The sequence below is a fragment of the Carettochelys insculpta genome, chromosome 1, assembly GCF_033958435.1.
Source record: "Carettochelys insculpta isolate YL-2023 chromosome 1, ASM3395843v1, whole genome shotgun sequence".
NCBI lineage: Eukaryota > Metazoa > Chordata > Testudines > Carettochelyidae > Carettochelys > Carettochelys insculpta.
Window position 1 is genome coordinate 139,947,709 of NC_134137.1, and position 72,089 is coordinate 140,019,797.

Sequence of the window (72,089 nt, forward strand, 5' to 3'; positions counted from 1 at the left end):
AAAAGACAATACATGAAAACATGGCTTTCTGAAATCACACACTTGTAGACTGAATGTTTTAGGTGTGTGAATTGAGGGGATGAAGCACTGTATAGAGGCAAATGTTCAGTATTCTTTTCTCTTTTACTCCTCAAAATTGTACACACTGATATTTAAGGCTGTGTATGTCAGAGGACTGAATATGCAAAAGCCTTCAGTCTGTCTGGACTTTGACTAACACCATTTTAAAGTTAGAGGTCTGAAGACAGTGTTGTGTTCTGATTTTCAAAGACAAAGGACTTTGTGTGTATATAGAAGTGTATGGATTTAAAAATATCTCTGCAGAGACAGCACGAGGTCTAGGCACCACATAAATCAAATGTAATTCCTCAGAATAAGGCTTACACTATATACAATAGCCCTTATGCCTGAGAGGTGTTTCACTCATGGTATATGTGAATGTGTACAATATTAGGGGAAGACTGTGCATGCATGAATTACTAAGGAAAAATAAAATACTGTATATGTACCAAATCATACTATTACTTTCTATAATATCTGTATTATTTTAACTAGTTTACTTGCCAAAACATGTATTCCTTATCTGGCAGGCTTTGCAGTTCAAGCCACGCCTAAAATTCAAATCCTGTGATTAGAATTTCATAGCTGTATGCCAGTTCACATTAGGCATGATTGAAGCAAGGCACAGACTGTTTTGCTTACTGTCCTCTTTTAAGTGGGCTTGACATTAGCAATTATTGCTTCATTTCAAAAATTGTAATTTGAAAGGCATGGTCCAGACCTCTGCAGTTGTGAAGAGCCCTGGTGGCTTCAAAAGGGGTTTGGCAGAAAGGCCTGTGCACACATGATGGCCGTGGCCACACTAGCTCCTCCTTTCGGAAGGGCTAAGGTAAAGGTAATGTGGCACTTCGGAATATGCTAATAAGGTTGTGCAAAAGGAGGGGCTAGTGAGGCTGTGGCCTATGGCTACGTCTACACGTGCAGCCAACATCGAAATAGCTTATTTCGATGTTGCGATATCGAAATAGTCTATTTCGATGAATAACGTCTACACGTCCTCCAGGGCCGGCAACGTCGATGTTCAACTTCGACGTTGCTCAGCCCAACATCGAAATAGGCGCAGCGAGGGAACGTCTACACGTCAAAGTAGCACACATCGAAATAGGGATGCCAGGCACAGCTGCAGACAGGGTCACAGGGCGGACTCAACAGCCAGCCGCTCCCTTAAAGGGCCCCTCCCAGACACAGTTGCACTAAACAACACAAGATACACAGAGCTGACAACTGGTTGCAGACCCTGTGCCTGCAGCACAGATCCCCAGCTGCCGCAGAAGCAGCCAGAAGCCCTGGGCTAAGGGCTGCTGCCCACGGTGACCATAGAGCCCCGCAGGGGCTGGAGAGAGAGCATCTCTCAACCCCCCAGCTGATGGCCGCCATGGAGGACCCAGCAATTTCGACGTTGAGGGACGCGGATCGTCTACATGGTCCCTACTTCGACGTTGAACGTCGAAGTAGGGCGCTATTCCTATCTCCTCATGAGGTTAGCGACTTTGACGTCTCGCCACCTAACGTCGAAGTTAACTTCGAAATAGTGCCCAATGCGTGTAGACGCGACGGGCGCTATTTCGAAGTTGGTGCCGCTACTTCGAAGTAGCGTGCACGTGTAGACGCAGCTTATATGTTGTAGGATCAGAGTCTAAATGCCAACTCTCTTTGGCTACGTCTACACTTGCCCCCTTCTTTGAAAGGGCATGGTAATCCGGGTGATGGGAGATTACTAACGACATGCTGCAATGCATATGCAGCACTTCATTAGGCAAAATTCTCCCCTGTGGCAACTCTGAAGTGCCAGCATGCCATGTAGCCGTGGCCACTTTGAGATAATGGGTGTACTATCCCAAAATCCCTGTACTTTGAGGAGAAGTGCAGTATTGCCTAGAAATAGTGCTTTATTTTTGCATGTGGCACCATTTAGATAACATCTTGGGGGAGTAAACCCACTTCAATGTAGCGCAGGCACTTTGAAGTGCCCATGGCTACATGACACGCTAGCGCTTTGAAGTTTGACATTTCAAAGTTCCTGTGGGGAAAATTAACCTAATGAAGTCCTGCATATTAATTGCAGCACTTCATTATTAATCTCTGTTCAGGCTGCTCACCATGCCCCCTTTGAAGAAGGGAGCTAGAGTAGAAACAGCCTTTGTGTTTTGTTTCTGATTATTTTATGCTTGTGGGAAAAACGGGTCTGTAGCTATTGCTTCCAAATACCTACCAACTTCTGTGCAATAATTCTCTCCAACTTTAACCTTATGAAAGCTGGATAGAACCCTTCGTCCCCTCCAGAAGACGTAAAACATCATTACTGGGTGATATCAACACATGCCTATTCCTCACAGGAATCTCACACTGTAGCATGTTTGACATATCTCAGGACAGAACATTATGGAAGTGGGTAATGTGTTTTAACAGCCTTCATGCTGTCCAAGTGACAGGATGAAAACTTGGTGTAACAGTAATCATGTGACTACTCTTAGGCCGTTTCTACACAGGCCACTTCCTTCGGAAGTAGCATGGTAATGCACGGAGCAAAAGATGCTAATGAGGCATGGATGCAAATTCCCCATGCCTCATTAGCATAATGTCATGCACTTTGGAGTCCGGAAGACCGTTCTTCCAGACTCCAAATCACCTAATGTTTTGCTAATGAGGTTCAGGGAATTTGCATCCGTGCCTCATTGGCATCTTTCATTCTGTGTATTAGCATGCCACTTCCAAAGGAAGTGGCTTGTGTAGAAACGGCCTTAGTGATGCAATTGCAAGTCTACTTTTGCTCTGATATTCTGTCTTGTAATATTATTTTCTTTGACAATACTATTTCAAATTATGCATAGATAATTTCACTTAATAAATTCAGTATTCGCCCACCAATTTTAAGATAAAATAGTAAATGGTACTTAAATAATTTGAGCTCATGGATTTAAAGCATATATATATATTAGCAATTGTGAGTTTCTGGTGGAAGTAGTTGTTTCTGGGCTTTCTCTTATTTAATATTAATAATCGTACACAGAAAATTTGATCTGCTTAAATAATTACTCACTTGTGTCCCACTTTTGCAAACTAAAGTTACAGATTATATCAAGTGCATGCTATATTTATAACTACAGCCCTGTACAAAAGCCTTAAGCCTCTGATGTACTAACCTGTTAATACTTGTAACATATGATTTGCAAGGAGCCTTTTACACAGTGCATCATATATTACTGGTATAGGTAACAACTATTGCCTGTCTGTTAAATTTTTCAGAATATGTGGGGAAAACCACACCATGAATTTTATGTTGCTGTGCCTCTCAAATAATTTTGTCATACCAGTTTTATATTTATGTTGGTAATATATACACACACACACACACACACACACACACACACACACACACACTTTATAATATATGGAAGGGCAAGTATAAAACAAAACACTCTGGGAAAGAAAATACATTAATCAACTTGATCCTCCAGAAATCTTTGGACAGAACAGCAACTATATTTTTATGTTAGGAAATTGTAATCCCCTCTCTGCCCATGACTGTGACATCCCAGCACGTCACAGCCTTTAACAAACTTATCTTCACAATACCTCTGTAAGAAAGGAAAGTACTGTTAGCCCATTTTACAGATGGGAAAGTGAGGTACAAAGAGCCAGGTGTGATAGCGCTGGCGTCTGCAAGGCCACACATTGTTCAGGTACATGTCAGCACCGTGGATGGTCAGGTTCTGCAGCACTCCAGCAGAGCAGACTCAGCATTACTGTGTTCTCTCTCCATTACAAAATTGAGGAGAGCCAGATTCACCCATTCATGTGAACCAGCTTAATTCAGATTCCACTGATCAGCCTGAGGAGCCACCAGCAGAGAAACTTACAACACTTTAAGAGACTACTGCTGTGAGCATTGATTCATATGGCACCCAGAAAGAGCCTAGGGGAAGGCAATGATACAATCTTGACAAATAAGAGCACTTAAGGGGCACTCCATTGAGACACCAGCACTGAAACAGAAACTTATGGTTGTGGGTGGCCACTGCCAGAGCGAGCACCTGTGGCAACCACTACATTTCTGGAGTAGCAGTAAACAGGGTTGTTATCCTGCATAGATGTAGACTGGATATGAGACCTAGCCACCCACAGAACATTTGGCCTATGGTGGATCCTTGAAGGACACATATATAGTACAGCTAGCCAGCCTCTCCCACATCACTCATGAAACATAACAGGGAAATGAATATTTCTCTCAACAGTGGCTTAGAACCATAGAATTATAGCATCATAGGGCTAAAAGGGACTTCAGGAGGCCATCAAGTCCAGCCCCCTGCTTCAAGCAGGATCAACCCCAACTAAGACATCCCAGCCAGTACCTTGTCAAGATGGGACTTAAAAACTTCTAGGGATGGAGAATCCACTACCTCTCTAGGCAAATCATTCCAGTCCTTCACCACCCTCCTGGTGAAGTAGTTTTTCCTAATACCCAAACTACAGCTCTGCCTCTGTAACTTCAGACCATTGCTCCTTGTTCTCTTATCTGACACCACTGAGAACAGTTTCTCACCATCCTCTTTAGAGGTCCCTTTCCGGAAGTTGAAGGCTGCTATTAAATCACCCCTCAGTCTTTTCAGTAAACTAAATATGATGAAATCCCACTGACTCTCATCATAGGTCATGTGCTCCAGCCCCTTTATCATTTTTTTCTTTTTGCCCTCCACCGAACCTGCTCCAGCACATCCACATCCTTTTTATAATGGGGAGCCCAAAACTGGACACAATTATCCAGATGTGGCCTCACCAGTGCCAAATAGAGGGGAACAACCACTTCTCTACATCTGCTCAAAATGCTCCTCCTAATGCACCCTAATATGCAGTTAGCCTTCTTGGCTACAGGGACACACTGTTTACTCATATCCAGCCTTTCATCCACCATAACCCCTAGGTCCATTTCCGCTGTACTACTGTTTAGACAGTCGGTCCTCAGCCTACACAAATGCTTGGGATTCTTCTGTCCCAAGTGCAGGACTTTACACTTCTCCTTCTTGAACCGCATCAGATTTCTTTTGGCCAAATTCTCCAATTGATCCAGGTCACTCTGGATCCTTTCTCTACCCTCCAATGTATCTACCTATCCCCCTAGTTTTGTGTCATCTACAAACTTGCTGAGGGTGCAATCCAGTCCCTCATTCAGGTCATTAATAAAGATGTGGAACAACACTGGCCCCAGAACTGAGCCTTGCAGCACTCTGCTTGAAACTGACCACCATCCAGGTATTGAGCCATTGATCACTACTCATTAGGCCCAACCATCAAGACAGCTTTCTGTCCATCTTATAGTCCACATATCCAATCCATACTTCCTTAACTTATGGGCAAGAATGTTGTATAAGACTGTATCAAAAGCTTTGCTGAAGTCAAGGTAGATCACATCCACTGACTTCCCCACATCCACAGAGCCTGTTACCTTGTGGTAGAAGCTAATCCAATTGGTCAGGCATGCCTTGCCCTTGGTAAATCCATGTTGGCTACTTTTGATAACTTTCCCTTTTTCCAAGTGATCCAGAATGGATTCCTTGAGGATCCCCTCCACTATTTTCCCAGGGATTGAGGTAAGGCTGACCGGTCTATTGTTCCCTGGATTGTCCTTGTCTTTTTTAAAGATGGGCACTACTTTTGCCCTTTTTCAGTCATCTGGGATCTCTCCCAATCTCCAAGAGTCTTCAAAAATAATGTCCAAAGGCCTGGCAATTACGTCTGCCAATTCCGTCAGTACCCTTGGGTGCATTAAATCCAGACCCATGAATTTGTGTACATCTGGTTTCTCTAGATAGCTCAGAACTTATTCCTTCCTCACAGATGCCTGCCCTCCACCTTTCCATACTGCATTATCTAGCACCAGAGTGTGAGAACTGTCTTTGTCCATGAAGACAGAAACAAGAAAACCATTCAGTACGTCAGCTCTTCTTATGTCATCTGTCATCAGGTTACCTCCCTCATCTAGTAATGGCCCCACACCTTCTTTGATAACCTGCTTATTGTTAACATGCCTCTGGAAACCCTTCTTGCTACCCTTCACATCCCTTGCCAGCTGCAATTCCAATTGTGCTTTTGCTTTCCTGGTTACTCCCTGGCATTCTCCAGCTGTATGTTTATACTCCTCCTTAGTCAACGGTCCACATTTCCATTTCTTGTATGCATCCTTTTTGTGTTTAAGCTGACTAAGGATTTCCTGTTCAGCTAAGCTGGTTGCCCACCATGTTTGCATTTCGTACTATGCAGTGGGATGGTTTGCTCCTGTGCCTTCAATAAGACTTCTTTAAAATACTGTCAGTTCTCTTGAACTCTTTTCCCCTTCATCTTCATTTCCCAAGGGATTCTGCTCATGAGTTCTCTCAAGAAGTCAAAGTCTGACATTTTGAAATCAAGGGTCTGTATATTACTGATCACCTTTCTTCTTTCTGTAAGGATCCTGAAATCTATCATTTCATGGTCACTTTAGCCCAGGTTTCCACCCACTTCCATTTCTCCTTCTAGTTCTTCCCTGTTTGTGAGCAGCAGGTCAAGTTTTGCATGGCCCCTGCTCAGTTCCTTCAGCACTTGTACCAAGAAGTTATCCTCAACATTCTCCAAAAACTTTCTGGATTGTCTGTGTGCTGCTGTATTGGTCTCCCAACAAATGTCCAGATGATTTAAGTCTCCCATGAGAACCAGGGCCTGTGATTTGGAAGCTTCACTTAGCTCTCTGAAGAAATCCTCATCCACCTCATCTCCCTGATCTGGTGGTCTATAGTAGACACCAACTACAACATCACCTCTGTTATGTCCACCTCTAAGTTTAACCCAAAGACACGCAACTGGATTTTCTCCCTCCTTGTACTGGAGCTCTGAGCAATCATAATGCTCCCTCACATAGAGCGCAACTCCTCCTCCTTTTCTCCCCCATCTGTGCTTCTGTAGGGTGCAAGAAGACTTTGTAACGGTCGACAGTGCAGTCCGACCCCTCTGTGAATCCTCAGGAGAATCTAAACAGACCAGTCTGTGCAAGGTGAAAAGCTGCAAAACAACTAACCCTGCCATGGCAACAACTGCATACAAGGCGCACTTGCCAAGACTTCAAGGCTACGCTGGCAGTAGGCCACAAGAGATAGTGATAGGAATGCATAGGCAATTTAGGCAATCTTATGGTAATGAGTTGAGCTTTATCAGCTAGTGTTAGGAGGCCTGTTACAAAGCCTCTCCCCGAGCAAAGCTCTGATGCATTGGGTTTTCCCTCACTGGTGACTGCGGCGTCTCCGGGGCTCCCGTCGCGGATGTCACATGCTTTCAATAAACCAAATATAGCACTCGCCTTCTGGGTGCAGCCTCATTTCTGGGGAACCCGAGCCTGGTTGGCTACAGCTTCCTAAACAGTTTATAAACTTCCATGACTGTGCTCCAGTTAAGTGAATCATCCCACCAAGTCTCCATTATTCCAACCACCTAATACTTGCACTGTGCCAGGGCCTCTAGTTCTTCCTGTTTTTCCCTTAGGCTTCTGGCATTTGTGTACAAGCTTCTTAGTGAGATTGCTGATTGGCCCACTTTCTCCTCTTCACCCAGGAAACCTACTTGATTGTTCCCTCCTCCTTCCCCACTTATCTCAGGGCTTGTGTCACCATTCCTGTTGAACCTAGTCTAAAGCCCTCCTCACTAGGTTTGCAAAAGATGGACTTTTCTCTCTTCGTTAGGTGGATCCCACCTCTTCAGAGCAATACATGTTCACAAAACTATCCCATGGTCAAGGAAACCAAATCCTTTGCTGCAACACCACCTATGCAACCACGCATTTACCTCTGTGATTTGATGATCCCCACCTGGGCCCCTTCCTTCCACAGGAGGATGGATGAGAACACCACTTGTGCTCCATGGTCCTTGATTTTCCTTCCTAGGGCTACGTAATCTGCCATGATCTTGTCAAGGTCGCTCTTGGCTGTATCATTGGCTCCTACATGGAGAAGGAGGAGGGGGTAATAGTCTACAGGTTTAATGATTTATCCTTATAAGGATAACTTGGAGATGGGGGTGGAGTCATGGCAAATCAAAATGAGGGGATGCTGCTGTAACTGACAGTCGAAAGAACTGATGTTTGGACTCATACCCAAATGTCTCAGCCTGCTTTTATATGTCATTCCATCTGCACACACACCCTCCCCAACTGATATGGTGCACAGTATTCCAACAGTAGCCATCAGAATATGTACACTAAGAACTCTGCAACCCTCCTGTTTCACCCCTTCCATTTGTACCCTTGTGTTTATGTACCTGATCTCCCTTTTCCTTGCCGCTTTCACTATTCTCATGTGCACTGCCATCTAACTGACTTCCCTGTCTCTACGTCAGAGTCCATCTCTGTCTGCTTCAGCAGCCCTAGTGAGGAGCACCTATCACCAGCTGAGCTGCTGCTGCTACCTGAACAATGTCACCAAACCAAACGCATCCACATATGGAGATATGAGGCACACCCATGTGATAGCAACCTTGATGGTCTATCATCCATGCCCCGTGTTTTGGTTTCTTCTCCATCATAACAATTACATAAAAGGCAAAGTGGAGGTGAATGGCCCGAAATCCAATCCCAGGGCTCATGAGGGTACAGAGTCCAGTGAAGGCTGGGGCAGCCCACCACAAGGTGTGGTATGCCCAATGAAAAAGAACCAGAAAGACAAAAATTAGCAACTCTCACTTCCCCCCTTTTAAATTTAATTACATCCATTTAATTTTCATTATTATCCAAAAGAATCTGCTTAATGTCATTATTTTTAGAATCTGCTGATGAAGCGATGTTTCACAACACTGTCTACTCCATATGTGCTTATTAGTTCCATTCATTTTCCAGGAAGCACTAGCCTTTCCCATGCTTTCTGGCCCTGCAGAACTTCAAAGGGGTTCCTGGAAAATGACTTCCTCCTGCAGGATACCCAGAAAGAGAGTGACCTAGGCTACCATGATCCTTCATCCTCCATCATATCTAGCCCTTGAGGAATCACTATTTCACAGCGCACAACAATATTACACAATATGAAAGAGCTGTCTCATTGACCCAGTTTGGGCTGTATAACAAACTGTGCTGCAACACAAAACGCTCTCTCCTGCAGCGTTAGGATGCTGAAAGCTCTCTTAATGCCAACCAAAAGGATTTGCACGTATGATTATAGCAGACTTTCCTGGCATTGCTCAGATCCTTATCTCCATTAATTTGGGGGTTGCTGTTGTTGTTGTATTGAAAATAAAATGAAAATGTACATGCTTCAATTTGAATCATTGCTCTGGGGTGCAGCTGGGCATGAGTGACTCCGTATGCAGGCTGTCCTGGGAAGAAAGGACTACCACAGTCCTCTTCCACTACAGCAGCTTAAGGCCAGGTGAGAAGTGCCTCTCCATGGCCTCTGCAGCTCCAACAGGCCCAGACAGGGTAGGTCATGGATGTCCCCCAGCTGGGGGCAAGTTAAGGTTCTTCGTCTCCAAGAGCTTCTCTGAAATATTTTCTGCCAGTTCTTGGTCCACCCATCTCTCAGCCTTGAGAGCCTGTTCCCAGTCTCTGTGCCTACCACCCTGCCTGCCTGATTCCTGTAGCTACCCCTCCTCATTCTTCATCTGACATCATCTCCACTTTTACCCCAGAGTCATGCCACATCACCTGCTGAACTTCCAGACCTGTGTGGAGTGGCTGATTTTGAATCTTGCCAATATCTATACCCAAACGTGGGACCCAGTGTGTGTGTGATTCTTTCAGCAGTTCTCTTTGCGCTAGCAAAAGGGGGTCTCACAACTTTAGGAACTGACACACCATCTCACTCCTCAGCACAGATGACAAGGTCATAGTGAAGGACATCTCACTACCACAGGGGTCTGTGCTGTTGGAAATGGTCATCCTTACAGAGAACAAAAAAATTCCAGGATGTACTATCTTCATCAAACATTTTTTCATCTTGATCTCTCATGTAGACATGGTCTGTCTTTCGCCCTCTCGTTCCTTGACCAGGACATGGCATTTGACAGGATGGACCATGTTTTTTTTTCCTGTGAACTCTGCAAGCATTCAGCTTCAGGCAATGGTTTAAGGGTTTTCTCCAGGTGCTGTAGGCTTCTGTGGAGTTTTTGGTCAAGCTCAACTAGACCTTGACTGAACTTGTCAGCTTTGGGCTGTAAGGCCAGCTGTACACTGTGGCCATCAAATCCTTCTTCACTTTTCCCCTTAGGATGTTGACAGGGTTAATGCCCCATGTGCCGGATTCCAGTTCATCCTGTCAGTGTACACAGAAGACATATTCCTCATGTTCCATGACCCAGGTAACCTGGTGTGGACTCCTTCATCCAGGTCAGCTGGGTCAAGAGCTCTGTCCTCATGGTTAGGGATAGGTGGCAGAGGAATTTCCTGCAACAAATACTTCAGGGTATCTGGTGCAGCTTGCATGCACTGTTCTACCTGGATGTTTATTTTTCTGCCACTCTTCCTCCCCAGTGGAAAACTAGTAGGATTTGGGGGACCACGTGGCTGAACAGCTGTGGAGATGAACAGCACTGTTCTGATACCTTTTACAGCCAGAGAGGTCACTGGTGTTCAACAGGCTGCTGCTGTTCATCCTCTGGCACTGGCTCAGCTATCTAAGCCAGGTATCCTGCCCTGCTTGCAGATTTTGGTTCCGGAATTCCTTTGTCCTGAACTGCACTGGGTTTCTGGTGGATGCTGAACCTTCCCATAGAGGAGGAAGGAGAGACCCTGGTCTGCCTTAATATGAAAGTCCCTGTCCCGTGCCTTTGAGCTCTGCAGAGACTCCTTAATGATACAGGGAGTGGAGCATGGGGTGTGTTGGAGCATGACTTCCTCTGTTGTCTCTGAGGACTCCAGTATGACTGGCAGTTCTTTTATCTCCATCCAAGAGTCCTTCTGTGAAACCTCTCTGGGTAACTGGTCTTCTCTGGGGACCTCTTCCCAACCTGCTGGCTGGTTTTGGCTACTGGATTGATGGTGGACACTAAGGCTACGTCTACACGTGCACCCAACTTCGAAATAGCTTATTTCGATGTTGCGACATCGAAATAGGCTATTTCGATGAATAACGTCTACACGTCCTCCAGGGCTGGCAACGTCGATGTTCAACTTCGACGTTGCTCAGCCCAACATCGAAATAGGCACAGCGAGGGAACGTCTACACGGCAAAGTAGCACACATCGAAATAAGGGAGCCAGGCACAGCTGCAGACAGGGTCACGGGGCGGACTCAACAGCAAGTCGCTCCCTTAAAGGGCCCCTCCCAGACACGCTTTCATTAAACAGTGCAAGATACACAGAGCCAACAACTAGTTGCAGACCCTGTATATGCAGCACGGACCGCAGCAGCCAGAAGCCCTGGGCTAAGGGCTGCTGCCCACGGTGACCACAGAGCCCCGCAAGGGCTGGAGAGAGAGTATCTCTCAACCCCCCAGCTGATGGCCGCCATGGAGGACCCAGCAATTTCGACGTTGCGGGACGCGGATCGTCTACACGTCCCTACTTCGATGTTGAACGTCGAAGTAGGGCGCTATTCCCACCCCCTCATGGGGTTAGCGACTTCGACGTCTCGCCGCCTAACGTCGATTTCAACTTCGAAATAGCGCCCAACACGTGTAGACATGACGGGCGCTATTTCGAAGTTACTGCCGCTACTTCAAAGTAGCGTGCATGTGTAGACGCAGCTTAAGGGAATAGCTCTCTTTGCAGAGCCCATGTTTCACAATTCCCAAGTAGGTGTGCAGGTGGAGCAGTTTCTCCTCAGTTTGCTAGAGGCTGATCCTGGCATGAATTATGAGGCTCACAAACCTCCTAGAATAAAACCAGGCACATGGGGCTTTCTGCCTCATACAGTCCTCTGGCACATACTCCACAAAGTGAGTGTAGTCTTATCACTTGGCACTCTGGCTTTCCTTGAGCAGATAATGTAGGAGGGTAATTCCTACCCATTCCTTATCTCTGCTCTCCAGATCTTGGTTCATGGCTCTTGCCCTCTAAGCCATCCTGGTGTTCTTCCAGCCACACCCTAAAACAAGGAAACATCTGTACACACTCATGCTGCACACATTTCATTTGCTCACCTTCGGCTGCGTCTACACGTGCACGCTACTTCGAAGTAGCGGCAGTAACTTCGAAATAGCGCCCGTCACGTCTACACGTGTTGGGCGCTATTTCGAAGTTGAAATCGACGTTAGGCGGCAAGACGTCGAAGTCGCTAACCCCATGAGCGGATGGGAATAGCGCCCTACTTCGACGTTCAACATCGAAGTAGGGACGTGTAGACGATCCGCGTCCCGCAACATCGAAATAGCGGGGTCCTCCATGGCGGCCATCAGCTGGGGGGTTGAGAGATACTCTCTCTCCAGCCCTTGCGGGGCTCTGTGGTCACCGTGGGCAGCAGCCCTTAGCCCAGGGCTTCTGGCTGCTGCTGCTGCAGCTGGGGGTCCGTGCTGCATATACAGGGTCTGCAACTCGTTGTTGGCTCTGTGTATCTTGCACTGTTTAATGAAAGTGTGTCTGGGAGGGGCCCTTTAAGGGAGCGACTTGCTGTTGAGTCCGCCCCGTGACCCTGTCTGCAGCTGTGCCTGGCTCCCTTATTTCGATGTGTGCTACTTTGCCGTGTAGACGTTCCCTCGCTGCGCCTATTTCGATGTTGGGCTGCGCAACGTCGAAGTTGAACATCGACGTTGCCAGCCCTGGAGGACGTGTAGACGTTATTCATCGAAATAGCCTATTTCGATGTCGCTACTTCGAAATTAGCTATTTCGATGTAGCGTGCACGTGTAGACGTAGCCTTCATGTCCTGCTGTGATACCAAGTGGCAGGGCCCTTTGTTATCTGTGGAGGTCGAGGAATCTTGGTGGGCCAGTCTGTATTCCACATTGGTTCCATAGCCTGCCACTCCTTCATGGAGCCACGATCATGGGGATTTACTCGGCGTGGTTCACCATAACCCTGACACTTGCCTTTTTTGCAGTGCGAGGGAAACTAGCAAACATTTATCTTGATTGTAGTAGATTGCAGCCCCTTTTCTGGATCCTTCAGAACTGTTTCTAAGTTTCTAGCTGTATGTTCCCCCAGATCTGCTGATTTATGATTTACAATTTGTCCCTGGCCCCATGAAATCTCAGGACCTCCTCGTTACTCTCCTTCCAGTGTTAGCTAAGATAGCCATTTATAAAACCAGGAGAAGAATGCTGTGTGGAGAGGAGTTCTGTGTGTCTGAGGCCTATTTCTGTTTTTCCTGTACAGTCCCATATCTGAGCTAAGGTTCTTTGGTGTTCTGATTGGTGTCCCCTGCCCCTTCTTGTTTTTGGTCAGATATAAACTGATTCCCATCCCTGTTATCTTTTTAGTTGTCCTTGGAGTTATTTGAGCCCCAGATGCAGTTGCTCCCTTCCTTAGGTTGAGGGAGGTATCACTCACTCCCAGATCTCGAAAAATGAGCCTATTCAATCTTGTTGTTCAATATTCATGCCATAAATAAAGTTTCCTCTGTGCTGATTAACATAATTGCCTAAGGTAACACTGTCTCTATATTGGTGAGGCATTTGTATAACACTCTTTTGAAAGCCTCACCCATTTTTCTAGTAAGGCTATGTCTAGACTAGAGGGACTTATTGGCAGAAGTTTTTGTCAGAGCTCTCTTCCAATAAAACTTCTGTCAACAGATCAAGGCCAAACAGCAGGTCTGATCAAAAGAGTGATCCAGTGTGTTGACAGAGAGTGCCAGAGGGCCTGGCCACTCTATTGGCAAAACAGCCCCTGGAAGCACAGCAGACAGGGCTGCCCAATGTCCCAGAAGCCCCGTCTGTTGGCGGAAGACCCCCTGGAACATCCAGACTGGCTTTTTGTAGCCAGATCTATATTGACAGAGGAGTTCTTCCTCATGGCAAGCAGGGTACAAATTCACCCTTGGGAATCTGGATGCTCTGCATGGTTTGTCAGCAAAACCTTCTAGTCTACAGATACCTTAAAAGTGTGGCCTTTATAAAAGACAATGCTAACTGCTTCTGCACACAACTCACTTAGGCCACAGTACAATACATAAAGTTTACAGCAAAGGCTGTGCATTCTACCCAAAATGAAGCTTATTTATTTATTATTTTTATTTTCAAAATTTCTAGGGAACGAGAAAAATCCATTATTCATTCCAATTTAATTCTAGATTGATCTGTCAGGGTTTAATCCTGCAGATCCTGAGTCTCATGAATTATCCTTGAATATGTGAGTAATTTTATTGATTACACATTGGAGATAAATAAAGTAAGCAATATTTGGTTTAGTATATGTTTGAAGCATCACATTTGGAGTGACAACAATAAGTCTAGGCCCATTATCTGCTCATTTATGTTTTTGTATTTATGAATTTATTTATTTCAAAATCATTAAACTGAATAAAAGTTTTGTTAACTAATTTGGAACAGTTTGTTGTTTCCTTCCAACACTGAATAAGATTTAAACTACCACAGTATTTTCATTCCTTCTGAGTGCTATAATTTCGCCATGCATAAATTTTTTTTAAAAAGATTAGTGCATCACTGCTCCCACTGAACTATGTTGTTAATTATAATTATAAGCCTGTAGCTTTGCAGTGTAACAAGGTGCAACAAGAGTGACTAAGGCAAATGAGAGATTTTTTATACTACCAGGCTTATGGTAATGAATGGAGACACATACCTCATGGAAGGGACCTTGGGAGGTCCTTGAGTCCAGTCCCCTGCCGTCTTGGCAGTACCAAGACCCATCCTTTTTTTTTTTTCTATTTCCCCAGACCCCTAAATGGCCCCCTCAGGGAGTGAGTGCACAGCTGTGGGTTTAGCAGGCCAAATCTCAAACCACAAAACTATCTCTTCCCCCTTGCAGTTGGAGGACAGCACACAATTGAAATTAGGTGAATACGCTGCTTTTCTATGATCACTTAAACGTCATGTAGAATAATGAAAATTAGTTTTATTTTTGAAGGAAAGAATTAAAAAAGTGAACAGTTCAACAAAGAAAATAAAGCATGTTTGCTATCTGTCAAAAAGTAGGAAATATAATGTCATCGAAATGACAGCTCTATCCATAGTGGCTGCACACCAGGAAGAAAAGAGATGGGTATGTTAGGTGGCAGGAAGTCGACCAATACTGTACAAATATAGAGACAGAAATATGGGTTGCTGCAAACAGAGCTAGAATTGAAGAAATGCTCAATAGAGTCTAGAGAATTAAAGAGTCTCCTGGATCAGCTATGTATGAAAAAGGAGCAAAACGAAAATTGAACATGGGAGAAAGTGCTATGAAACAAAAAATTACAAAAAAAGAGACACAAAATGATATGAAGGAGAAAATAACATGCCGTATACTCACAAGATATTTGAGAATTTCAGTGAGGAAGGGTATTTTTATGTTTAACTAATGACTTAAGGCAGGATACAATAAGGAGGAAATGAATTGTAAGAAATGGAGAGGAATAAAATGATATGGGCAGGTTTATACAAGCTAATAACTACATAATTAGAACAAAATGATGATGCAAACTACTGGAGCCTAAACTCGGATTTCCTCCCAACAGGGGGAATAAGACTGTATGATAGTATGGGTGCCATTTTTTTAATTGCAATAATTATACTCACTTCCAGTGGAAAACTGGGTCAGATTAAAATGTGAATGCAGGACTCAACAACTCCCTTGGAATCTGCTGAGCACTTAGAACACAGCTACTTCCACTTGGATTTTCAATTGCCCACATTATGCACATGCAACTAAGGTTGCTAGTGTTCTAGGGTCATATTACCTCTCTTAATCTGGGTGAAGCATGAAGATTACGTGGGAGGGCAGACATTGAAGATGCTGTGTCTATGGGTGTGTCATGTGTAAATTCATCCTTGCTACCTCCTATTTAGAACTCTAAATAAATGAAACATTTAAAAAGACAGCCCGTGAAAAACCCTACCATTTCTTAATACAAACTTGACCTCTAAATTTTGTAAGGACACTTTTGTGGCTTCTATCCTACCCAACCCTTTCTCCTCCCAGATGCAAGAACCAGAATAAACATGTTGAAGGGTGGCTCCATATCTTCTCTCTCTTATCTTCAATGTCCATTGAAGAAATAGTCAGTGAAAGACTAGCATTTCTTCCCAGCAACTGGCCGGCCATAAGATCTGCTAGGGTCTCTGAAGATTCCCACATTGTTTAATTCTCATGCTTGTATTTAATTTACTGCTGTTGTACTTTGTTCTAATGCTCCTCAGGGGGAGTGAAGAGTATGCATTTGACATTACAGAATGTGTAATGGTTCAGGCACTGCTGATATGTACTAAAACCTGAAATTAAGTCCTAATGAAATATGGTATAAGATTTGATCCTAAAGTCTAATCACATGAGAATATTTATACAATGTGTAATCTAAGGATAACTAAGCCTTTTAGAGCAATGGCAGGCAACCTGCAGCTCAAGACCCACAGGAAGCCCACAGGATTCTCTAGTCTGGCAACATTCATGGTCTGGCAGGACCACAGAGCTTCCAGGACCATAGAGTTCTGGGTCTGGGAGGGTGAATGGATGGCTAGACTAGCTGTCAGAGCCCATGATATGGCAGCCAAAGCTGGGCTGGTGGCAAAGGGGGAGGGGCATCACCAGCCAAGGAGCCTGGTCTCACAGCAGCAGTGAGCATGCTTTGCCCCAGGAGTGGTGGCCAGGGCTGGGAAGCCAGCAGACCAGGCCAGGGGGCAATGGCTTGCTGCAGCTTGTGGCTAGGGCCTGCTGGGAAGCTGCAGCCAGGGGAAGCTGTGTCCAGGACTTGATGGGAAGCTGGAGCTGGGCAGAAAGCAATGGTGCAGGCAAGCCATGGCAAGGGCCTGGCTAGAAACTACAACCTAGGGAAGCTGTGGATGGGGTTAGGTGTGGCAGGCTGGCTCTAGGAACCAGCAACAAGGGCCAGCAAATGGCAGCTGTAGCTGAGCCGGGGCTAGGGAGCATATAGGGGTTGGGTGACAGTTGGGAAAGGAACCCAGAAGCAGGGTCTGGAATGCCAGCAGGGGTGAATTGACCTCCTCTGGTCCACCAAAATCCCTGGTCTGGGACAGCTCAGGTCCTGAAGGTGATAGACCAGAGAGAGTCAACTCAAATTGAGGTTCTATGTGCATCCCAAGAGACATTTTGCTTACTGTTGTCCATGCACAATGTGAACTGATTTTTCTGATTTTCTGTATACTATTTTCCCAAGCAGTCTTACAAAAGTGACACACACTTAACGCAAACACATAGGAAGTGAGGTGTGTGCTCACTGCACAACATATTATGAGAGCCGTGCGCTCCCTCTGGATCCAATCAAAGTGCTGCCACGGCTCAGATGGAACATCCTGCAAATTCTAGGTACACAAGTGCAGTGAGCAAAACTACCCTATCCCAGGGGACCATCTCAGGTATGACACTCTTGTGGCCCACTGAGGTAAAGGAAGGCCACTCATGCAGCCTACTCACTTGCCTACGTTGCTCCTAGAGGAAGATGGCAGAAATGAGATTCATTACTGTACTTGACAAAAGTCCTATACTATTAAGTACAAAAGCCTTCCAGTTTTACCATATACATCGTAATAACTATATCAGATACAATTTCTTAGATTCCTGCCTGATCCTAGTGGGTAAAGCATACAGGGACATTCAAAATGTAATGCACCTAAAATCCTTCTATGATTGTTTTCACACAGGGAAAAATTCTGGATAAAACTAATCCAGTAACCACTAGACAACCAAAGATTATTAAAATCAAATATAATAACACAACAAAATGCAGTTACTCTAATTTACATGAAGGGTTTTTTTTTTGCTTAATTATGTCCCATAATTCATTCTTAAAAGATACTAAAGGTTCAGGAAAAACAGGAAATTATATGAGGAAATATCTAAGTGCTATTGTAAATGACAAAAGCTTCTCTATCTCACTAATAATCAACAGTCCCTAAATTAATTAACTGAGTTTAATTAATATAGTTGAGTAATCACTGCAGTTACCTTTTGTAAAAATAGTAAAAAGTAATCAAAATATTATTGTTCCAAACTCCTTTATTACTGGTTTTAGCTATTGACATTAATGGAAACTATTATTACATCCAACCGCTATTCCTCACAAAAGATGTGTTACTGTGGCAACAATATTTTTCCCATTCGGGAGCTTTGTGTCTTCCTGTCTTGTTTAAATCACTGTAAGTATATTACTCCAAATATCTTCACTCACACTGCTGTGTTGTCAGAACTGAGAAAGAATTCTCCAGATTATCCCAGCTGCTAACATGCCAAGCCAATTTTTAGCCTGCAGTTTCCATTTCTTGGAAAATACAAACGAAAACTTTACATGTAAGTAACAGCTGAAAAAAAAAGTTTCAAAAGAGCCTATCCAGCGATAAATAACTCAGCATGATACACTAAGCAATTCAGCAGTTTGCTTTAGCCTGAAAATATTGAAATGAAATAGCATGCTCAGCAGGATGGGATTGCAATGATCACTAATTGTGTGGTCTTGATGTGCCAAAGGAAGGAAATGTATTTAGAACTTCAGATATAGAGCTGCTCTGTCAATTCACCGTTTTTAGTATCTAGCTGAAGAAACTGACATACTTTTGTATGGCATTAAGACTTGTATAAGGTGTAACCTTGCTCTGCAGAGAATGTCTCCTCCTCTCAGCCCTCTAGTGCAAGAATGAGTATTATAAAAATGATGGCCAGCTAGGATTAGTCCCTGGAGGGCCATCACCACTAAATTTTTCTGTCCCTCCACAGGACTTGTGTGATTGCAGCTCTAGTTGCCCGCAGATCACTGCTGCTGGTCAAGAAGCAGGGAGGGAAGCGGCTCAGGATGGGACACTGCTTTCTGCCACTCCTGTTGGCCTCAAATGGCTATCCATGGCCAAAAAGAGCTGTGGCTGCCTGATACCTGTGGAAGCTCAGATGAATATCAAGGTGAGGGCCTACCAGGAACTAAGCCTGGCAGATCAGATCCAGCAGATAGGCCGGTATTTCCCCTTCTGTATCCCACTCCAGAGGATATCTGTGTGCATCAGCAGGGTAGGAATGACCAGCAATTTCAGTAGCAAGAAAGTCTTATAGATTTGAGACAACTGCTTATTGTAGTAAAGATAACAGTTTTCCAATTAATCATTTCTCCTTTCAGTGGTTTAGCCAGGCCCCAAAAACACTGGAGTGAGAACAAGTTAGGGCCCCCATCCCGATTTCAAATTCTGCCTCACTCTAGCTCCCCCAGAGCCACAGTCCAGTCCTCCAGTTCCCCAGCTGCTGCCTATATTTCAGTTATTTAAATATAGTTACAGGAAATGGAGTAGGGCAAGAGGAACTTCAGATTGCACCGCTAAGCTAGTTATTCTATCACAGCCAATATCTCAAAAAATAGAAGATAGATGAGGTGGGTGAGGTAATATCACTTATTAGGTGTGAGAGAGAAGATTTTGTGTTTATACAGAACTCTTCCTCAACTCTGAGAAACATAGATTGTCTCAGCTAAGCACAAGGTAAAACGTATTGTTTGTCATAAGTAGTTAACACATATATCAAGGAACCTTCAAGATGAAGGGGTCCCCTATCATCTCCCCAGTCACAGGGAGGAAAGGAAGGAAGGGTAATGGAAACCAGCTAGTGTTGTGGGTGGATTATAGAGTGGTTTAATAAGACACTAATCCAGTACATCTATTTAATACATTATTTTTAACATCTAGCTAGCTAGGAAGTTAATCTCCCAGGCTTGCTTTTAAAGCATTGTGCAGATTTCTTGTGAGGGCAAGGTCTGATAGCTCAGACAGAGAGTAATAGCTCTGTGAAAATTGTTCACCTCAGGTAATATGGTGTTCTTGTCTTTTATCAATTTTCCATGTGAGTTCATGCAAGAGCACTGATTGTGTGGTTTCACCCCCTTGGTCATTGTTGGGACATTTAGTGCACTGTATGAAGTACACTACATTTTGATAAGCATATGTAGGAGGCATGGATCTTGAGAGGTGTGTTGTGGGGGCGGGGGGCAGGCGTTGATCATGTTTAGCAGTGAATATATGTCTGAAGGTTTTTACTGTAGGAGGGTCTGGTATCTTTTTAAGTTGATGTGTCTTGGGAGCTTGTTTCTGATGATGAGCTTGGAGAGATGTTTTTTGTTTGTTTTTCTTTTAGGGTGGGAATTGAAAGCCAGCCAACACCTCTCCACTTCTGCAGTGATTTCCAGTGACGACCACCAGCAGCAGCAATTGCAGCTAGTGATGTTTGAGTTCTATAATGGGCTGGGGGCCCTTTAACTTGGTGGGTAAGGGCACAACTGCACCAATTGCATTATTAAAGTGATGCCACTTTCTATAGAGAACTTGAATTTTATTTCAAACTTGTGTTACAGACTAGTAAAATTAACTTTCAATTAGTTTCTGTCATCAAATCTCCTTTGTACATGTGCCAAAATTATGGTATTGTCTTTTCTTCATATTTGCATTTTCTGATTATTTTTTTACATTAATTGTCTCAAAATTATGAATTTCTGGGCATGAAATAATATGTGATCCTGTGATTAAAGACTATCATGATGCACATGCGACATGAAGCATATGGGGCAGACAAGCGAAGGGGAACGTTCCTTACAGGGAAAAATGTTGGGGAGGATGTAACAGCCCACTGTCTGTGCCTCTGGTTCCATCGTACTGTTGCGGCACGATGCAGAAAGAGGCTGGGGAACAGCCACGGTTGGAAGGTTCACTGTTACTAGAGGGCATGCCCAGTGCAGAAAGAATGTTCATAGTATTTAGCAGAAAGCTGCCAGCAAATGCTGCTGATAATGATAGAGATTAAAATGGTGATTTTTGACATTTTATAGTTCAGCCAAAACCAAATGTATTTTCTCTAGCACATGCATAAAAAGGCACTTTTCTAGCCATAGGACTTGTCTCTGCCAAAGTTTAAGTCTTTATGGCAAACCATAGAGGCATAAAAGTACCTCAGAAATCAATAAGGAAGAGCCTATACAATTTCTTCATTAACTATGAAAAGAGTCCATACAGGTACAGGGATCTGTGCTGGTTCCTCTCATGTCCTGCTTATGCAGGTGTGAATTTAGGGTATGGAAAGAATATGGGAACAGGATCTAAAATTATTATACTTTAAATAATCTTTTATTAGGAGACACATTAACTATGTATGAAATTCATATCCATAATGTCCATGATAAGATCTCTTATCTCTTTTTTTAATTGAAACAAGACAAGGTTTTTTTTCTGATAATATATATGCATATATTTGCATTTCAGCTTTCACAATATAGTATGAGCTACTTTGTTACAACTATAATAAAAGTCCCATGTAAAACTCCCTGGAAAAGGAAAAAATATAGAGAAAATATGCTTTTGAGAGCACAACATTTAAATGTATTTGATTAAAGAGAGAATAATTTTAACTCAGAAAAAAAAAGATCCTTAACGCCTGCAATTGTCGCATTGTGTGCTCTTCTTTAAAATGAACAATGAATTCAAAAAACTCTTATACTCTTATCATGAGAATAAATTATATGTGATAAGAGTTTAGATTTGACCTAGAAAACTTTAAAACATTTAACATCAGAAAGCTACATGATATAAATAACAAGTCACATTGTTTCTTGTAACTGAACCATTAATTTAGATTGAAAACTGAAAAAGTAGTCTTCTCACTCTAAGTATTTATAAATTGTTCCTCTTTTTGTATACTTCTTTTCAGTAAACACATACAATAATATTTCTAGCAGCAAAGTCTGTACAGAAATATTAAATATACATATTTAATTTTGGATTTCCAGTGAGAAAAATCAGATACGTACTATCATTTAAGTCTGGTTTTAATGGAAACTTTACATTTTGTAACCTACTGAAAACTATCTAAAAGATAGTAACAGAGAGGGAGCCGTGCTAGTCTATATACTATCAAAACAAAAAAGCAATCAAGTAGCACTTTAAAGACTAACAAAATAAATTATTCGGTGAGCTTTCGTGGGACAGACCCACAAAAGCTCACCTAATAAATTATTTTGTTCGTCTTTAAAGTGCTGCTTATCTAAAAGATATTCATTCTGACTGAACTTTTTGGTTTATCTCAAACTGATCTTTAGCTTCAGTTACAAGTTCAAGGAAAACATGAACGTGAGTCGGACACAAACCTTTGGAAATTGACTCTGCCATTTTTGGCACAAGTGTGGCTTTCAGGGCCTAATATGTATGTTTGGTGTTTCAGGACATGGAACATAAGAAATGCACTGGAAATAGTGGTCCATTCTGCATACCATGAATATTGTAGAACACTGGTTGCCAGCAGCTCTCTCAACTAGAACAGATTGAATTTTTTCAGGCAGAAAAACAAATTCATGAAGATTTTTTTTGTTCAGTCAAAATGCTGATAATATTTCTTGCAGCAATCAAAGACAAACCAAATCAGTGTGTTAGGCAAAACCGTCTGAATATGTTTGTTCATCTGCCTGTCCCCCCAAAATGATTTTCAGTTGCCAAACCCCACACATTTAAAAAATTACAGTTGCAACAATCCAACCGTTATTTTTTTTCATCTCCTCACTCCCTCCTTTCACCTCCCACTAAAAAATCAAAAATACTTTCTGTGGAAAAATCCATTTTTACAAATATTTAAAAAAATGGTTCACAAAACTTTGAACAAAATAAAATGGACCTATTCACACTGCTGGGGATACCTAGACTTGTGAACCAGAGTGGTACATCATTGACTCCGGAGGAGTGAGTTTTGATGGGTATCAGGCATTATGTTAGTTCCCTGTAACAACTCACCAGCAAACTCCTCAAGACTCTCTGAGTCCAAATCCCACCTAGAAGGTAACAATCAATGAACTTTAGTCCTCAAGCTCCTCAGAGATGTTTCTCTGCAGCCCTTAGTCCATACCACTGTCCATTTACAGAAGATATAAGCTATATTGTTCTAATTAAAAAAAAACCCTATGTCACATTTCTTAGTTGAACTGGGTAAATACATCTTTCCCCTGAAACATAATGCTCAAGCTACAGAAAAAAAGTAAAACAAGTTTATTAAGGGAAGAAAGAGTAGTGATGCAAAGTAAAATAATTAAGATAGAGAGGTTCTGAGCAAATAAAAGTCTAAGTCTATGTCTACAATAGCCCCTGCTTTTCAAAAGGGGCATGGTAATGTGAGAGGTCAGAAGATGTTAATGAGGTGCTTCTATGAATATGCAGCACTTTATTAGCATAATGGTGGCTGCAGCAATTTGAAAGTGCTGCTTTCAAATCACACACTGCCCATGTAGACAGAGGCCTTTCAAAAGGACCCCCTGTTCTTCAAAAGCCCCTTATCCCTAAAATCAAATAGGAATAAAGGGCTTTCAAAGATTGATGGTTCCTTTCAATAGGCCCCCTTCTGAATGGGTGGTGTGCAATTCGAAAGTGGCACTTTTGAATTGCTGCAGCTGCCATTATGCTAATGAGGCACTGCATGTTCATGACAGCATTTCATTAGCATCTTCTGGCCTCTCTCATTACCATGACCCTTTTGAAAAGAAGAGGCTAGTGTAGAAGTAGCCAAAAAATCTAAAACTGAATCTGGCAAGATACTTTCTTTGTTCAAAATGGTTTCTCTCACTCCCATTCCAACCTACCACAGAGATCAATTGCCTGTTTGTTTGTTTGTTTGTTGGTGGACTCCTTAAGGTGAAGGATAAGGATGGAATCTTTCTCTGTTTCTTAGTCAGTGGTTCCCTACCTTTTCAGTAACATAGCTCACTTCAATGATACAATTCCCCACACACCCACTTTTTTCAGCTGAATCGCTTGTCCACATTTAGGTCACGTTTACTTACATTTACTATGGATACAGTCTTACTATAGAGGTTTCCCACACAGTAGTGCATACAACAAGTTAAACAAGAACCAAATGCATTAATGTTCAAATCTGTCACAGAATACACCATCTTATACAGCAAGCATGGACACACTTAAAACATCTATTTAACTCCATGTTAGGAATGTTGAGTAAAGGAGTAACCACTGAAAGCAGCTCCCCTCCCTGCCAGCCCATGGAAGGCTGAATGCAGCATTTAAACTGTGTCCCATCTCCAACAGGTTCCCTCTCTCCCTCCCTTCCCTTTGCCACAGCAGGGATGGTGTCAGGCTCCCTGCCAGCTTGTTCAGGCTGGGAAGCAACATTTCTGCTGCCTCCCAGTGCGAATGGGATCCTGCAGCACTGGCTTTTCCCCTCGTGGTGGTTCTACAATGAGCCACAACAGGGGATGGGGGGAACTGATGATCCCCATCCCAGCTGGGATTCAGGCAGCCTTAGGGGTTATAGTTCCTGTCTTCTACATCCTGCCGAATCACAATAGGGAACAGGAAAAGCAAGTACTTGGATACCTATATGTAGTGTGGATACCTATATGTAATGGATACCTATGGCTACGTCTACACGTGCACCCAACTTCGAAATAGCTTATTTCGATGTTGCGACATCGAAATAGGCTATTTCGATGAATAACGTCTACACGTCCTCCAGGGCTGGCAACGTCGATGTTCAACTTCGACGTTGCTCAGCCCAACATCGAAATAGGCACAGCGAGGGAACGTCTACACGGCAAAGTAGCACACATCGAAATAAGGGAGCCAGGCACAGCTGCAGACAGGGTCACGGGGCGGACTCAACAGCAAGCCGCTCCCTTAAAGGGCCCCTCCCAGACACACTTTCATTAAACAGTGCAAGATACACAGAGCCAACAACTAGTTGCAGACCCTGTATATGCAGCACGGACCCCCAGCTGCAGCAGCAGCAGCCAGAAGCCCTGGGCTAAGGGCTGCTGCCCACGGTGACCACAGAGCCCCGCAAGGGCTGGAGAGAGAGTATCTCTCAACCCCCCAGCTGATGGCCGCCATGGAGGACCCCGCTATTTCGATGTTGCGGGACGCGGATCGTCTACACGTCCCTACTTCGATGTTGAACGTCGAAGTAGGGCGCTATTCCCATCCGCTCATGGGGTTAGCGACTTCGACGTCTCGCCGCCTAACGTCGATTTCAACTTCGAAATAGCACCCAACACGTGTAGACGTGACGGGCGCTATTTCGAAGTTACTGCCGCTACTTCGAAGTAGCGTGCACGTGTAGACGCAGCCTATATGTAATGTGTGAGAAGCAAAAGGACATGATCATGTGGGACATTAATTTGAGTGACGCGTGCTAGAGACTCATTCTGCTGGTACTGAAACATCCTTAGTGTCTAAATATTAAGACATTTTAAAGTTGCAACCAACACAAAGAAATTCTATATTAAATATTGTCTTGACTGAAAAACTGATCACGGAACTAAAAATAATGGTAGCTTTAGGTACAAGAAATCATGACTTGATGACCTATTAAATGGACAAACAGAGTATGTCCAGAAAAGTAGTACATGTATACTTGGAGCTTTATAAAAGCCATTTTAACAACAACCATGAGCCAAATCAGGAGAAAGAAAGAATTTTATGAGAAAAATGTGAATGATTTAGGAATTGTTTAAGAACACTTACCAGGTGACCCAAAATCCACAATCAAAACAAACTGCTATATTGTTTTTTTTAAAAAAATCTGTTTTACAGGGGAATTGATGGCAGAAATATCTCTCTCTCTCTCTCTCTCTCTCTGTCTCACACACACACACACAGACACAGAGAGAAGAAAGAAAAGATAATAATATAAAGCAAAACCAAGAACTTTAAAAAATTGTTAATGGAAGCAAAGTAGACAAGGAGAAATCTCTGGTCTACAAAGTTAAGGACAAGGAGGAGTTTTGTAAGTACATTAAATTTAAAAAAAATCATGACTATGGCATTAGTTCATTATTAGATGGAAACAATAGAGTTACTAATAATTATGCAGAAAAAGGAAGAAGTAATCAATAAATATTTCTGATCTGTATTTGGGAAAAATAACATTCTTTCTATTCTATTAATGTAACCCTCGCCCTCCTTTACCATAAGAGGGCAGGTAACCTTATCTGAGCCCATCACGATCTGCGCATAGGATTCCAGAAGCACTGTTGCCACTTTTCCAGGTGACCCCTCTCCTCCTCTAAACAGAGAAGAGACTGGAGGGAGGCAATTGAGACAGCAGCCCCAGATGTCCCAAAAGAGGGAGCTCAAATTGATTCCTTACCCCAGAAATCAGATGCTTGGGAAAAGGAAGCAGCCCCTCCCTAGGGCAAGGTTTCCTAAAGGGTGGTACACATACCGTGTGAACAGATTTCAAGGGGTAGGTGGCAGAAAATAAATCACTAAAAATCAGAAGATAGGCACTGGGACGGCACTGGGAGAGGGGTTGTGCCAATAAGGCCAAAGTCCCAAAATGGGTACTTGAGTGTTTAAAGTTTCAGAAATACTGCCCTGGGGTGTTGGTTGAAAGGAAAGTGAGAGTGGAGAGGGCCAAGGTGGGCAGAAGCATCTAGCAGCTCTCACAGATGAACTGTTTTAGTTTGCTTTTACCAGTTCTAAGTTGGAAAACTCTATTATATCATGTTGCCCTAAGCCTAACACGCCACTGGAGAGAAGTGACTGTGCAATGAGCAGTTCAACTGGCTACCTCATTCTGGTTCTTGTAAATTGCCTCAGCCAGGAAGAAAAGCAGAAAGTTTGTAACTTTAGGAATTTTGCTATAATCTGCCTGTCTTCATGGGAATTCATATTTTGGGAAATGTTCCTTGAGCAGTACAGCTCCTTTAGAGTTCTTCTGTTTTGGTGGGCCTGATCTTCCTTCACATGAGCTGGAATGGGTGGAGGGAATCACCCCTCTAGAGGATCTGTGTCTCTCTTTCTTACTTCTTTCCTGCACACCTTGGAATCTGGGATGGTCCCAGCTTCTTTAGCGTCCGTTAAGTACAAAATGAATCCTGACAATGGCATTGGTCCATTGTGAACAGGCATGTTTGGTGGATAACGCAGGTTGACATGCACTGATGCTGCCTGGCCCTGTGAGAATATCAGCTGAGACAAGCTGTCATAATTTTTCACGGGATGTTCCTATTCAGCTGAGAAATTCTCGCTAAGATAAATAGGCCACTTCACACCATTCTGACCCTCCCATGCAGCAGATGAATGTATATAGCCCAACCCTCATATACTAGGCCCAGTTTTGGGAGTAAGGATTCTTCATCTTCACTTTCCTGTCTCTTCCTGCCTCCAGCTCATACTTGACTTCTCACATCTTCCACTACTTTCCCACTCATGCACTGTCTAACCAAGTTAGCAACACAAGGCATCAGGCAGCTCAGATCAAGGGGAATATTGCAGAAGTTGGTGCTGCAGTAGGGTAGTCTGAGCAACTTGACTGAATAAGGGATAGAAGCAGTGAGAATTGGAACACTGCAGATCAAAATGGGGTGAAAGGAGGAGGTCAGAGCTCTGCAGTGGAGATAGTGGTGGGACTTCCTCTCTGTCCCTCTTGCCCCCTTAAATCCATCCAGCAATCATTGATAGGTACTTCTATGTTCTGTATCACCATACTGAGTGCCTCACAATCTTTGGTGCACTTATACTCACAATTCCAGCAGTGTCACTACCTCCATATTAATGGATGATGAATTGAGACACAGACTGAATGAAGTCCAGAGAAAGATATTTAGGTACCAGTGTGATCTTCAAATACACCCAGCCATGTAACTCCCACTGATTTCAATAAGTAATAGGTGGCTCTATGATTTTGAAATCTCATTTGCTGTTTGATTACCTTTAAAAACCAGGCCCTAACCGACTTGTCCAAAATCACAAGAGTATCCCATTAAAGAGCAGCTAATTGAACTCTGCGTCCCAGCTCTGCCTCCCTAAACCCTCAGCTGTTCTTCCTTTTCATGCCTCCCACAATGTGTGTCTCACATCAAAAATCGTCTGCACTGAATCCATGCTTGCCACTTCATTGGTCCTGCATCCTTTACGCAGGAGTCTCCCAAGATCATTTATGCAGGTAAGAGAACCTTCTTTTTACTCTCCCACAGTAGGCAAGAATTATATTCCATCTCTTTATTAAAATTCCATATGTCAGGCAGGCTTTTTTGACCTGGACTTAATTCATAACAGCACCTAATAATAACTCATTAAAAGTCACCTGCAAGTGTTTCTCTGGTGCGAGGCCTAGAGAAGACACCTTACATGGCACATGCTGGTCCCATTACTTAAAGCATCATCATACAAGACAGATAACAAGGTGATCGGTGTGGGACACCTGTCTGGATAGCTTCACACAGAAGGCTTAGAAATGGTTCATTTTTCCAAGAGTATTTTCATAGAGAAATGAACTAGAAAGCATGTTTTAAGTTGAAGTTAATATCAGCCTTGATGTCCCTCGGTTTTCCATGTAATAGGATGACCAAACTCTTGTGCGCCTCTGTCCTTGAATACTCACAGCATGCCTGGGTGGAGTTCCCCAGGGTGACATTTATTTTATTCTCTGCAAAGTTCCTTCCCATCCACTGACTCTATAAAACTGAGTTGCTCATCCTGGAACTTTTGTTTCCTCCCTTGTTTGTTGATGGGATTTAATGATGCTGTAAAAAAAACTGTTTGGTGGATTTTATTAACTAATCTCTGGTGATTCCTGCTATTCCATGCATGAACAAAACCATATTAATTTTTTTCCCACTCCCAGTCATCTCTGATTTATGCAATTGAATTTCAAGATACAGTAAGCTCATTGGTTGGTGTTGCCATCATATAGGAACAATATGGAATTTCTGAGGGGTTAATACAAAAGGATAAATCAGACATCTAAATTAATCTCTCTCTCTCTCTCGCTCCCCAAAGACAGACATATGTATGTGTATTTAGAAAGAGGAAGAGGAAGCCATTCAAAATGGTGAGGTATAAAGGTTTAATTGGCATGACTTTAGTATTTATGTTTCCAGACAGTTCTATATTCCACATAAAATCCTTTTCAGTAAAGAATGGAAAATTGTCATGTCTTTTTTTTTGTTTTTCTTTCATTTCTGCCCAGTTATAATATACACAGACATATACTCTAATTTCTGGAGACAGCGCTGAGTATTTAATGTTACTAAGAAAATAACGTCTGTTGCACACATAGGTTGACAGCTTGCATTTAAAAATTTAAACTTCTGTCTTCACAAAATCTTGCAGTTCCTAAGTTCATGGACTTCAACAAGTTTTAAAAATAAACTTAAGTTTCCTGGAATAAACTTTTCAGTGATCATTATAACTCCAGAAAAGCTGTTTGAAATGCACAGGTACTGCTTTGACATCCATAAGAGCTAAATTTGTAGCAAAATTATCAAAGCTGCATGGTCTGTTAGCCACATAAGGGCTCTTGGGCAGCTTGTGGAACCATCTCAATTGAGAATACTGTGGTTCTGTTTCTAGCATGACTAATATAGGGTTGGGAAAGATGCCAAGCCATATACACTTGAGGCAGGGAGGGGACGAGAAGAAAAAATCTAGAAAGAACCCAGAGGGGTAAGTTCCAAGCAAATGAATACCAAGGAGCCAGCAGCACTTTAATGGAACGACATTTGACATTTGCAGGGCTGTAATGCTAGAAAGCCTGTGGCAGCACTGAAGCCCTGTTGCACTAAGGGACATCACCACTGGAAAGCAAACAAGGAAACCCATGGGAGGGAAGTTGACATATGGACATAAAAATGAACATCCCTGGCACAACGGCTACGTTGTACAGAGAAGTAAAGCTGTAAAGGGAGGGGAGAGGATGTCAAGGGCATTTGTTTTCCTTGTAAGGAAAACACTAGGGATATCAGCTAATGGAAAAGCAGATGACCTTTTGGAGAAAAAACTAAACCCAGGAAATCATTATTGCTGTGAATTTCATTCCACTGAATCATTTTATTCCAATAAACAGCTGCCAGAATCTGGTGCTGTTAAGTTTGTCCTTACATCATCATCATCATCATCATCATCATCATCGTCATCATTAATAATGAAATAATAAAAGGAAGGTTGCTGTTGGAATCACTATATTTTGTATGCAGTAAGGTCACCCGTGCAGCTACAGCGAATGCCATGCAATTTCTCTCTCTAAAATACCTTGGCGCATATCAAATACAGCTCTCCTCTTCACAGGAATGATAATTTATAGCAAGCTCTTGGCCTCAATGTCAGACGGGTCAGACTTGTACTAGCCTAATTTGAACTATCTTTGTTTGCCTTCTCTCTCTTTTCCTCTCGTCTTTGGTAGGTGCTATAGATACATTGTCTACCTTGGGAAAACAGGTCCTTATTTATAGTGCTGCAAAGATATTAAGGCTGTTAAACTGAGTGAATACTTTAAGGTTCACAGCCAAAAAGAAGCTGACAAAGCACTCCCTCTCTCAAAAAGAAAAAAAAAATTCATCTTTTGTTCTGGAAGATGATAAAAACTGTGGCACTGAGCACTGACAGTAATTGTCTGTCTCTGGCATATGGCATGAGAATTGAATTATATGATCCTCTGACAATTGGCTTACTATGGGGTTGGGAGGTAGTATTAAATGCTGTAGGATTCCAGGGGAATAAATGGTTGCTCACTGCAATGCAGGTATCTGAATGAATTATTCTGCTTTCAGTATGCAGCCTGTAACTGTGTTCCTACATGCGAAGTTGGCCAAGGTTATAATTCCATGCAGTGTTTTGTTTCGTAAGGGAAATCTGTAACTTGGAACATTAAATGAATGTGTGGAGGCTGTCCATGAGCGGGGGAGCTGTTTTAGGAACTTAAACAGAGTGCAATCTCCTGTGCAGTAGTTAAAAGATATCATATCACGTTCCCTTCTGTAGGCAGCTCACCACATTTAATAGGATAGAATCACAGCTGTGTTCAGCAAGCTCATGCTGTCATTTTAACACACAACGTAGTACCTCTATCTATATGGGCATAAGATGAACTATGATAAAAATCCATGTGCTGTTCTACAGGTGAGTTGTGAACATGATATTTTTCATTATTTTTACTTTCATATATTTAGGCTTTGGGATATGCCGTCACAGCCACATTTGAAACAGTTTGAATTTAATATATGTGAATATTCTGCCCTGGGTTTAGTTCTCTGAATCTTAAATCTTTTGGGTGTGCTCCAGTTTACAGAAAAGCATTTTTTTTTTTGTCAAATGGCAAGTAATGACAATATCTACAATTCAGTAGTAATATATGACCATGTAAGTTGCTCTCTCCATCTGTGGAAAATGAAAGAGAAAAATACAAAGAACCAATCGTATCTGAAGTCATATTGTCCTGGGGAAAGGAAGTAAGAGAGAAAAACAATTTATTCAAATAAAGAATTCTATTATGATTATTGTCCATTTTGTGTTCTGAAGAGGATCAAATTCAATACTAATACAGGAGCAGCAAGCTGGCAAATCTGGAGATTTAATATGTAAACTCCTTAAAGCAGGGAACATGTTTTGGTTCTGTGTTTATACAGCACCCAACACAATAAGGTTCTTGTCCATGAGAAACTAAGTGTTAATAATTAAAATGATAATAATTCTACTTGCATTTTATTTAAAAAAACAATGTATGTTTGTGTTTTGTTTAGCTTCATGGTGTTGTTAGGTTTGGAACTGTATTCCTGATTCTCGGAGGAGCATTCAATTGATTGAGGGACAGAGAAGTAGGCATATTAGTCTGTATCTTTGAGAACAAGAAGTCTTGTGGCACCTTATAGACTAACAGATATTTTGGAGCATAAGCTTTCATGGGCAAAGATCTGCAGGTGTTTGCCCACGAAAGCTTATGCTCCAAAATATCTGTTATTCTATAAGGTGCCACAGGACTTCTATGATTAAGAAACAGCCTTTCATATTTTCTATTTGTATCTGTGTTTCTGATGTTTCAAATTCACTTTAAAGCTGACCTTGAGCTTGAGCTTGAAGAAAAGGCAAAGGTCTACACTAACTTATTTTAATTTCCATCCAGGTTCTGGGACACCTCAGAATGTTGCTGCTGCTATGTCATTTCTACCAAGCCATTTCAGCAGACAGTTTTTGTTTCATTGGGATGTCCAATATTGGAATGAAACAAAATAATAACAGCACATTAACTGTTGCTCAACCTGTTTATTATTTATACCTTTTGTGTCAGTGGTGTGTGAGCGTGTATGTGTGTGTGTGTGTGTGTGTGTGTGTTCCCATAAATCTAGTCTGGAAACATGCACTCTTTTTTTTTTTGTCAGATATTACAGCGTATCATGCAAGATGTCACACCCTGTTCCGGCAGCCACGTCAAGGGACGAGTATGTCTCTCAACCGAAGGAAATAGGAAGACAGAACAAATTACTGAAAAGAAAACGATGAAGAACTTTGATCTGTCTTAGACGGGGACCTCAGGCAGTAACAAAAATAGCTTCTGAAGTGTGACACTGGAAACAAACATTGCTGAGTTCACTGTTTGTGGGGAAGATTGTACTGATAACATAAACCAAATTGAACACTGAGAGCTGTTTGCAGCACTTTGGAACAAAACAGTGACCAAAAGGGAGGAAAAAATATGACCATGGAAAGTGACCAAATAAAAAGAAGTGTGTCTACATTAGTATTGTTTTCACTATCTCTGACACCTGTTAAGCGTCACCTGTTGTAGGAATAGCAGAAGTACAGGTCAGCTGCCACAGGCTGTATTTTTATGACGGTATCTACCCCTCCTCAGAATAGCTATAAATGTCATGGCTGTAAAAATTGCAGTGGCTAGTGGTATCTGGTTTGCAATAGTTCTACCACCTGTAAAGTTGCCATGGTAGGATTTTTTTCTTTTTCTTTTTCTTTTTTTTTATTCTATAGAAACGTAAGAATTGCTATATTGGATCAGTCTCAAGATTTGTCCTAGCCTGCTCTTGTCTCCCTATCAGTCATCCATAGCAAATGATTCAGAATTCAGCAGCCCCATGTGGGATAATCTTCTTCCCCTTCTGTAGGTCTGGTTTCATTCTCTAACAATTTGATATTTGTTTAAACCCTGAAGCATGAGATTTAGTATATTTTCCCAATTTTTTTACTAATAAAATTATGATGCTGCATATACTTTTATTTATATAAATATCACATTTCTTTTTTCAAGCTTTTGACCTTTTTCGTCTCAACAACTCTCTGTAGTAGTGCCACGTCTAACTGCAGAAGGCCCAGTCCAACTGCACAAGGCCCAGTCCAAGGGCACTTGTTGTGGAAATATATTTTTAAATCAGTATTGAAATGCCATTTTTTTTTAATTCTGAGAAAATGGAAATGCAAATAAGGCCAAAGAAAGAATTGTTTTGGCTAAAATTGACTTGATTTTTATATAAAGAACTTTAAAAAAGTAATTTTACCACATGGTAATATCTAAGATATTACAGTTTTTTTTTCTGAGTACAGGGAAAATCTAGACTACCTCCATTCAGAGGTGACTAGAGCCATACATACATACAATCCAAGAACAATCCAAGAACGCTTGTAACAAAGACTTCCCCCCTCCACACACACACACACACACACACACTCAGTATTAATATCTTACAGTGTAACATATAGCAATGTTCAATATATATTTGCTGAAATCTCTTCTCTATGCTTAAATTGAGATTATGCACTACATACATTTCACTAGCAGCAATTATTGTTCCTACTGAGAGGGAAAAAAGAAAAACAAAAACAAACCTACAGTCAGGCCATCGCCTAGTTATGATCCATTCAAGTCAATGGAATTTTTGCCTCTGTTTTCAATAGTTTTAAGATGATGTCCATATCGGCATGACAATATCACCCAATAGTAGGGCTATTAGCAGATATCATTCTCCACTGTACTTCCAAATTTCAACAGCCATGAATATATATATTTTATTGAAATGTAGGCATTTCCCCTCATGACAAATTAAAGCCAAAACAAAACAGAAAAGAAAAAAGAGAAGAAAATGAAAGGAAGCATTCAAAGATTTTCCTTTGTGAGTAAATGATGAAAGAGTGATGGGGGCAGGGAGCCTGGATCTCTGTCATTCTGACTCTGTCTGGTCTACTGATTGTTTTACTTTAGTTAAACATTAAAACAGTCATGAGGCCAGACAGAGAGGTAATGGCACTTTTAAGGCTCAGACCTGGATGATTAAGCTTTCCCTTATTTATCCAAAGTGGAATACTTTCACAAGGAGAGACTGGGGGAGTCCCACATTAGCATACCCTGTCTCATTGGTTAAAGCACTCTAGTGACAGATATGCCCTACTCAAATTCCTTCTTCTGCTCTGGTAGTGGGAATTGAACCTATGCTTCTTACACTAGGCAAGGAATTGCGAAGTATGAGCAGACACTATCACCAAGTGCTCCAGCTGCTAGGCTAAAAGTTAGAGGATGAGTATCACCTATTTTACTTCCTTTGGTAAGATTTGGAATAGGACTTGATCCAGTAGACACTTCTGAATATCCCTATTGAATTGGGCCCTGCTCAATACTTAGCCAAAGACCAGTCTTTCCCTGACTTCTGGGCCTCAGAGACAGCCGTGTGGATGCCTATAGGGAACCCCCTGTGTGTATGTGCAGAGAAAAAAGCATAGATGCTGATGAAAATTTTTCTCTGATATTTTTGATTTCACATGAGTTTAAGTGCCAACAGCATGAGTTTTGTAGATTCCAATGGAGCCAAAGCTGGGCCTTAAATACCTACGTTGCTTCGTCAATCTGTTCCTTAGGTTTTAGAAATTAGCTAGCATCCCTTTAAATGGTTTGTGATCTCTTGAGCCTTCCCTGTGACCCCCAAGCATGATGTGTATAATTAGTAAACATGATTATCTCTATTCTTAATTCTGTTATAATTTATACAACTTATAAGGACCAAGGTGTTAAACTCTGTACTAGGTATCGAGGATGTGAGTGACGTATGAATAAATTTAAATACCAATTGGATTGGGTCAGTCACACCAGAGCACTGGACCAGACTACAACTGAGCTCTTACCAGTGCTCCCAGGATTTTACCCTGCGACCCTGCTCGCTGTCTACAGTGGGTCTAGTTACAACGGGGTTTCAGGGTGTGTGATCTGCGCTGCTACAGTGTGTTTGCCCAAGGAAGAACAACGGACAAGTTTGTAAGTTCAAACAGAAGGAAGGGGTTTATTGAACAAATTAAAGGCTGGGATTGTGATTAGCTAAATTACACAAAGATGGACCCTTGTCTTTCTAGTATAAGCACAGGATTTGAATGCTAATTGGCTTATAGCCTTAAACAATAGGCAACCGCAATACCAGCACTGCTATCTAACCCCTTAGCTACTTACTGTGCTTCCGGGGTGGACCATGTAGTTTTCGTTGCGTGCTGTAAAATGGAAATGATTACTTCAGAGCTATATATGTATATTGTTTTTGCTTATATATTCCTGGATCTTCCTGAGGTTCACCAGGTCGCTCGACCCTTGGTCAACTACCGCGGGGAGCAGATGTTATCAAGTAAAGAGGAAATTTGCCTGCACTAAGCTAGCTCAGTTCCTTATTTAAATGGGTTGCCCTGCTGGCCAAGCAGGGTACAGCCCAGTATATACGGGGTTTTCCTTATGAGAGGTTATCCCCTTATTAAGCATAAACGGGGTTTTCCTATTTAAAGGTTATCCCCTTAGTAATAGTGGGGTTTTCCTATTTAAAGGTTATCCCCTTCAAAGTACCCAAACGGGTTTCAAAGAATACCAGGGTTTTCCCTTTTATTGGGTTATCCCTGGCTGCTCTACCCTCCTAAATAGGGGGGAGCTTATAGCTCTGGTAAAATGACAAAAAACAGTCCTAGCTAATCTTCTGTTTGCATGTAATAGTTTTCAGGTTAGACCAACAGCATTGGCCTCCTGTGCCTTTTACCGAAAGCAAGGGGTACAAAATATAAGGCGCGAACAGTGGAATTGGGGAAGTCCCAATCCACCTTCCGCAACAAAACTCTAATGCTATTTTTACATTAACATGCAAAATACAGCTCACCAAATTACTTGTGTTGGTTTTTAGACCCAAACCACAAATACCTCCTTTTTCCTGCTCTGTAGTCCAGGCGCTGGGCCTGTAGATCTCTTCAGGCTAGGAAGTTATGACCCTCACGGCGCGCTTGTACGGCAGCCGCGTCAGGTCAGATAGGAAAGGAGGAGGAAAAAGAAAGCCAGGAGGAAAAACCAGCGTGGTAAACAAAAACCTCCTGTATTTTAGAGAACGACGGTGATGTCTCAGTCACCGGCCCGAGCTAAGGTCGGTGACAGGAAGGGCAGGGTTGCTGCTGTGGTTTACCCGTGCAGGGCACCGTTGTTTAGGCGGCGCGGTCTACCGGGCAAACCCTCCGGATAAAAGTACCGGAGCCTTACTAGTGATTTCTGCTCTCTGTGGACTGGAGCTCTGTTAGTCTTCTGGCTGGAACTCTTCTGGTCTTCGACGGCCCATGGCGGCTAGCGAGCGATGATTGACACGCAGGTCAGCTTCGGCTCTTCCGCCAGCGATCTTCGGCTATGGGCTTAGTCCAGCTCTTAATTCAGTCCTTTCCTGTAGTCTTCTTTCTTCTTTGTCTGCTCTCCTTCGAGGTCGAGTCCGGAGTGCCCAAACCAGGGCTGCTCTCCTGAATATATGCAGCCAGGGTGGACCTGTTTGAAAGCCTGTCCCTGTCAGGTCCTCCCCGGCATTACAATGTATCAAGGAAACATTTGTTTATTACATATGCATGAGGATCCTAGTTGAACCAATGAATTTAAAGTATTTCAAACACTAACTTCATTAATATTTACCGCCCTATGAATATGTATACCAACTGTCATTTACCAATGGTCATTTACTGGCGGCCATTTTGTGTATTTAAATCCACACTTTCTAAAGTAAATTTATTTTACAAGTTATTTAGTTTTGATGTGGTTTGTGAGGGAAATATGTCAACACTGCTAACAAAGCAGATTTATAAAATTTAAATGCTTAGTTTGAAGGCTATTTGGTCAGGATGCAGGGCAACCATACAGACACCACAGCTCATGGACAAGGACATATAAATCACCTCAGAGGAGGATTTTTCTACACTAGGGTAGCAGTTTCAGACAATTGTCCTGAGTACCCTGCTGTATGGTTTGGAGTCATGGAATTTTTCGAAGCTTAATCTGTTCCTTATGCACTGTTTGAAGAAGATTGCCCACAGGCACTGGCGGGACAGAATTATTCTTCTTCTCTTTTTATGCTGTGTGGCGTCACAGGCATGGAAGCAATGCTTATGAACAGTTTCACTAGATTGGTCATGTTATGAGTATGGATGATACATGCGTACCAGAAATGGTCTTCTGTGACAAACTTGCTCCTGGAAAGAACTCTATTGATGGTCAGTATCAGTATTATAAAGATATCTTAAACATCAGCATGAAGTAATCTGGAAATTCTAGTTCAGGACAGATTGCACAGACTCTCCAATGCTTCAAGAGTCAATGTATCCAGACATTGAAGGAAAAGCATAGGACTGGAAAATAATGTACCACTGGCAGCTTTTTATGTGACATCTGTAATCAGATTTGCCATTTAAGTATTGGTTTAGTCACTAACCAATGGTGATCTGCTGATCAATGGCTCAGTCCAGTCCACACACAAAACATCTTATGATATTTGGACTCTTTCAATGTTTTCCTTAAACTTGAAACCCATTTACCATGTTAGACACTTGATTTTCTGGAAACATTTGTATAATCAAAATATATTCATATGACAAGAAAAGTTATTTCAAAATCACAGTAGTGATGCTAAATCTAAAATATTTAAAAGGGCTCTAGAGGTGACCCTGGCAACTATAGACCGGTAAGTCTAATGTCAGTAACATGCAGTAATAAAGAATAAAATTGTCAGACATGTACAAGAACATAATTTGTTGGGCAAAAGTCAACATGGTTTCAGTAAAGGGAAATTATGTCTTACTAAACTATTAGAATTCTTTGAAGGGGTTAACAAACATGCAGACAAGAGAGGTCCGGTAGGTATAGTATATTTAGAATTTCAGAAAGCCTTTAACAAAGTCCCTCACCAAAGGCTATTGTGTAAATTAGGTTGTCATGGGATAGGAGGGCAGATCCTTTCATGGACTGAGAACTGGTTAAAAGACAGGAAACAAAGGGTGGGAATAAATGGTAAATTTTCTGAATGGAGAAGGGTAATGAGTGGTGTTCCCCAAGAGACAGTCCTAGGACCAATCCTATTCAGCTTATTCATAAATATTCTAGAGAAAGGGGTAAGCAGAGAGATGGAAAAGTTTGCGGATGATACTAAACTGTTCAAAATAGTCAAGGTGAAAGCAGACAGTGAAGAACTTCAAAAAGATCTCACCAAACTGAGTGATTGGGCAACAAAATGGCAAATGAAATTTAATGTGTAAAAAATAATGCCAAGTATTTATACAATGTGGTGGGGTCTAATTTAGCTACAACTAGTCATGAAAGAGATCTTGGGGTTATCATGGATAGTTCTCTGAAAACATCCACACGGTGTGCAGCAACACTCAAAAAAGAAACTAGGATGTTCGGAATTATTAAAAAAGGGATAGAAAATAAAACAAAGAATATCTTACTGCCCCTATGTAAAACCATGGTGTGCCCACATCTCGAATACTGCACACAACTGTAGTCTCTTCACCTCAAAAAATATTTTGTCATTAGAAAAGGTTCAGAAAAGGGCGACTAAAATGATTAGACATTTGGAACGGCTAAAAAGACTGGTACTTTTCAGTTTAGAAAAGAGGAGACTGAGTGGGGACATGATAGAGGTATATAAACTCATGAGAGGTGTGAAGATGGTGAATACGGAGAAGTTATTTACTTGTTCCCATAATACAAGAATTAGAGGACATCAGATGGAATTAATGGGTAGCAGGTTTAAAACTAATAAAAGAAAGTTCTTTTTCACACAGCACCTAGTCAACCTGTGGAACTCCTTGCCAGAAGAAGCTGTGAAGGCTAGGACGATAACAGAGTTAAAAAAGGAGCTAGATAAATTCATGGAGGTTAGGTCCATAAAAGGCTATTAGCCGGGGGTAGGGAATAGAGCTGCCAGCCTCTGTTTGTCAAAGGCTGGAGATATATGGCAGGAGAGAAGTTACTTGATCATTGTCTTTGATCCACCCCTTCTGGGGCACCTGGCACTGGCCACTTTCAGCAGAGGGATACTGGGCTATATGGATCTTTGGTCTGACCCAGTAATGACCATTCTTATGTTATGTTCTTGAGTATGTAGCAAGTTTTATTCTTTCTGAAACATGGAAGTTACAAATATGCTCCATATAACAAAAATGAAAATAATTTTCTTTTTTTTTGCCTTTCAGCTTTGATTATTTATTAAATGATTAAATAGATAAAAGCGTCTCTCTAACCAACAGAAATTTGTCTAGTTAAAGATATTAACTCATTCACTTTGTCCCTCTAAACATCATGGCTATGTCTACACTAGCACACTATGTTGAAGTAGCCTATTAAAATAGGCTACTTCAACACGTATCATCCACACGTCCTCCAGTGCTGATGCTGTCGACATTCAATGTCGAAGTAGTGACAGGGAACGTCGAAAGGAGCCACCCTGGAAGGAAATGCGGAGCGTCCACACACACAAGCACTCTCCGTTGAAATAAGGGGCCAGCAAAGCCTGCAGTGGGGGTCACAGGCTGGATTAGCCCTTCTGGGGCAAGAGCAAGCCACTTCCTTAAAGGGCCCCTTCCAGACACACTCGGCCTGCACAGCATGAGGTCCACAGATCTGACAACCAGTTGCAGACCCCATGCACACAGCATGGACCCCCAGCTGCAGCAGCAGCAGCAGCAGCCAGAAGCCCTGGGCTAAGGGCTGCTGCACACAGCGACCATACAGCCCTGCACGGGCTGGACAGAGCATCTCTCAACCCCTCAGCTAATGGCCACCATGGAGGACCCAGCTATTTCGATGTAGTGGGATGCAGATCATCTACACACACCCTACTTCCACACTGAATGTCGAAGTAGAGCGCTATTCCTGCCTTTGGATAGGAATAGCGATTTCGACATCTTGCCGCCTAATATTGATTTCAATGTTGAAATAGCGCACGGCGCACGTAGATGCGATGCATGGTATTTCAGCGTTGTGCCAGCTACTTCAAAGTATCTGGCTAGAGTAGACAAACCCCATGACATCAGTTTTCTTCATCAGAAAGTGTATGGTATTGATTCTTTTTAATATGTTTCACAGAAAAAGTCATTTCAAAAGTCAAAAGGAATAAGAGTCAACACCTTGTTTATATGTTTAACTTTGAAAACCTCTCCTTGATGAAAAGATAATCTGTTTATGTGCAAACATTGACCTGCCTGCTCATTAACTTTTATACATTCAAGATTTATATTTACTTTACATCAGAAATACTGTATAAGCAGCAGACTGAAAAGATAGGAAATTAACTGATTCAATACTGTGCAAGGTCAGCATGCCATGTGACATTTCTTGCTTGCCTCACTCCAATAACAATAAAACTAGACAGATAATTGTAGACAAAGGCCTATCTGTAGAAAAAAAAAAAAGTGGGACAGAATCCATACCCAAGTATTCCAGAACTTTGACAACATGTGCATCCAAAGCACAGGATGCATTTAGGGCCTCCCTAGCCCAAACTCAGTTTATACCAATCATTAGTCTACCTTTCCATGCATTCTCCATACAGGACAAAATGCACACACTAAACTGGATTTGACAAATGAGAAGGTCAGTTCAAAAATAAAGTGAAAACAATATATTGGCCATGTATTGTATATTTTTATCAGTTTTTACTTTCAGTCCTTTGAATTGATTGATGATTGCAGCATTAGGTCCAATGCCAATAGTTAATCAAACTTATCCTCACAAAAGAGAACATATGATTCAGAAATTCTTTTCCTATTCTCTTTTATAGAAACTTGCTATTGCCATTAGAACACATTAGCTACATCTACACTAGCCAAAAACTTTAAAATGGACACGCAAATGGCCATTTCAAAGTTCACTAATGAAGTGCTGAAATACATATTCAGCACCTCATTAGCATGTGGGCAGCCGTGGCACTTCGAAATTGATGCGGCTCGCTGCTGCGCGGCTCGTCCAGATGGGACTCCTTTTTGAAAGGACCCCAGCTACTTCGAAGTTCCCTTATTCCTATCTGCTCATAGGAATAAGGGGACTTTGAAGTAGCTGGGTCCTTTCGAAAAGGAGCCCCATCTGGACAAGCCGCACGGCAACGAGCCACATAAATTTCGAAGTGCCGCAGCTGCCCGCATGCTAATGAGGCGCTGAATATGTATTTCAGCGCTTCCTTAGTAAACTTCGAAATGGCCATTTGCATGGCCATTTCAAAGTTTTTGGTTAGTGTAGACACGGCCATTATAGGAAAAAATGCTTTGCAGAGGAAGCACTGACTTTTGATGAAACGTGTTTTGGAACAATTGTGCTAACCCTCTTATTATAATTGAAGGCTGTTATATCAATTCTGCATAAAACATTGCATCAGTTAAAGTCTTTTCTAAAATATTTACCTTCTTTTGCATAAAATGATCAGCTCTTTTGTTTTGTTTAAAATGGTTTTGGCTGCAGTGTCCTGTAAAGTTTAAATTTCTTTTTCAGTAGTCATATTGGGTGTACACATTTCTATGAGAACTGAAGACAGTGACTCTGCAATCATGATCTTATTAGTATAGCTCAGGAGAGTAACAAGGGCCTCCCAAGCACTCCCTTATGGCCAGAGGTCAATCTATAGGGCCTTGCCTTTGTGTTCCCACCTTCATGAACCTACTCACTTCCAACGTAGTTCAAAAAATCCCCTGCAGAGAACAAATATATGGAGTCCTCAGATGCACAACGCCCTTCTAGGCCCCAACCCCAGTTCCATGGGCTCTCTCCTAAATAGAGGCACAAAGTCTTTCAGAAATAGAACAAAATCAGTCTTCCTCCCAGCTTCAGATGGGCATAGACCTACTTGTCTGAAGGACTCATTTTGCTTCCTGGCAATTCCTGCTTAGAGTCTGGCATATTAAAGTCATTTGAAGCTTAGTTTTTGCTATCTTGCCCAAGTCCTCCTTGCCTGGAGAGTTTTTCTTACTCTCTCCTGCTTCTTGAGCTTACCTCTGCTGACTCAGACCCCTACGGAAGCCATCTTACTCCCGATAGTGTCTACAGACACTGCTGCAGTCTCCAGAGAGTATCATTTACACAGCCATTTCCAGCGCCTGTTGTACTGGATGTGGTTGCCAGAAGTCACTCTTGCGATGTCCTGACAGGTCTTCTGCTCTGTCAGTGATGACAAGTATTTGGCGGTGGGCATATGCTCCTTCTGTATACCACATTAGCCTTGCATAGACAGATAATGTGATAGACTCCAAGAGAGCCCACAAAGACCAAGAACTCAGATAACAATTGAAGGCACCAGGCCAGGTTTATTGAAAACCAAGCAGAGTAACAGCATATGATAAAGTCTATGGGGATACTAAGAATGTGTGCCCATGACAATAGACTTGACTCATTCAGTGATGGGATTATTTCCTGCTCCTAGGTTAGACAAAGACAGCTTCCTTGTGGTGCCATTTTATACGCACATACAAACAAGTTACATATCACTCCTGACATATCAGGTTGTCATCATCTGATGTTACCTATTTACTACCCATTACCTTGTGTATGGGGGTTCAGTCACAATTCCACTATCAGTTTAGACGCTATCCTGAGCCTGTGTTGCTATGTTCCTGATATCTGTAAGGTGTGTGCTGGTACTGAGATGTCTCTTAACAAAGTGTTCTGTTATGACCCCTCTGGAATGTGCTTCCAGCCTGTGTCTAGTACAAATTAGGTTGAAGCGTTTCTGCGATATGAGCCCTGTTTGTGCTGTGAGCAGGGGCCTACCTCTTATTCACAAATTCACTTTGTTTTATATTAGTGAAGTCCTGATCATTGTTGTCTAGGCCTCAAGCCTCACACCAGGCCTGTGATACATGGGCTTATGCTTCAAGCCCTCATCTTACTACACTGGAGTCATCTGACTCCTCTCAGAGAGGTTCATCCTGTAATTAGGGCTGGTATAGCCCCTGGCTTTTCAGCTTATGGGATCAAATCACCCTGCTACAATGGAGTTATACCAATGCAGACTGGTGAAAGTAAGAGCAGAATTAGGCTCAGTAACTTTACCTAGTGATCATCACATCTGCCTGTTTGATGAAAAATGATAGTTGTATAGACTAGAAATGTGAAGAATGAGACATATATCTTCCCTTATACTGTGAGGCCTTCATGGCATAGATGTGTTTGCATCTGTTCCATATAAAGCCTAGCAGCAGGGGACCTGTTTTAATTGGGGCCTCCAGACACTATCATGCTATAACACTTAAATTATAAGATGAGTAGTGGTGCATCTCAAACATACTTCTGAGGTTTCTGAATTCAAGTTTGAGAGACGATTGACTGATGAGGAAGAGTGACATGAGGTTAACATGAACTGGTTAGATATAGAACTGTTAAAATGTGGCCAGTGATGTTGCTAGGTTCACAAGGCTTTATCCACTTTTTTATAATGTGTTTGGAAAATGTTAAAACTAGGCTTGAATGAGAGTGTTTTAAACTATGGATGCTCTGAATAATTTTGAAAGTTATACCCAATATCAGAATTTTATCTGGATTTCAGACAAATATCTACCTGAAGACCAATATAGAACACTGTTGATTTAATTTTAAGCTAGTTGCCAAGGGTGGAAATAAAGGATTACCTCCACAGGTCTTTGGAACCAGCATAAAACTGGAATAAGTCTGAGAAAGTTCAGTCATGCAGTCTTAACTCCTTCAAATATTATAACATATCCTGTTTCAGTAGCAGAGTGTTTTCAGGCAGATTGCTGTGTCTGCACAAAGCCCCATTGACTTCCACTGCAGGATCAGGCTCATACAGAATATTAGAATGGCCATACTGGGTCAGACCAAAGATCCAGCTAGTACAGTGTCTTGTGTTCCACCTGTGGCTGACACCAAGTGATTCAGAGGGCACAAACAGAACAGTTAATCATCAAATGATCTAGTTTTTACCTCCCATTCCCAGATTCTGGACGACAAACTCAGGTAAATTGAGTTCAGCAGACTATAGAGATAGCAACAACGTGTTTTAGGTTATAGTTATTTCAGTTACTTTGTCAGTTGGAATTGGGGTAATTGGGACTGTGAGCCTTTGTTCCTGTGATCACCCTTGATCAGCCTCAACTAGCCTTGAAATCACGTCCCTCCACCCAGCCATGCCCATGTGGTCAATGAAGGGGGAGGGCTGACCTAGGAGAAAAGACCATAAATGCCAGAGGAGAACACTGACAGGGGAGCTTGAGAGAGAGTTTGTAAGAGGGAATTCTCGTACAAACAGCCACTATGGTTAGATATGGCCACAACATCTGTGGCAACATTGCTTTTGTCTTGTCCACCCATAACTGTAGCCAGATGGACCAAATGACCATGGATGCTCCTATTGAGATCCTGGTGTGGTTTTGCAAAGACTGTGGCTTACATTTCCCACTTGCAGAAATCCAGGCTGGGCAGACTTTCCAATGTGAAAGGTAACTAGAAGTGGAATGTCTCAGGATGCATGTGGGAGAGATGAGGGAGGTGATTAGACAAAGTATCATCCATGCCCATGAGGAACTCCTTGAGAGCATTCCTATGGAAATATATAAGGCTGAGGTAGCAATCCATATACAAAGGATTGCTGACACACCACAGGAGGTGAAGGAGGAAATGGTTCTGTCACAGGGAGGACACTGGCATTGGGTTACTTCTAGCAGCAGGCAATACACCAGCCCTGATCCAAATCCATCCACTGTACTTCTGCAAAACTGTTATGCTGCCCTTGATACAAAAGAAAATTAATCTCCCCCATAGAACAGAAGCCATATATCCCCAGGCCTGGGTAGTCTGCAGCAATCACTCCCAGAGAGAAATGTAGGGTGGTGATGGTTGGAGACTCTCTTCTGAGCCATTTGTTGCACTGACCTGATATCCCAGAAGGTATACTGCCTGCCAGGGACCCATATCTGAGATGTGGCAGAGGGACTGTTGACGATCATCCATCTGACTACTATCACATGTTACTCATCCAAGTTGGCTCTAATCATACTGCAAAGTGTGACCCTGAGCAGATCAAGAATGACTACAGGTCTCTGGTGGTATGGATGAGGAAATTTGGTGTCCAGATGGTTTTCTCTTTGATCTTTCTAGCCAAAGGTAGGGGCCAGGCAGAGACAGATGCCTCCTGGAGGTGAATGTCTGGCTGCAAAGATGGTGTCACCAGGGGAGCTTTGGCTTCCTTGACCATGGGGTGCTCTTCCAAGAAGAAGGACAGCTAAGCATATGGGATCTACCTATCGAGGAAGACAAAGAGAGTATTTAGACACAGACTGGCTAAGCTAGTGAGGAATATTGAAACTAGGTTTTACAAGGACAGGTGACAAAAGCCCACAGGTTATGAAAACATGGAGACTTGGGAGGTGGGTCAGAAATTTGTGGTGCACAGAAAGAGGACCATGGGCTCCAATAGCAGGAATAAAGGAGAAACATGGCAAAACCTGGAGGGGAGGGGTGCAAACTCAAATTAGTATTTCATTGCCTGTATACAAATGCAAGAAGTATGGAGAACAACCAATAAGAATTTGAGTGCTACTAAATGAACACAACTATAACATTTCTGGTATTACAGAGACTTGGAGAGATAATACACATGAATGGAATATTGGTATAGAAGGGTACAGCTTTCTCAGGGAGGATAAGAAGGAAAAAAGATAGGAAGTGTTGCCTCACATGTTAAAAAATATACACTCGGACTGAGGTTAAGACAGACAAAGGAGACAGACTTGTTGAGAGTCCCTGGGTAAAGTTAAAATGGGTAGATGTCATAGTGGGAGGAAGGAGGAAGAAGCGGCTGAGGCTTTTTTAAACAACTAAAAAAATCATCCAGAGCACAGGAGTTGGTGATGATGGGGGCCTTCAATTATCCAGACATCTGTTGGGAAAATACAGTTGGGCACAGATTATCCAATAAGTTCTTGTAATGTGTTAAAGACACTTTTTTAATTCATAAAGTGCAGAAAGTTACTTGGAGGAAAACTGTTCTAGATTTGATTTTAACAAATATGAAGGAACTAGTTGAAAATGAAAATAGAAGGCAGCTTGGATGAAAGTGATCATGAAATTATAGAGTTTGTGATTCTAAGAAATGGTAAAAACAACATATTTCCAGAATGCAAACTTTAGCAAATTTATGGAGCTGGTGGTAAGGTCCCCTGGGAACCAAATCTAAGAGGGAAAACAATTCAGGACAGTTGGCAGTTTTTCAAAGGGGCATTATTAAATGGTGCAAGAGCACCCTATTCCACTGCTTAGAAAAGACAGAAAGCATGGGAAAAGACTAGCATGGCTGAACCAGGACATCTTGAATGATCTAAAAATAAAAAGGAGTCCTATAAAAAGTGCAAACTAAGTCAAGTTACAAAGGATGAATATAAACAATACAAGTATGCAGGATAAAAATTAGAATGGTGCAGTCACAAAATGAGTTCAACACCGCTAGACAAAAATGATAACAAGAAAATATTCTACAAACTTACTAGCAAAGAAAAAAGAAAAAAAAACCAAGAATAGACTAGGTCCATTGCTCAATGAAGAAGAAATGCAATAATGGACAATATGGAAAGAGTAGAAGTCCTTAAAAACTTAATTTTCGTTTTCATCAAGAAGGTTGGTGGTGACTGGATGCCTGCAATAGTGAATGCTGGAGGAAAGGAAGTGGGTTCAGAAATTAAAATAGTAAAAGAGCAAGTTAAAATTACTTGGAAAAATTAGATATCTTCAAGTCACCAGAGCCTGATGAAATGCATTGTAGAATCCTCAAGAAGCAGACTAAGGAGGTATCTGTGTCATTAGACATCATTTTTGAAAAGGTATAGAAGACAGGAGAGATACAGAAGACTGAGAAATATAGCACCCATCTATAAAAGAGAAAAAGACATCCCAGGAATCTGCAGACCACTGAGCTTAATTTCTGTGCCAGGAAAGATGATGGAGTAAATAATTAAATAATCCATCTTCCAAAACTTCTTATCAATTAACTAGAGAAATACAGTGTAGCTGGAGTTATTAAAAGGTGGGTGCATAACTGGCTGGATAATCATTCTCAGGGAGTAAATATCAATGTTGCAGAGTCGTGCTGGAAGGGCATAACAAGTAGAGTTCCACAGGGATCAGTTTGGAGACGAGTTCTGTTTCATATCTTCATCAATGATTTGGATAATGTCATAGAGAGTACACTTATAAAATCTACAGGTGATACAAACTGGGGGGTGGGGGTAGGGAGGGTCTGCACATGCTATGGAGGACAGGGTTATAATTCAAAATGATCTGGACAAACTGGAGAAATGGTCTGTGGTAAATAGGCCGAAGGTTTTTTTATCCAGAACTTTGTTAACCAGAAAACTCTGTTTACAGAGACTACCTCCAGGCACAATAGCACCACATCTTCATGTGTGAATGCCCGACTCCCATGTGGTCAGCTGGCCATTGTAGGGCTTCTGACAGCTGGTCCTGACCACAGTCACAAAGACTGGATGCAGAGAGGTTAGCAGTGCCTCCTCCCCTCTCTCCTGTGTTTACCAGCTGGCCAGTGGGAGCACCAGCCTTCTCTGCCCTGCTTCACCACACTGTGCTGCCCTCCTGGCCTTCTGCACTTCACTTCTCTGCAGGCAGCAGGAACAGGAGCTGCTTCCTACCCATATGGAGAAGAAAGGCACAGCAGGGCTGGAGGGCATCATGTTTCAGCACAGCAGAGTGAAAAAGGCTGATGCTCCCATACCGGTGTGGTGAGTGCCAGGAAGAGAGACCCCTGCTGCCTCCTCTATGTTTGGCCCATAGTCCCAAATAATCCCTGGGCCTCATTGCCTGCGGGAGGGAGAAAGAGGATAGGGAGGGCCCAGAACCAGTGTGGGCCAGGGCCTCAGGCAAAGGGGAGGTTGCCATGTGCTCTGCACCTGGCATGCTGGGATTTCAGGAGGCAGAGCAATAAGCTGTGTTTTCTGGCACATTCAGTTAAATGGCACATTCCCCGTAAGTTCCAAATAACTAAGTTTTCACTGTACTCCACTTAGGCAAAAGTGATCAGTTTCACATATACAAAACAGGAAGTGACTGTCTAGGAAGGAGAATTGCAGAAAGAGATCAGAGTGGACCACAAGCTAAATATGAGTCAGCAGTGTGACACTGACAAAAAAGCAAACTTCATTCTGGGATACATTGACAGGAGTGTCATTAGGAAGACACAAGAAATAATTCATCCTTTCTCCTCTGATTAGGCCTCGGATGGACTATTGTGTCCACTTCTGGGCACCATATTTCAAGATTCCAGATGTGGAGAAAGTGGAGAAGGTCCAGAGAAAAGCAATATAAAGGATTAAAGGTCTAGAAAACATGAGCTATGAGGGATGGTTAAAAGAATTAGGTTTGCTTTTTTTTGGGAAAAGATGACTCTGAGGGGACATGATATCAGCTTTCATGTACCTAAAAGGTTGTTACACGGAGGAGGGAGGAAAATTTTTCTCCTTAACCTCTGAATGTAGGACAAGAAGCAATGGGCTTAAGTTGCAGTAAAGGAGGTTTAGGATGGACATTAAGGAAAACATTCCATGATGCCAGGGTGTTTAAGTAATGGAATAAATTACCTTGGGAGGTTGTGGAATCTCCAATGATGGAGATATTTAGCAGCAGGTAAGATAAACATCTGTTAGGGATGCTTTAGATGGTGCTTGGTCCTGCAGTGAGTACAGTGGACTGGACTCAAAGACCTCTCAGTGTCTTCCAGTTCTAGTAGTCTATGATTCTATAAAAATTACTGTACGCCAATTTGCTCAAAAACTTTCAGATTCCATGAGGCTGTTAAGGGCATGACCTTTGTTCCTTCCAAATTATCTTCAAGTACATCACCCAGGAAGCAATTTATTAGATCATGATTTCTCCTCAATCTTTATGTAAATAAATGTCTTCATTTCAAACAATATACTATTTAGAATAGTTTCAGGGATTTTGCAAATTAAGCTAATTGCTTACCAGATGAGATGTCACTGATTCAACAACTTGTGATTCATACCATAATTTTGATATGACTCTGGTAATGTTCTCATTTTTCAGTGGTTCATAAGCACAGCCAAGATCTGAATGCTCATTAGGCTTCTCCCATCTCTAAAGGGAATTGAAAACATGCAGTATTAGAACTACACATCAATCTATGGATATACTACATACCACAATACATCTTCTTAACCTTATAAATTTCAGTCTTTGATGGGTTCGCGCTAGGCTGTTGCTCTTCATCTTTATGAACAATTAAAAAACAATTTTAAAAAATGAAAAAGAATCAAGTACTGTCATACCCATTCACTGTATGATTCATCATATGTTCTAATCTATTATACAGCCTACCCTCGTACCAGATGAAAATCAATGTTGTATACAAGTGATTTATAAATAAAGGCTGAGGCCCTCATTCTAATCTTTATTTCAGTGACATTACTCCTGATTTACAGCAGGAAAAATGAGATCAGAATCAGGGCCATAGACTGCTATACGATTTGTGGGGCAGTTAAAATATATTTAATTATTTATAATCTAGCAATGACTGTCGCTTAAACAGCACTTAATTTATATGGACAAAATTCGCTCCTGTTTAGAGTGTCAGTACAAGGCTTACATACCACTGAAGCAGAGGGGCATGTACAAGGAGGGGGCAAGCCCTACCAAACATTAGGATCACGGAACATATGCAGCCCTAGGTCCCAGAGGCAGGGAAGAGCGAGTTCCTGCCAGGACATAGAGTAGCAGTGAAGAACAAACTCCTCTGGAGGGTAAGGGTGCAGGAGAATGGAGATCAAGCTCCTCTGCAGGAGGCGGGAGCAGAAGTGCCTCTGCAAAAAGGACCCCTTCATGACTGTGGTAGAGCAGATGGACAAGGAGCAACATCTATTGGTTCAGGTGAATGACCTGAGTGACGTTGGTCAAGTCCCTGCCCATCCACAGACTTCCTGTATGATGTTAGGTAAGTCCCTAGCAATGGAAAAAAGGGAAAAATAAAACTCCTTTACCTCATGATATTCTGAGGATAAATATATTAAAGGGGGCAACTGCTGTGACACTGTGACGATGGGGACTCTGCAACTACCTTTGAAACTTATCTCAGAGAGGTAGCCGTGTTAGTCTGTAGCTTTGAGAACAACAAGAAGTTTTGTGGCACCTTAAAGACTAACAGATATTTTGGAGCATAAGCTTTGGTGGGCAAAGACCCGCTTCATGAGATACATGAGTGTGGGGGTGATTTCAGAGAGGTATTTAAAGAGTGTGGTCCCAGTAAGAGGGAGGGCCAAGGCTGACAAGGTCTATTCAGCAAGGTGGAAATGACCCAGTATCAACAGCACTTATCAAAAGAGGAAAAAACAAGTCAGATCAGTTAGGGGGATGTGAGATTTTGTCAGAGTCTGATGGGGAGATATTAGCACCCAGAGCAGAGAAGCTGCTTTTGTAAGCTGTGAGCCGCTCCCAGTCTCCGTTTAATCCATGGTTAATGGAGTCAAATTTGCAAATAAATTGCAGCTCAGAGATTTCTCTTTCCATTTGATTTTTTAAATTGTTTTGTTTCAGGGCTGTCACCCTTAAATCTGCCACTGAGTGTCCAGGGAGATTGAAGTGTTCACCCACCAGCTTCTGTACATTACCGTTCCTGATGTCTGATTTATGTCCGTTTATTCTTTTATGGAGAGACTGTCCAGTTTGGCCAATGTAAATTACAGTGGGGCATTGCTGGCACATGATGGCATATATTATATTAGTTAATGTGCAGGTAAAGGAGCCCCTAATGGTATAGTTGATGTTAGGTCCCTGTGATGACGGCACTGGTGTAGATATGTGAGCAGACTTGGCAATGAGGACTGTTGTAGGGGCTGGTTCCAGGCCTAGAGTCACTGGTTTGTGATTTGTTGTGGCTGGTGAGGATTTGTTTAAGGTTGGAAGGCTGTCTCTAGGCAAGGACAGGCCTGCCTCCCAAGGTCTGTGAGAGTGAAAGATCATTGTTCAGGATGGGTTTCAGATCACTGATGATGCACTGGATATACCTTAGGTGGAGGCTGTATGTGATGGTCAGTGGTGTTCTCTTGTTTTCCTTGCGAGGCCAGTCTTGTAGCAGGTGGCTTCTGGGCACCTGTCTGGCTCTATCAATGTTTTCTCACTTCCTTAGGTGGGTATTTTACTTTGAGGAAAGCTTGGTAAAGGTCTTGTAAATGTTTGTCTCTGTCTGATGGATCAGAACAAATACGGTTGTACCTTAGTGCCTGGCTGTAAACAAATGGATTGTGTAGCATGCCCTGCATGGAAGCTGGAGGCGTGTAGATAAGCATAGTGGTCCGTGGGTTTTTGGTATAGGGTGGTATTTATGTGACCGTCTCTTATCTGCACAGTAGTGTCCAGGAAGTGAATCTCTTGTGTGGACTGGTGCAGGCTAAGGTTGATGGTGGGGTGGAAACCATTGAAATCACAGTGGAACTCTTCAAGAGCCTCCTTCCCATGGGTCCAGGTGATGAAGATGTCATCAATGTAGCACAGGTAGAGGAGGGACGCTAGGGGACGAGAACTGAGAAAGTGTTGTTCCAGGTCAGCCATAAATATGTTGGCATACTGTGGGGCCATGTGGGTGCCCATAGCAGTGCCACTGATTTGAAGGTATAATTTGTCCCCAAATCTGAAATAGTTGTGCGTGAGGACAAAGTCACAAAGCTCCGCCACCATTTGTGCCTTAGTGTCATCAGGGATAATGTTTCTAACAGCTTGGAGTCCATATTCACGTGGGATATTGGTGTAAAGGGCCTCTACATCCATGGTGGCCAGGATGGTGTTTTCAGGAAGGTCACCAATGGATTGTAGTTTCCTGTGGAAGTCGGTGGTATCTCAAAGAAAGCTGGGGGTGCTGGTACCATAGGGTCAAAGTAGAGAGTCCACATATCCAGACAATCCTGTGGTGAGGGTGCCAGTGCCTGAGATGATGGGGTGTCTGGGATTTCCAGGTTTATGGATCTTGGGTAGCAGGTAGAATAAACCTGGTTTGGGTTCAAGGGGTGTGTTTGTGTAAATCTGATCCTGTGTTTTTATAGGGACGGTCTTGAGCACATGCTGTAGTTTCTTTGTGTATTCCTCGGTGGGATCCTCAGACAGAGGCCTGTGGAATGTGGTATTGGAGTTGCCTGGCAGCCTCCTTTTGGTAGTCTGTCTTATTCATGATGACAACAGCGCCTGCCTTGTCTGCCTCTTGGATGAAAATTTCAGAGTTGTTTCTGAGGCTGCTGAGGGCGTTGCGTTCTGCACGGCTGCACCCCCCCACTGATGCATCTGATGAAGCAGGTCTTTGCCCACGAAAGCTTATGCTCCAAAATATCTGTTAATCTATAATTCTGTTAGCCGGTGGCTGGGTAATGTGTGGTGAGGTATTCCCCTGGGTCCTACACAACCCAGTGTTTTTACTGTTAGAGCAGGGAGCTGCTAGCACTTCTACGGCCAGGCTGTAATAACCAAACAATTAAAGTTCTTTTTGTTGTGCCGGCTGTGTTGCAGTAACAAAAGGGTTAACAGCAGTCAGGCTCAGAGCTTAACTAGTTACAAGTTTATTAAGCTACAGTTATAAGCATGTGGTTACAAAAGGCTATTGTCTACTTCTTAAATGCTAGCAAAGTACAGGTGTTAACAAGTTACGTTACAATCCAATACAAAGATATCTGTTACCATCTAACACAATGATATCTTGACACAACGACGTCTAGTTACAGAGCTCTAATTCTTTAGCTGTGCACAAAAAAATGGAGACCTAGCATGGGTGTATCTTACCTTCTCTGCGTCTCTCGATACCAGCGTAGCCAAGCCGGATCGGTCACTCAATTCCGCGGAAAGACGAATACGAGGTTGGGCGTCCCCAGTTGTGGACCTCGGGAGGCAATCACCTGACCCGACCAGCAGACAGTTGGTGGAATGCACTCAAAGTTAGAGTTCTGCTGGGCCCACCTTTTATACCCCTTTTAGGTTACGTATTCTCTTTCTTACCTAAGGTGCCAGATCATACTGGTCTGTCTTTGTGATGCCAGTTTGTTACAAGGGCATTTCTTACTTAATTTGCACTTGTAAGACAGGAGATAAGCAATTTGAGAGTACAGCACATTCTTTTCGTGTGGGTGGAGATTTCCCCTTCTGGGATGGTTGTGTGGTCATCAAATTCATCAATGCCAGCTGGGGTGATTTCTGAGGGTCCCCCCGCCTTGTTGACAGTTTGGCCTGTTAGCCTTCTATATGTACTTTCTGCTTCTCAGGGTCACGATAAGCTAGCACATCTGGGCCTCAATGAGGGCATCAAAGACTGTGCTGTAAGCAGCCGTCTCCATACCCTGTGTGCTTCTCAGTGTGGGGGCGGGGCAGCGAGCAAGCTGGCTTGTAAGGGGGAGATTTTGTCTGGCTACAAAGGTGTCACAAGAATTCTTGTTGTACCTTTGAAACTGTGGTTTTGGTGAGATTTAAGTAGCACAATGGCCATGTGTTGTCCCAACACTACCCAGGCATGTATTTCACTCTATAGCTATGTCTACACTGGTATGCTACATCGAAATAGCTTATTTCGATGTAGCGAAATTGAAATAAGTTATTTCGACGAATAGCGTCAACACATCTTCCAGGGCTGGTGCCGTCGACATTCAACGTCGACGTTGGACAGCACTACATCCAAGTAGGCGCTGCAGGGGAGTGTCTACACACCAAGGCAGCCCAAATCGAAATAAGGGTGCCAGGAACAGCTGCAGACACGGTCACAGGGTGGACTACCACTTCCAGGACAACAGCAAGCTGCTCCCTTAAAGGGTCCCTCCCAGACACACTCAGCCTGCACAGCATGCGGTCTGCAGAGCCACAAGCACGCACACCCCATGGAGGCAGCATGGACCCCCAGCAGCAGCAGCAGGAGCAGCCAGAGGCCCACACACCCTCCCTGGAGGACCAGTGGTTGCCCTGCTCAGTGCCATGCAGGAGGCAGCTGACCATCTTTTATTTGAGGAAGATGAGCTATCCTCGGGGGATGAGGAAGCAGCCCCAGACCTTGCTGCCCTCCCAGCCCCGCTCCGCCGCACACACTGCTGGCTGTGGAGATACCCCATGAGCACGGACTGGTGGGAGCAGATGGTGCTCGGCAAGTGGGACAATGACTTCTGGCTCCGGAACTTCCGAATGAGCTGGCAGACATTCCTGGAGCTCTGCCAGTGGCTCACCCCTGCCTTACGGCACCAGGACACCCCCATGTGATGTGCCCTCACCGTCGAGAAACGGGTCGTCATCGCTGTCTGGAAGGTGGCCACTCCAGACAGCTACCAATTCGTAGGGCAGCAATTCGGCGTGGGCCAGGCTACCATTGGGGCTGTCCTCATGGAGGTAAGAGGATGCAGGGAGAGGGGGGAGAGTGCCGGGGGAAGGGGGGGAGCTGGGGAGGAGCCCCAGGGCGAGCCCGGGGGGGCTGGGGGAGCGCCCTGGGAGGGAAGGGGGGAGCCCGGGGAGAGGGCCAGACACACCCTGCACACCCCTCACCGGTGCTCTCTCATGTCCTTCCTCTGCAGGTCGTCCGTGCAATCAATGCCCTGCTCCTCCACAGGCTCGTGCGGCTTGGGGACCTGGATGCTGCCATCGCGGGGTTTGCCAGCCTGGGCTTCCCAAATGGCTTAGGGGCTCTGGATGGGACTCATATCCCCATCTGTGCCCCGGAGCACAGCGGAGGATGCTTCCTCAATAGGAAGGGATACCATTCCGTGGTTCTCCAGGCCTTGGTGGACAGCCGGGGCCACCTCTTAGACATTTATGTTGGCTGCCTGGCAGCACCCATGACGCCCAAGTGTTCAGAAATTTGGGCCTGTGCCACCGGCTGGAGGCGGGGACCTACATCCCACAGTGAGAGATCCCTGTGGGGGACACCACGATGCCCCTCTGCGTCGTTGCAGGCGCGGCATACCCCCTCTGGCCCTGGCTCATGCACCCTTACACAGGCCATGTCACAGCCAGCCAGGAGCGGTTCAACACGCGTTTGAACCATGAGCGCCACATGGTCGAGCACACTTTCAGACGCCTCAAAGGGCTCTGGAGGTGTCTCCTCACCTGCCTGGATGCAGGCCTCACCAACATCCCCCAGGTTGTGGGCGTGTGCAGCGCACTCCACAACCTGGTCGAAAGCAAGGGAGAGGCCTTCTTCCATGGCTGGGCTGTGGCGGCTGGCAGGGCCGACTTCCAGCCACCCGCTGCCCCAGTCGCCAGGTCAACCCTGAGGGGATCCGGGTCCGGGACGCCCTGTGGCCCCATTTTGACCAGGCTGAGGGATGAACACTGGCAGGGTCAGCTGCAGGTGAGCCAACCACTGCACGCCCCCATCCTCCACAACACTCCCTGCTCCCATGCCCACACCACAGAGAACCCGAGAGCACAACCCCCCACACTTCTGTACACTAAAAAGACCGGAATTTTTTTAAACAAAATCCTGCAACCATTTGTATTATAAGTAATATGAAAAACAGAAGAATAAGGGGGGAACTATGTACATGCGGGGCAGTTACAAAACAGGGGTAGAACAAAAACTATTTACACCAACATGGGGGGAATGAGTCCAAAGGAGGAGGTCTTGGGGGGCAACGTCCTTGGCCATGCACCCCTGTCGTCCTGCGCCTGGTGTTGGGGGGCACGACCCACGTCTCGGCCGGAGGGCTGGTCGAGGCTGCATGGTGGTTGGGAGAACTGGCAGGTACTGCTGGGCGGTGTCCGGAGGCCCATGGTCCCCCTCGGTGGCAGGCCCCAGGACGGCCAATGGTGGAGGAACGGCAGGCGGAGCAGCAGGCAGAGTGGCCGGCGGAGTGGCAGGGGAGGCCAAGTGCTGCGCGATGGCTTCGAACGTGCACCTGAAGGCCCCACAAGCCTCCTGGCACCAGGCCAGTGTTCGATCCTGGAGGTGGAGCCGCCGCTCCTCCACCTGCAGGCGCCGCTCGGACACCTCCGACTGACGCCGGAGGGTGGCGAGCAGCTGGGGGTCCGTGAATGCCCGCAGATGGCCCCGCCACTGTAGGGCTCGTCCTCGGGCTGGTCTGTGCTCCACCAAGGGACTGGCCTGGTGGGATGGCCCCGGTGGGCTCTCTGGGACAACAGACGCCTTGCCGGTGCTCTCTGGGCTCTCCGATGGTGCAGCTGAGGAACAGAGGGGGGAAGAAGAGTGGAGACAGCCATTAGTCTGGGCCCTGACCCGTGGCCCTTGTCCCCCCACTCCTCTGCTGCTGGTGCCCCATCCCCGTCCCCCAGCGATGCTGCTGCTGCTGATGATGATGGGTGTCCAACCACCCCCCAGGGGACCCTAGGTTCTGCTCCCCACATCCCCAGGGATGGGGCATGGCGCTGTCCTGCTGGGGGGCAGGGACTGATGGACTCTTCTGAGGGATATGCCACTGCTGTCCTCAGGGTCATGGTCATATGGGTGTGTGGAGGGCCCTGGTCATGTCTTTTGTCCCCACCCCTTAACCCCGGGGGTGTGCACCAGGGGTGTTCATACCTGATGCTCCGCTCCCACGGTCGGGGGACAGCCATTGGGCAGACGCCCTGCTGGAGCTGCGGGAGGGTAGAGCGATCTGGAGCCCCCCGTCGCTGGACGCCTGCTCGTCCTCCTCCTCCGGTGTCCCAGGGGTGGGCTCCTGGGGGTGCCCCTGGGGTGCAGGGCTGGCATCCGAGGCAGACTCTGTCTCCAGGGCCTGCTGGGGCTCGTCGGCCGATGTGTCAAGGGTAGCTGGAGGGGAGGAAGTGTACCAGGGGCCCAGGATTTCCCTGAGCTCCCTGTAAAAGTGTCAAGCGGCGGGGGCAGCCCCAGATCACCTGGCCGTGTCCTGGGCCCAGGTATAACCCTGCCGCACCTCCTTCACCTTACTCCTGACATGGTCAGGAGTGCGGACAGGGTGACCCCGGGCAGCCAGGCCCTCAGCCAGCCAAGCAAACACATCTGCGTTCCACCTCTTGCTCCCCATTACCTGGAGCACCTCCTCCTCACCCCAGAGCCCCAGCAGGTCCCAGATCTTGGCCTCCATCCAGGAGGGGCCCCGTTGCCTCTTCCCCCTCTGGCTGGCAGGCTGGGAGCCCTGGGTCCCCTTGGGGGGTGCCCTGTGGGCACTTGGGGGGCTGGCTGGCTGCCATGGGGTGCAGGATGGTGGGTTGGGGCTGCAGAGAGACGTGCAGGCTGTGCACTTGGCTGTGCTGCTGCCTGCATGAGCTCTCAGCTTCCTGCACAGGAAATAAGGGGGCGGGGAGCTTTAAGGGGCTGCTGCACGTGGCAACCATAGAGCTCAGGGGCTGGAGACAGCATCTCTCAATCCCTCAGCTGATGGCCACCATGGAGGACCCCGCTATTTCGATGTTGCAGGACGCAGATCGTCTACACATACCCTACTTCGACGTTCAACGTCAAAGTAGGGCTCTGTTCCCATCTCCTCATGAGGACAGCGACTTTGACATCTCGCCGCCTTCCGTCGATTTCAACTTCGAAATAGCGCTCACCGTGTGTAGACGCGGCGGCCGCTATTTCGAAGTTGGCACGGCTACTTTGAAATAGCCAGCTAGTGTAGACGCGGCTTATATGATTTGCTATTAGAATAATATGGTATATTCCCTTTTAAATTAGCTCTTGTTTTTTTCTAACAGTAGTGGATGAAATGCAATAGTGCTGTGATACAGAACAATTCTTTAGAAAACACAAAACACATAGGCAAGGAAAAAAGTTAATGAACACATGCACACCCTGTTTTAATGAAGTCAGAAAATGTTGAGGCTCGGCTTCACACAAATGTATAGAAATGGGTTAAGAAACACTGAAATTATTAAACCAAACTGGATTTTTTTTTTTTAACAGAGGAGGGTGCAGTCGTGATGCTATAAGCAGGGATTAGGTACCACGTTTACTGTTTCATGACTTGGGTAGTTGGGTTTGGAATATTGCCTGAGGAATGCATCCATTTTCTTCACAGAACACACAGCCTTTGACAAAGCATGACACACTCTTCTTACCAGCCTGCAAATGTCACTCCTGACGGACAGAATTCTGATCTGCTTGTACCAACACTAGGTTAGTCATGCTAAGTCCTACTCTGCCTTCTGTTACACCTGACTCCTGAAATCAAGGGTTCCATAAACATTGTGGAGTATAGAACTTGCTCTTATTTTTTGATAAATAACGTGATGGTATATTGATTTGCCAGTAAAAATAAAAACTACAAATAAAAGGAATACTGCCTAACATAATTTATCCGGCACATTTTTTGAACAGCATATACCATGTAGATTAAATTATTTTACAGTTCATGCAGCATATGAACAGGTATTCCCAATATAAAGCAATATTCACTGTAACACTGAAAAAGCAATTAGTCTTTTACATTCTTTAACTCCCTGGTTGTATCCTATAACCATAAATTCAACAGCTAATTGTATCTCCATCTTCAGATACAGTAAAACACCATGGCTAATTTGATTATACTATGTTTTGACTCATATCCAATATTCACTAAAGTGTTATTTAATAAAGTTATGACAATGGATTTCCATAATTTGGGGAAAAGAACTTGTAGTAAGGAGCCAGCCAGAGATTGAAGCTTGCAGGGGAACTTAACAAACAATGGAAGCAGATATTTATTCACGTGTAAGGGAAGAGAGTAACAGGTGGCCTGATGCTGCCATTCACCTCCCCCATTACTCCACACATCAAGAAAAGGGCAGGTGAGACACCACTCTTGGAGCACTAGGATGTATGTGATGTTCCCTAGGCACAGTGGCAACTGCTAGGGAGGAACAGACAAGGGGGGAACTGGCCACACGACCACTCCCTTGCATGTCTCCTCCTGGCACTTCCCATAGTCTGGAGGACCCTATGTCTTCCCACTCCTGCTGCACACCTACTGCACCCAATGCCACACCTCTTCCTGCCTGCAGCCTGTCCCATCCCCCATCCCACCCCATCCCCAGGTCCCAGCCCCTGCTCCACCCCTTCCCTCCCCTTCTCCATCCATTCCCCCAATCACGCTAGCCCAAGCAATGTGGCCTGGGGGACTAGCTGGGAGCCTGCCGACATCATCAAGGGCTATTTCCATCCCCCATCTTTCCTGGCTGCATTGGGGGAAAGTGGAGTGACTCAGCCCCACCTGCTCTGCTCCCCCAGCTCCCAGCCAGGTCACTCTGCTTCCCACCACTGGTGGGTGCAGGGTGAGCCTCAAACTTGCTGCTGACACCAAGCCCCCAGGTAATCCTCTGGGCTGTGTCAGGAGTATGAGCTCAAGGGAAGGGTGGAACTCCTCCCTACACTCACTGGCAGTGGAAAGAGTGGTGGGCTGTGGCCAGGTTGCATCACTTCTACTGCTGCTGACGGGTGGCCCGGGGGGTGGGGGGCACGGCCTGACTTCTGCTGCCAGAGCCAGACCTTTCATTAGAGCCCTGGACCACACTGAGCCCCATTGGACCCCCTCAAAACATGGAGCCTAGAAAAGCTCTTCCCACTGGCTGCTGGCCTCTTGCTTCCCCCCTCATGGTGTTTCGTAGGTGCCCATGACCCTTTGTGCCTCCCACATGGATCACCCCATTCAGCCACATAGCTTTTGTAAGATTGCCAACTTTCTAATTGCACAAAATGGAACATCGCTGCCATTTCCTCTGTCCCCTGCCCCCTTACCCATGTCTTCATCCCTGCCCCTGCTTCATCCCTTTGCTGAGGTTCTGGCCTCCACTCAATCCATACTCCCTTCCTCCATCACTCACTCTCCCACACTATCACTCACTCTGTATGTTCTGGGTCTGCGGGTGTAGGAAGGGAGTCAGGGCTTTGACTTGGAGTGCAGCTTCTAGTGTGGGACTGACAATGAAGGGCTTGAGTGCAGAGGGGCTCTTAGGATTGGGTCAGGAGGAGAGGAGTTCCATCTCCAGGAAGGAGTTGGGACGCAGGAGAAGATACTGAGGCAGAGGTGTTGGGTACAGAATCCCAGCAGTTTTTCCTGCAACTCCCAAGGAATGGCTTCCAGATGTCTCCAACCTCTAGGCACATGAGTGGCCAGAGCGCTTGCATTCACTGCCTTTGTGCCCACAGATGCCACTCCCACAGCTCCCATTGGTTCCCAACCAGTTAAGCTACAGAGCCAGCAGTCAGGGTGAGGGCAGTGCATGAAGCCTCCCTGATTGCTCCCATGCCTAGATGAGGCAGGCAGTTGGCAGCCATTCTTAGGAGTCATTTGTAGTCAGGATATCTAGGGAACCTGCCTTAGCTCCGAACTCTCATTGTGCCATTGAGTGCCACCAAGGTCCCTTTTCAACTGGAATTTCTGGTCAAACACTGGATGTTTGGCAACCCTGAGACTTGAGGAAAGAAATTAGAGAAAGGATCCGGTCAGACAGTGATGCTGGCAGAGCAGTTGCCGAAAAGGGGACAGAGAAACACTGATCAGATCTTCACAGACCTTTCTGCACTCTCCTTTCAGTGTGAACATTGTCCATTGTGCTGATTGGCTCTTTGCTTTTACCCCTCCCAAATTTTCTCACATCATATTTATCCTCCCCCCTTCCTTTAACTTTCTATAAAGTTTACAAAAAAATAAAATGACAACTAATAAGATGGTACCCCACAGCATACTCCTCTAGCATTTTCTACACTTTTTCCCATCCAGTGTCTACCTTATCTACATAAACTGTTGGGTTTGGGGGCAAATTAAGTCTCTTATTTCATGCTGATACTGACAATAATATCTTATTCTCGTGTTGTTCCTAGCCACTGCCTCAACAGGATATATACTGATAATTATTATAAAATTTATTTTTTTAAATCAGTATCATCTTAAAATGTAAAAACACACTCATCTACTACATATTTTAGGGAGTTTGTCTGTTTGTCTATTTGATCAAGAAGTCGTGTAGCACCTTATAGACTAACAGATATTTTGGAGCATAAGCTTTCATGGGCAAAGACCCGCTTCTTCAAATGCACGAGTCAAAGTGGGTCTTTGCGGATGAAAGCTTATGCTCCGAAATATCTGTTAGTCTATAAGGTGCACAGGACTTCTTGTTGTTTTTGAAGTTACAGACTAACACAACTACCTCTGTTATTTCATCCAGAACTCTTAAACAGTAAGAAGGGGGACCACTAAATTCAGTATACGGCTTCTGCTTACCAAAACTTAAAACATCGTAAACATTTGGTTGTGCCATAAAAATGGGGTGTGCCTGGAATGGGATTGCTTCCCCAAAAAACAAACAGGAGAAAGAAACAGTCTCACCAAATCAAGTATAGTCCTCAAAACTGACATAACTAAGTGAATATTGAAAGAGACTGAACCAAGATGACTCAGAAAAATATGATGCACCTCACTTAGGATTGCTTCTCAGTAAACCTTACAGTAAAGAAATGAAACAGAGAAATATGGAGTAGTACTCTCTTTTGCCACAGCTAAATCACCATTGAAGGTTTGAAAACTAGAATAAAATGTTATTGGAAATCAAATTGACTACAGCCCATTTTTGTGAAAGCACAACAACTTATGTTTGTCATGGCTGATTCTCCACCCTAGTACTTTGAGTGTAGGTAATGGGGTCGGGCTAGCCAAAGAAAACACTGCTAGACCCTGCCTCTCCTGTTCCCAGGGACAGAAAATTTTCCTGATTTTAGTTTTCACTGAAATTAATCAGTAGCTGCCACCTCCAACTGTACAAAATTCCTCTTTTTCAGGAAAGAAATCAATTGGAATCTCTTCCTCGATGGTAAAACCCCTAATTGCCTTTTCTCAAGGAGTTGGAAAGAAATAACAAGAGAACCCCACAAGAAAACATGCAGGGAGCTGTCAGCTCTCTGGTAACATATCGATAGCCTGGAACATAGTGTTAAGCACTTGTAGGACACAAAGGATAATCCTGTACCTGCTAAAGAAAAAAGAACTTTTATTGTTGAAACAAGATTATCTTTGCAAGCATTGTAAATTGTTTGGTGTAAAAAATAAACATGAACTAAAGCAAAACATAAGGATTTTTCCCTAGGTCAGAGTCTGGGTTACAGGCAAGAACAAAAGGAACAAATAACCAGATCAGGCATAATTTCCAAAACCCCAAACAATGAAAAAAAAAAAAACAACCTTACATGATGATCTAAATTTTCTGCTACTCACACTTTATGATGAGATCAGGGAATCTGTTCTGGAAAAGCTCATTTCTTCCCCTCTGTATCTGGAGAAATCTCCCTCTTTTCTCTGTCTGGCTGCCTCTATACTAGCAAGTTTTTGTTTTTTCTCCACTTAAAAAAGCCAGGCCTTTTTTGAAAAAAAAAATTATTTGGAATGTCTACAAACGAAATGCACTCTTTCAGTCTGAAATCAAACGAACACAGCCCTTTTTCTGGCAGCCCTCTTCCTCTCACAGATGAAGAAGAGTATCTTTTTCCAAAAGATTCTTTCAAAAAAGCATGATATTCCATGGGCCCTTCTTTCGAAAGAGCAGGCCTCATGGCACCAGATTTTTCAATCCCTGGCCCTTTCTTTGGAAAGAGGGACTGTGTTGACACTCTCTATGGCAAAAGTTGATCTATCTTTCAATCTTCTCTTTTGTGTGTGGACACAATCTTTTGAAAGAAGTTTTTAATGGAAGATCTCTTCCTGAAGAACTTCTTTCGAAGGATTGCTGTAGAGTAGACACAGCCTGTCTGTTTCCTAACAAAGGTGATGTTGCTGTGATTCAGCTTCAAGTTTGAATATTTCCATTTGCTACTATTGGCTCTTTGCCACCTTCTCCCAAACCCCCTCCTTCAGAAGCAGGTTAGCTAAACCCTTTCCTAGCTCTGCAGATAAGTTAGGCTTTACTTTGCAGTTCCCATTCATAACAATAGCAATTTACAGGGATTAAGTGAAAATACCTTTAATGGAATTCCCATTTTGAAAAAAAGCTACTAAAATTGAATGGAGAGATTTTAACTATCCCTTTTTTAAAAAATAAATCATAAATAAGAGTAGTTTCATGAAGTAATCCTTTTTTTAACATTAAAGTAATTTAAATAAAGCATGCACATTCTCTTAAAAACAAAAACAAAATAACCCCAAACAAACAAACATAATAATCGAGTTAGTTAAGGACCTGAACAGTGCCAGGTGAATCTGCTAGTATATGAGCAAAGAAAATCCTTATGTTAAAAATTGTTTGACCGACTCTAGTATCAATACGCAGGCCTCTATGAACTAATGACAATCGTGAGTCTTTAAAAATATTCCACAGTACATAATATTTGTTTTAGTCTGTTACCTGTTGTGTGCCTTCTTGAGCTTCTTCGCCCTATAAAATGGCTAAGGTAATACTGAGAGAGATTTTTTTAATTGGAAGAGCTGGATTTCTTTTCAAAATTTATAATTAAACAGAACAGTGATCTTTCATTAAAAAAACAAAAAAAACATTTATTTGAAATTGACTGTATGCATATGTTTTGAAATTTTGGAATGCTGCCTGCAGTTTGTGGCGGTACCAAATCCATAAAATAAGTCAAAACTGGTCATAGTTATGAGGGATAGGAAACTGGAGAGTTACTATAAAAAATGTTGTTAGCAAGAGACAAGAGAGAGCAACAGCTGTAAAGACTTCCAGGGAGGAACCCTGGAATAACTGGTGTTAATGGAAGTTTTACCACTGACTTCAATTAGACTAAAATTTCACAACTGGTCTCAAAAAATGTTTATGGTACAATCCACATTCAGCTTGAGGTTTACAGGGAACACATTTTTGGGACTGTAACCCTACTTGCACATTCATACCTGCTGCTCAACTGAGTGTCATGATGTCTTGATTGAGTATTAGAAGTTCCCTAAAGCATACACTGTTACTTGCGTGCTTGGTTAGTCTTACACATATATATTTGTCAAACAGCCAGTTTTTCAGTTGGCTGCTAATTCACAAAGAGACAACACTTTAGACTTGCAAAACAGTTGTCATTGTCTAAATGTGAATTACTGGTTAGTGTTAATGACAGTTGTGTGCACATATAAATGTATAAATGCAGTGATATAACACTCTCTCCTCTATCACTGTTCTAATATTATTTCTTCAGAAATAAATAATTGCAAAGACCATTAGAGAAAAATTACTGGAATGGCAATTGCTGCATCAATACATACTGGTAAATTGCAGTTTCTCTTTGAAAAGTGACTATAAAAATGGCATAATGACCTTCAATGTTAAGTGTCTGTTAATGACTTTCAGGCCAAACGTTTGTAAGTTAATATATAAGAGGACATTGATTGTCAGTCTGAAGCAGAGGATGGAGGTGAATGTGTTTTTTTTTTCCATTTATCACCAAAAATAATGCAACAGTAATAATAGCAAAGATTCATATTTTTATGTACTGGTTTGAAGCCCCATTATTTTAGTATATTTGCAAAATTGTCAAGTGACTTATTCTCTAATGTGTCTTTAGTAAATTACTCTGTTGATCGCATAACAGGAAGAATGATATCATGTTTATACTCTCAAATGTATGGTGGTTGTCCTGTTTTAAAAGTAGTAAACATGGATTAGAATTTATTTTAGTGACTTAGGTCCACATTTCTACATGTGTTTGGAAAGGTTAAGATAAAGATAAGTGCCTAACATGGTTTTCCAAAGCACCTGGCTAGACATTCTGATTTCATTGGGAATTGGGTGTTTTTGAAATGCCCGCTAAGCACATACCACAACTTTAGGCACCTAAACGTCTACAAAAACTGGCCTTAAGTGCTAGGTCCTGTTTCATCCTGGGCACATGTTGGCTTCAGTGGGGCTCTGAATGGGCAGAGATGTGCCTAAATGATCTGCTATCAGGTGCTACCCCAATATAGAGAGAATGCAGAACACAAATGTAGATCTCAGCTGCTAAGTAAAAATGCTCTATTTTTAGTTTGGAGTGGAACCTTTGTTTAAGGTAATTATTTACCTTATTTTCCTCATGTGCAGTGCAGGAAACCAACAAATCTTTCTGTCCAAGCTTACAGAAAAAGAGCCAGAAGTCACTAAATAGCATGCCAACCAGTATAACACACCAATATGTGTTTGAAATTGACAAACTAGTAATGGACATAGCTATAATTATGCTACTGCAGAAGTTCACATGTAGCTTTTTGAATATACATTTTGTTTTGTGCATGAGATGTCACCATCCCAAGTTTCTTCTTTAGATGTTAATAGACTACAGAACAATTAACATTTTCATTAAAAAAGCTAACAGATAATAGGAGTTCAAATTCATTTTGGTGGGGTCAGTTCTCATTTCTACTTAATTTCAAATTATCTCATTCATATAACTTCAGACAGCAAAGCAATTAATTGCATTTGTATTCTAGATGCATGGTACTAACATTTCCAAAATAAGTCTTCCTAGAGTACTTAAATAATTAATGAATCAGCTGCAAATTGCTTTCTTAAAAACCACACTCATATTTATTTAGTATTTTATTCCAGAAAATGGAGAAAAATTCATTCATTGCCTGTTTCTTTTTTGTTAACAATAACACACATTTAAGTATAGTTGATAAAAGAATTTGAACCTTTGTATTTTAGGATGAAGCCCACTCTTTCCTATGTTTTTTTTTCCTATAGCTCTCTGTCACTTGGCTCTGATCACATTAAGCCCCTGCAATATTAAGTTAAAACACTGACTGTTAACCAGATTTTGGATAGTTTATAGTATAGTATTTATGAATATAATACTTCACACCAATTTTGGATAAAGTTCTCAAAACATCTTACAAATATTTATTTATTCTCACTATGCCCTGTGAAATAAGGGTTCCTGTCCCCTAGCACTAAAATGCATATTCTCTGAGCTGAAAAGTACAATAAAGGCAGTTTAGGACAGGAAATGAGGAGGACTTATATACCATTTTATACAGAAAGATTTGTAGATTCCAAGACCAGAGGGACCATTGTGATCATCTAATATAACGTCTTTGGCTACATGTACACTACTGTGACCTTTCCAAATAAGCTCTTCTGAAGAGATCTTCTTAAAAATAAAAAAGCTTTTGAAAGATCACATTTATGCACAAACAAGCAAATCAAAATATGTATTCACTCTTTTGATAGAGAGTATACACACAATCCTAGCTCTTTTGAAAGGGCAGGCCATGGACTGAAAAATCTGGCATAATGAGGACTGCTCATTCAAAAGAAGGGCCCATGGAGTATCTACACACACTTTTTTTCCCCAAAGAATCTTTTGGAAAAAAGTGCTTTTCCTCATGTGGGAAAGGAAGAGGACTGCCAGAAAAAAAGGACCACGATCTTTCGATTTCAGATTAAAAGAGTGCATTTTGTGTGTAGACGCTCTGTGGATTTTTTTGAAAAAGGGAAAGCTTTTCAAAAAAATCTTGCTAGTGTAGATGCAGCCTATGACGCTATTCCTCAAAATAATTCCTTTAAAAACTAATGTTGATTTAGCAGTTGTCAGTGATGCAGAATCCATGACAACCTGTGGTAAATTGTTCCAAAGTTTAATTGCTTTCACTGTTAGAAAATGAAATGGCATGATCATTTAGAGACTTATCTTTCAACCAGTTATCTAAACAGTAACCTCACTTCGATGAGTAGCCCCACTAAAGTAAACAGAGTTGTTCACAATAGGAAGCACTATACTAAGGAGTAGGCATTTGTAAGAATTGGATTTTGGCCAAGAAGGGAGGATTACTAGTCTTACGCTTATAAATAGTGTCCTTCAATTTCAACATAGTTATATTTTGTTATGTGCTTTATAAAAATGATGTACCTCAGACAATTTATGGATTTCAGAGAAGAGATCTGTGAATTTTATTATAGCTTTTAGAAAGCCTAGTCATTTATCTCACCACAAAGCCAATGGATTACTGTGCTATTGTTTATCTCAGGTGGTAATAGAATCTGGCCATGCATCTTTCTCTGCACACTGAATACTTTTTTCCAACATGTCTGTGTGTAAGTAGTGTCAGTGTAACAGACCAGCTGCCGTCTAAATGTAGAAAACAGCAAATCAAAACAATTCATGGTAAGAAATTAAGAAAGTTGAAAAAGGCTAAACTAAATACACTAGTGCTATGGTAGTTTCACTTTTTCTGGGACTGTGTCCCTCTGCATTGCAATCCTCCCTGGAACAGAAGATTTTGCAGATATGGGTTACTGTTGAACTGGAACACAGGAACAGAGAGGGTATGCTTGACTGTTTCATCTTCTGCCCATTGTCTGGCCAAAGGGCAAGCAACCCCAGACTTTTCAAAGGGCTGCATAGGCTGCTGGACATGATAGTATGGAGGGGACTCAGCAGCTATGTCTACAGTGAGTGCTGCCGCCGATAAGGTCGTGCACACGATGGCACTTGACAATGCAAATGAGGCATTTATTTACAAATCATGTGCCTCATTTGCATACTCTCACTTGATCACTGTCCCAGCAAAGTCTTCAATCACCACAAAACAAGTAGTGTAGGCAGGGTTCTGGCAACCAAAAAACCCTTTGATGACAGCCCCTTCACACTCATTTTTTTCTGGGATGACCAGTTAAATGGATGAAGGCAAATGAATGGTTAATGCCAAGCAGCTGTATTTGAATGAGGATGTTGCTTCCAGTTCCAGAGAATCAAGTGAGAAGACTGGGGATGGAACACATAGGCCTAGAGCAGTGTTTCCTCAGTCAGTGGTATGTGTACCATTGGGGTGGTACACCAAGGTCTCCTAGGGGATATTTCAATTCATGTAGGTATTTGCCTCGTTTTGTAACAAGCTACATAAAACCACTAGTAGAGTCAGTACAATCTAAAGGTTCATTCAGACAGTGACTTGTTTGTACTGCTTCACATGCCTTATGCTGAAATGTAAGAACAATATTTCTCTTCCAATTCATTTATTTGATAGCAAAATGGTAGAAAAATCAGCAAGTTTTCATCAGTCATCTTCTATGATATTGTTGCATGTTTTTGTAAGTAAGTAGTTTTTAAGTGAGGTGTAACTTGGTGGTATGCAAAACAAATCTGACTCCTGAAAAGGGTACAGTAATCTGGAAAGATTGAATGGCGCTTGTTTCAAGACCTCAGATAACCTTAGGAGCAGATTTTTCAACCAGTGGTATGTGTAGAGAAGTCTGGGGATACTTATTTTCAAAAAGGGGAACTTTATGAAAAAGGCTGAACAGCACTGGTCTAGAGGATTGTGGAATAGTTGGTAGACTATGAACACAAGCCTGATGACGAAGCTCTGTTCACCCTGTAAAATGAATGGAGTGCACTTGAACCTGCACCATGGTGCCCTGGGGCACTGACCCATGGCTGGAGATGTTTTTGGAATGAGTCAGAATATTCTTGTAGGGCCAACAGGGAGGCAGTGAAGTTACATGTGTGAGGTGTACAATTTGCTAAAATTTGGTAGTTAATATCCATTTATTATCATATTTCTTGCTAAGAGGATCTTTAAACCAAGCTTTGCCAAAATTGTTATTTCAGTGGCAGCATCTGATCTCAGATCAGAAAAAAAAACAGGATTACTGGTGATTGATCATTCAAGAAAATACAGCTCTGTACATAACTATAGACTGTGCGATGCTTTGCAGATTGTAAATGGCTTCAGACAAGAACAGGCACTGATCCCATGGTTGTTGATGATGATTATTATGGAAAATGTTTCAAATGGCATTTCAGATACTGTTTATTAAGAAAAGTCTTGTAAACAAAAATATGCACAAAATGAATGAGGCAGTAGATATAATGCTGTGTTATGGTATCAGTTTGGTGGTATCATACAGTTACATTGACTATTCCAGAACTTTATCTAGAGGAGTTTCAAAACATATGACTGAGGAATGTTTATCTCATATTTATTCATTTACAAGATTCATAAGAAAGAGATTAGCATCAATGATTGCTTAAGCAGATGTTCCATTCTGCACAAAGCTTTTTACCGGAAAGAATAAAAATAATTTCTAAACACACTGAGTGTTTTATATTGTTCAGGATGGAATTTGAAACTTCTTTAATCATTCATCTATCCTTTGCATTAGAATTGTGTTTGGAAAACTTTACAAAGACAAGATTAGAGCAGAATAATTACAATTAGTTGATAAAGTAGGAGCTGGTATAACCTAAACAGAACAGTCAGGCCTTGTATTCATTCGTATAGGAGTAGATATTTAAAATATTCCTTTTATTGGGATTTGTCATGTCACTATCACTAGTGATGTAAATTAAAAGCACAAGGGCTGCAAACGCAGCCACCCAACTTACAGATAGTCTGGTTTAAGAAAAAAAATAAGATCATGGTACCTTGTCAAAATCATGTATCTAATAGGGCCAGTTATATTTATATGCAGGCAACCAAAATTGGAAATATATTTCATAGTTTTTACAATGGTGAATGGATATTGCTGTTTCACAGACTGGGAAACTGAGACAAGCAAGACCATTAACAAAAAATGCCAAAGTTCATAACGCAAATCAGTAGAGGGCTCAGTCCTCTGATGCACAGCCCTGATCCCAAGCCACTAGACCATAGCTTTCTAGTTAAACAGCCAACTGCTATTTTCATATCCAAAGAATCACTGAAATGATTGCTAGGCAAAAGGGAATAAAAATAAACACAAGCAGTCAAGTTTTCCTAACTAGGGGAAAATCCTATTTTATAGCTCTCAACTTATCTAAATGTTGAAAAGGAACTTTATAATTCATTTATCTGTACCTATAGGAAAATAATCACATACAGAATGTATTTATCATTTCTTGAAGAGAAACCTGACTTTTGCCTCAATTAATTTAAACTGCAGGACAACATTAAGAAGCTACTAGCATTAAAAGCTTGAAAGATAGAGGTCAGGAATATGGACTAAAATTACTTTACCTTAGCTGCCTAACATCAGTTCAAACACCCAGAAGGTAAGAGGGTAATTTAACCTTTATGCTACTTTAGAAATGTAGGTCAGGTGTTCAGTGCCTGAAGAAAGTTCTTGTTTTATGTTGTGTGTTGCACAATCTATTCTCTCATAAGCAATATAATCACATTATCATGTTATACAGTAAAAAGTAGATAAAATAAGCAAAATATGAAGCAATATATGAAGGAGGTTAACAAGAAGAGGATACATATTTTTAACTTAGCTCCAAATAAGGAGAAGGAGTGAATTTACCCAGTTTGTATTTTTCAAGTAACAGCAGCTCTTTGCTTGTTATCCCTTAACAGACCAATTCTGCAGACTTTATACAGGGAAAGATCCCATTAGTAGAGGTGTTTATGTTTTAAGCACTGAGATTTAGATAAATCTAAACTATAAATTGTTAAAAACTAACTGCAAAAGATACCTTTCCTGGACACTACAGTACTAATCAAGGATGGCCTGATCAGCACCACACTGTATCGAAAACCTACTGATCGCTATACTTATCTACACCTTTCTAGTTTCCATCCTGCACATGTGACTAGATCCATTGTTTACAGTCAAGCTCTTAGGTACAATCGTATTTGCTCTGATCCAACTGACAGAGACCAAAAACTACAAGAAGTTTACCAAATATTCATAAACCTGAATTACCCACCAGGAAAAGTAAAAAAACAAATCGACAGGGCCAGACGCATACCCAGAGACCAGCTACTCCAAGATCGGCCCAAAAAAGCCAAGAACAGAACACCACTGGTCATCACCTACAGCCCCCAACTCAGACCACTGCAACGAATTATTAAAGACCTACAACCTATCCTTAATCAGGATGCTACACTCCAGAAGGCCCTGGGTGACATGCCTGTTCTCTCCTACAGACAACCTCCCAACCTCATGAGGATCCTCACTAACAGCCACAGTCTATACCGCAGGAACACCAGTCCTGGAACCTTTCCCTGCAACAAAACCCACTGCCAGCTTTGTCCACATATCTTCTCAGGAAATACCATCACTGGACCTAACCAGGTTACTCACAGAATCACGGGCACTTTCTCATGCTCCTCTACTAACATCATATATGCCATCATGTGTCAACAATGCCCACATGCATTGTATATTGGACAGACTTCTAACTCCCTTAGACAAAGGGTCAATGGGCACAAAACAGACATGAAAACACTCCAGATCCACAAACCAGTTAGTCAACATTTTAATGGAATGGGGCATTCTGTCAATGACCTAAAGGTATGTGTGTTACCGAAAAGGAATTATCGCAGCGTTCTGGAAAAGGAAGCAGCCGAGCAGGCTTTCATATTCAAATTCGGCACATTAACACATGGTTTAGATCGTGATGGGAACTTTCTGAGTCACTATAGGGGCTCATCTGCACACTTGGCTCAATCTAATTCTTGACCTTCCCCCCCCACCCCTCCACTTTCTGATTTGCTCTCCTTGATCATCTTTTTCTGATTTGCCCTCCTTGCTTACTGTTTTTGGTTCTCTGTGCCTTAAATATTGAGTCTGGTCTGGTCTGGCTATGGTTTGAAGAAGTGGGTCTGTCCCACGAAAGCTCACCTAATAAACTACTTTGCTAGTCTTTAAAGTGCTACTTGACTGCTCTTTGTTTCGAAAACTAACTATGGCTACGTCTACACGTGCAGCCAACATCGAAATAGCTTATTTCGATGTTGCAACATCGAAATAGGCTATTTCGATGAATAACGTCTACACGTCCTCCAGGGCCAGCAACGTCGATGTTCAACTTCGACGTTGCTCAGCCCAACATCGAAATAGGCGCAGCGAGGGAACGTCTACACGTCAAAGTAGCACACATCGAAATAGGGATGCCAGGCACAGCTGCAGACAGGGTCACAGGGCGGACTCAACAGCCAGCCGCTCCCTTAAAGGGCCCCTCCCAGACACAGTTGTACTAAACAACACAAGATACACAGAGCTGACAGCTGGTTGCAGACCCTGTGCCTGCAGCATAGATCCCCAGCTGCCGCAGAAGCAGCCAGAAGCCCTGGGCTAAGGGCTGCTGCCCACGGTGACCATAGAGCCCCGCAGGGGCTGGAGAGAGAGCATCTCTCAAC

At 43.0% G+C, this 72,089-nt stretch overlaps 1 long non-coding RNA gene across 1 annotated transcript; it reads left to right on the plus strand.

Annotated features, from left to right (window-relative positions):
• Positions 1–30,864: 30,864 nt before the first annotated feature.
• LOC142006839 (uncharacterized) lies at positions 30,865–32,595 on the plus strand. The gene is made up of 2 exons (XR_012643835.1): positions 30,865–30,980; positions 32,237–32,595. It is a non-coding gene; the product is annotated as an uncharacterized LOC142006839 (long non-coding RNA).
• The last annotated feature ends 39,494 nt before the right edge of the window (positions 32,596–72,089 follow it).